This window comes from Pseudophryne corroboree (assembly GCF_028390025.1).
Source record: "Pseudophryne corroboree isolate aPseCor3 chromosome 3 unlocalized genomic scaffold, aPseCor3.hap2 SUPER_3_unloc_86, whole genome shotgun sequence".
NCBI classification, from domain to species: domain Eukaryota; kingdom Metazoa; phylum Chordata; class Amphibia; order Anura; family Myobatrachidae; genus Pseudophryne; species Pseudophryne corroboree.
Window position 1 is genome coordinate 139,423 of NW_026967581.1, and position 72,089 is coordinate 211,511.

Sequence of the window (72,089 nt, forward strand, 5' to 3'; positions counted from 1 at the left end):
ATTCAGGACCGAAAAGCTTCTCGCCATCAAAAGGCAATGCCTCTATACCTTTTTTAACCTCCGTCTCCGCCTGCCAAGAACGCAGCCAAAGTGCTCGTCGTACTATGACTAGCGATGAGGACAGGCGAGAAGTAAGCTGACAGACGTCAGTAGAAGCTGTACATAGATATTCAGCAGCTTCCCAGATTTGATCCGCGAGAAGTATAAGATGGTCATCTTGCAGAGCCGACTTGAGCTCTTTTATCCATACCATTAATGCTTTAGTAACCCAAATGCCAACCAACCCAGGTCTTAGCAGCACTCCAGCTGCTGTATACATGGACCTTAGCATAGCCTCTATCTTACGATCTGCAGGGTCTTTAAGCGTAGTAGCAGTTGGTACTGGTATGGTTAACTTCCTTGTAAGTTTAGATACGGATGAGTCCACCAATGGTGGGTTCTCCCAAGTAGCTGTCATGGACTCTGGAAACGGGTAACTCGATTTAAATCTACGAGGAATAGAAAACCGTTTATCCGGATTTTTCCGTGATTCCAGTAACATTTTATTAAGAGATTCCGAAATAGGGAAACACATCGGAGATCTCTGTCGTTTAGTAAAAACTACCTCATCATTCGTCAGGGGCTCCTCAGTTTCCGTAAACTCCAGCGACTGACGTACTGCTCTGATGAGATTGTCAATACCTGGGCTGTCAAAATCGTCACTATCTGACTGTTGCCCTATTTCGCCCTCCTCATACTCCTGTTCAGTGAGGTCTAGTATCCCAGAGACTGGAGAATTATTAGGAAAAGGAAATTTATCTTTTCCACTCAAGGTGGGCCTCTGACCAGATTGAGACTCTGGTAACTCAAATGGTCTCATTTTAAACTCAGATCTTGCCGCCTCTCTTTCTTCACGAGAGGCGGCCAGTTCTGATTGTAAACCCACTAATACATCTGCAAGTAAAGCCCATGGAGGGTCCAGAGATGCTGGCTTTACTTCTGGAATGGAAATCGTATTTGTGGCTGTATTAACAACACATGCTGTACATGTGGTGGATCCATCAGGCAACACACTCTTACAGACATGACATGAAAAATGTTTCTTAGATTTTGCTGGTGTCTTACTCATTATAAAGACAGACAATACAAACTACACACAGACAGACTGCACGACTCAGTAATAACACCAAAGTTCCTGGTATATATCAGGCAAGTGCAGTGCCTGCCAGCAATAAGAAACTGACCCCAAAATTCCCCTAGTACCACTCTTAGCCGAGATGTAATATAGGAAAACCTGGAACAGACAGGAGAACATTAACATATTAAGCACCAAGTCTTTCTCAAAGCTTAACACTGTTAAATACTGCCAATGTCTCCACCCCCCACACCCACGACCTCCGTGTACAGCATCGGGTCGGGGCCTGTGGAAGTCTGCATAGGGCCGTGTGAGCGGCCTGTACCTGTAGGCCCAGGCAGCGTGGAACCTCGGCTGCTGCGGGCGGATAGTAGAAACAGCGAGCGTGCTGCATAGAGCCTTGGAGCGGCCTATGCACACGCGCTTCCGGCCGCCACACACATTTTGCGGAGTGTCTGTGTAGCCAGGCAGCGCTGCTGCGGCGCCGGGGAGCAGCGGTCTGGGAGCAGAGAGTCAGAGCGCGCCGCATGGAGCCGTGAAGCGGCCCATGCACACGCGCTCCGGGCAGCGGTGAGTACCCAATACAATCCCCAACAGTGGAGCGGCAGCAAGAGCTGACCGCCCCTAACATACCTGGACCGTGACCAAAGTCTATGACGGGGCTTCTCATCCAAGCTCCGTCCAGCTTTTTGCAGGCAGCCTGCAGGTGGAGTGAGGGAGCTCTTTACAGAGAGGTCCGACACTCACGGCTGATCTCAGCCGCTTCCACTGTCCCTGACCCACGCCTGTTAGAAGGGGGGAAAGAACGTGGAAATCTTGAAAAGAAGAAAAACTTAGAATAAAAAAGAAAAAATTCCAATACTTTGTGGACGAGCTCCACTATGCCTTCTAACTGTGTCGAGCACAGAAAAAACACTGAAGTGCCCGAGGATATGGAGGGGAGGTGTAGTCTCAAAAATTAATTTATTCAGTGCCTTCTTCCGGTGGAAGCCGTCCATATCCCAAGAGTACTCCAGTGACCCCTAGTGGATGAAAAAGAAATGGTGGTGTACTTGTGTGACTTCTCTTATGTGCATCAAGAGTCGTTTTGTATGTAAAACATTTCCCACACTTAGAACATGGAAATGGCTTCTCACCTGTGTGCCTTCTCTGATGTGTAACAAGAGCTGATTTGTATGTAAAACATTTCCCACACTCAGAACATAGAAATGGCCTCTCACCTGCCTTACCTGTGTGTGGGTTAATAGGCTTTGTGTTCTGTGTAAAACATTTGGCATCTATACTACACGGAAACACTGTATCTACTCTCAGAGCTGTAACAGATGCACCAATATCAGAGTGATCAGGAGAACATTTCCCAGGATCAGAGGGATCAGCTGATAGAGCTGGATGTATAATTGGGGTAATGGGGTTATCTCCTGGAGAATCCTGTCTGCTGTCATTATCTTTTATGTCACAATCCGGGGATAACATTAGATGTCCTTCTGAGATATTCCTGCCGGTGTGTCCATCTGCTGGAAATAAAATACATTATGGAAATGTGACATTTTCTGTACCAATATTAATCTTGTAAACAATAGGAGAAGACGACTCTCTGGGACAGTTAATTGTAAATGTGTGTGTATAATAAAACATAACTTTTAATGAAGGCTTTATAATATTGTGTCTCAGACGATCATTTTGTCCACCCTCCTGAGAACACTCACAATAACAAATGTAATATTATAATAAGACTTAGATATATCTCTCTCTTGTACTGGTAACTAACTATGAAGTATAAATGGAGATGTAGTCACTCACCAAGTCCTATGTCAGCACCAATGTAAAACAATGGATGGGGAACAGATCGTATGAATTGGAGATTCTAGATGAACAATAACATCAGTCATATGAGCTGATGGATCAGAGAAATGTCTCCTAACATTACTCCTGGAAGCCTTGGTAATGTAGCATTCCTTTATGTGTGTGCTCATACGCTGGTAAGCCTGTACATGTGTTACTCACCCTTATATAACGTATATTGCTACAGCAGAGTAGGTGTGGAACAAGGTATTTTACATGCAATACACCATATAATACCCTGTAATCATCATCTGCTAGGTTATAATCCACTGTTAAACCCCCATAATCAGTGTATTACCTCTATATTCTCAGTAGTAATAAGGAAGATGTGTGTATGGTATGATATAGAGAATTACATATCAGAATCTATACTGCTGCCGCCATACTTCTGCTTCTCATACGTGTGCTACTGGCAGCAGTGAACATCTGAGTGAGAGTGCAGGGAAGACAGCAGAGTCTGATGAGAAAGAGATTGGATCTGCCTTTGCAGGGATGTACCACACCTGTCACCCCTGTTAGTATATAAATAATAAATAAGAGGGGCCTGAGTCCATCCAGAGGTGCTTTCTGGAGCTTTCATTACTATGTGGCTTCTTATCTACCCTACCTGATAGCTCTCAGCCACCACTGGGACCAAGACCCAATCTATTAAATACCCCACTTCTCCTGCCCTAAAGCCGCTCACTCCGGGCACCGTTCACTGCTGCAGCCTAGTGACGCAGCTGAAGCCACGGGCTGTATTCTGGAGCTAAGTGTGCCCAGTCTTTCCTGCACGCTCCGAATACCTGACTTGGAGGCACTTTTGCCTCAGGTGGGAGCACTGGCTCTTCCGCTACTCCTGGGGGCAGAACGGGCTGCGCAAAGTCACCGGAGCCCGGCAGTGATATTGGAAAGTGAGGTGATGATCAAGCACTCTTGCTCCGTTGCCCTTTCTCCGAATTCCACTAGCCGATCTGCTAAGGTATCCGTGTGGCCCCACCTGGGACGTTGGACCTCCGGCCCTGCTAGGTATGAAACATGGCTGCTGCTGATAGAGAGGGTGGGGCTTGTGGGTCTCACCGGTTCTGTACAAAGGTCCACTGGTAGGCTGCCCTCTTCAATGCCAATGCCCTTAGCACTCTCTACCTCCGCCCGGCGGGACTCCTCCAAGCTCACGACTGCCGCCCTCATGACGCTTCTGGACGCGTTGAAAGGGATATCCACACCCTTCTCCTGATACACTGAAGACCGTCATCTTGTGCGTTCTCCTGCCCTGCAGTTACTCCTCTCCAAACTCATCTTCTCCAATCAGGTGACCGAAAAGCCACCTAGGATTATCCCACCGCTATGCCAGCAATTTCTGTGACTGGATGGTTCTGTATGAAAGCCCTCACCCTGCCTCGCGTTCCGCCCCAGTCACAGAATGGATGTTTAGGTTACACGGGATCTGATCAATTAGGGGATTCCCATTACCATCAGTAACCGCCTATTACTGACTCCACCCACTGCGTAGTGGGCGGGTACTACACTGCCACCACCAGACTCCTTGTCGCTATGGAGTCTGGAACCATGGTACTGCTCTATATGTGTCAACACGCTGTCTTACCACACCTGTGTGGTGTCGACGAATCACCACTAGTCGCTGGACTTGGCCTCTGCACAGTAGCTGGTGGGAGGCGATGCTTGGAGACGCTGAGTGCACCCTGGACAGCCGGAAAACGGAACTATGTTTGGCATAGCACTGCAGGTCACAAGATGAAGCGGTCATCTTGAGGCAGATGTTTATTCACCCAGTCTTAAAAAAGACTGTTCCTTATTGCTAGTGGCAACAGCAATACAGCAAGATGTTTACAGCAGAGTGAAAATGGTACAATACCTCTGGAGGCTCACAGCCCTCCTCTTTTTATCTTACGCCAATACACATACCACAGGCGGTAAGTCCACCGTGCTGTTCTCAACCAATCATTGTTTACCCATGTGATGTGCATGCCTTGGCCACATGCACAGCTAACATTGTCCTCTATGGACGGTGGGGAGTAGTCACTCTCCTTTGACCGTCCCATCCCGGAGGGTTGTTATCCGCCCTGGTAACGCTCAGTCTAGGCTGGGGGAAGGTTTTCCCATCTAAACTACTTTCAGGAATCTGCCCAGGTACCCAGCTCACCATCTCCAGCCTAAAATTGGGCTCCAGAGATGGGCAGCCTAGATCCCCGGTCAGGCTTTCTTGTCCACCAAAGGTGATCCCTAAGGAGCTCCAGAAAACCACTCAGCTTGTTTTAAAGCTGAGCTGCTCCTCTCTCTCCTCGTGATACTTCCATGTGGGAGGCTAGAGAGGAAGGCATTCCATTTTGGGGGGAAAGTACTGGGGGAATCCACCAGCCTACACCAGGCATGTCCAAATTGCGGCCCTCCAGCTGTTGTGAAACTACATATCCCAGCATGCCCTGACAGTTTTGCTGTCAGAGAATGCTAAAGCTGTGTCAGGGCATGCTGGGATGTGTAGTTTCTCAACAGCTGGAGGGCAGCAGTTTGGACATGCCTGGGCTACACAGTAATGGATTCCCCCCTCCTGGGACACACAACCAAGTGCATTCCACCTTAAATACAATTCAAATACACTATACACATTGGCCCTCATTCCGAGTTGTTCATTCGCTAGCTGTTTTTAGCAGCCGTGCAAACGCTAAGCCGCCACTCTTTGGGAGTTTATGTTAGCTTAGCAGAAGTGCGTTCGAAAGGATCGCAGCGCGGCTACAATATTTTTTGTGCAGCTTCAGAGTAGCTTCAGACACTACTCACTTCAGACTGTTCAGTTCCTGTTTTGATGTCACAAACACGCCCTGCGTTCTGCCAGCTACACCTGCATTTTTCTGGCACGCTGAACACTCCCTGAAAACGGTCAGTTGACACCCAGTAGTGCCCTCTTCCTGTCAATCACTCTGCGGCCAGCAGTGCGACTGAAAAGCGTCGCTATACCTTGTGTGAAACTACATCAATCGTTGTAAAAGAACGCCGTGCGTGCGCATTGCGCCGCATACGCATTGCACCGCATACGCATGCGCAGAAGTGCCGATTTTTTGCCTGATCGATGCGCAACGAACGAACTACAGCTGCTTGCGAACAACTCGGAATGACCCACATTGTTGCTTAATATATATATATATATATATATATATATATATATATATATATACACACATACACACACACACATATACATACACACACAGTGTACGCAAATACGCGCTATAGCGCGTATTTTACCCAGATCAGAGGACGGGGACTCACTTTTCAAAAACGTGTGGGTCCCCGAGGACGCGCTCCGCTGCAGCCAATTACTGGCTCTCAATTGACTGCGCTTCCTGCCTGTAAAGAGGAGGTGGAGCCTTACCACTACCAGTCCTCTGGCGGTGCCTCCCCCTCCTGGTCACATGCAGCCGCAGCTTCACACGGGGGCCGGGCAGAAAGTGAAGATGGCTCTACGGCTGCTCTACGCTGTGCTGCGGGCGGGAGGTGAGCGCCGGTGACAGCGTAAGTGCTATGGGGTAGGGTAAGTAGCCTAGGAGCGGGTGGCTGAGCTTGGGTGGTGGCTTTCCTTGCATGCCTTGTGTGTCTTCTGGGAGTGTCATGGGCTTGTAGCCGACCTCAGTGGTTATTTCAGGCGTCCACTACAGTAAGTTTCCCGGATATTCCCAGCGCCATTCACAACTAGACCAAGCTAAGGATCTATGAGAATATAACATGAATCTAATGTGCAGGCACTGCTGCTACCTGTGGTGCACCCGTTACGTCTGGGATCATCCTGTCAAGCTGCCTAAAACGTCTGCTTCCGTCAAAAGCATTTATACAAGTGATCTGAGCCAGGGCTACATCATATAAGGCTAGAAATGAGAAACCACACCGGCACCCCAATCGCAGCACTGCCGACACGTAACTCTCCCACACACAGCCTAACCGTAACCTCCCCCCAGCACTGCCGACAACTAACCCCCCTTACCCACAGCCTAACCCTAACCTCCCCCCAGCAGTGCCTAAACCTACCCCCTTACCCATAGTCTAACCCTAACCTCCCCTCGGCAGTGCCTAAACCTACCCCCTTACCCACAGCCTAAACCTAACCTCCCCCAGCAGTGCATAAACATAACCCTCCTTACCCACAGCCTAACCCTAACCTCCCCCCAGCAGTGCCTAAACCTAACCCCCCTTACCCACAGCCTAAACCTAACCTCCCCCCAGCAGTGCCTAAACCTACCCCCTTACCCACAGCCTAAACCTAACCTCCCCCCAGCAGTGCATAAACATAACCCTCCTTACCCACAGCCTAAACCTAACCTACCCCAGCAGTGCCTAAACCTAACCCCCCTTACCCACAGCCTAAACCTAACCTCCCCCCAGCAGTGCCTAAACCTAACCCCCCTTATCCACAGCCTAAACCTAACCTCCCCCCAGCAGTGCCAAAACCTACCCCCCTTACTCACAGCCTATCCCTAACCTCCCCCCAGCAGTGCCTAAACCTAACCCCCTTTACCCATAGCCTAAACTTAACCTCCCACCAACAGTGCCAAAACCTTACCCACAGCCTAAACATATCCTCCCCCAGCAGTGCCTAAACCTAACCCCCCCTTACCCACAGCCTAACCCTAACCTCCCCCCAACAGTGCCTAAATCTAACCACCCTTACCCACAGCCTAACCGAACCTCTCCCCAGCAGTGCCTAAACCTAACCACCCTTACCCACAGCCTAACCCTAACCTCCCACCAGCAGTGCCTAAACTTAACCCCCCTTACCCACATCCTAACCCTAACCTCCATTAGAACACTAAAGTGATGGTTGCTGGAAATGGGCCTCTATACAACTCTGTAGATATTCCATTGAAAAACAGACGTTTGCAGCTAGTACAGTCATTTACCACATCAACAATGTATAGAGTGTATTTCTGATTAATTTAATGTTATCTTCATTGAAAAAAACAGTGCTTTTCCTTAAAAAAAAAAAAAGGACATTTCTAAGTGACCCCAAACTGTTGAACGGTAGTGTATGATCCGGGGTATCTGAAGATGTGAACCGGACCACTATATCAGGAGATCCAATTAAAATGTTCTGGCCTGGAACATTCCATACTGGATCGCCTCGTATGAGGCTTAGATCTTTCCCAACAATCTTATGCAAAGATGGATGGAGATCCGATTCTGTCGTAGAACCTCTCGGACCACATCCTGGAGCGTCCTTGCCTTGACCTCTAGGAGGAACACTTTCTGAGCCACTGCATTGAGAAACATTCCCAGTAATAGGAGCCGCTGAGTAGGCTCCAGGTGGGATCCACCCATGTTGTGACAGAAGCTGAATAGTGCGGCCTATATTGCACAACAGAAGCTCCCTGGATCTAGCCTTTATCAAGAGATCGAGGGGAAAATTAGCTAAGCGCTAAGTGAGTGGTGGTGTATAGATGATTATCAGCAGCAGCTTGGGAAGGGAATGCCAATCCCCAAAAGCACACTTAGATAGAAAAAATTACCAAGTTGCGCTAGACAATCAAATAAAAAAGCATTTATTTGAATGCATAAAATGTATTATGATAACAACAATTCTCCCGGGAGTAAAATACACACTTTAGAATGACATCTCTATAATTATAGACCTACTGCTAATTTTATAACAGAAGTACAAATTAGTACTATTCCAGAGCTTATGACCCCAGGGATATCACTTTAAATAGAATATTACCAACAGAAATGAATATTATCTGTTAAAAGAAAAAGTCTGTGTAGACATACATAAACTCACTTGGTCCACATGAATACCGAACAGTCCTGATCATAGATAACTGTGAGCTTAATCCAATGAACCTGTAGTAGACCGGACTTTTATAACATAAAATAGAAACTCATGTAGTTGATGCTGTGAGCAAATGCATAATTGGTAAACCACTGGCCGCTGTGACAAGGGGGAGAGCCCGGAGCAATATTGCTGCGGTCAGCCGCTGGCTCCTGCACGGGGAGTGGAAAGCCGTACCTGAAGTGACCGCCGGACTGGATGAAATGCGGCTGTGTATAGCTGACACGCGGCTGCAATATCCGGACGGTTGGCTGTTACCTTGCGTGGTACAATGTATGGGCTCTCAACAGCAGGCGGCTGACCTGTGCTCCCACGGGCAGCTCCGATTGAGCCTCCCTGCAATTGCCAGTGTGTATAGAAGATGGATGAACACTCAGGCGGCGGCTGGTCCGTAATCAGTGGTATACCGTAGTAGCAATATTAATGAAGATAGCAGATCTCCCGCACAGAGTAAAGCTGGATGAGGCTCCAAGTGAGGTTAGCAACAATAAGCACCTGTATCCTAACGCGTTTCAACGCCAGCAGGGCGTCTTCTTCCAAAGGCAGGTATCTTTCTTTTATCAAGAGATCGTCTAGGTAAGGGACAATACTGATCCCCTAGACTCGGAGTTGGAACATTATCTCTGTCATCACCTTCGTGAAGACCCTCAGAGCTGTGGACAGGCCGAAGGGTAGCACCTGGAACTGGTAGTGATCGTTCAGCAGGGCAAACCGTAGGTAAGCCTGGTGAGGCGGCCAAATTGGGATATGGAGATAAGCGTCCTCTATATCCATGAACTCCTGTTCTTCCAAACCCGCAAGCACTGCTCACAAGGATTCCATCTTGAACTTGAAAACCTTTAGGTAAGGGTTCAAGGATTTTAGATTCAAAATGGGCTTTACCGAACCATCCGGTTTTGGTACCACAAACAGGTTGGAGTAGTAACCCTTTCCCTGTTGTAGTGGCACTGGAACAATGACTTGGGACTGGGCCTACTTTAGAATGGCCTGTTGCAGCGTAACTCATGTATCTTCCTAAACTGGTAAGCTTGACTTGAAAAATCGTTGGGGAGGAGCACTGCTGAACTCCAGCTTGTAGCCCTGAGAAATGAGATCCTTTACCCAGGCATCCTGGCAGGAGCTTTCCCAGATGCGGCTGAAGTAATACAATCGCGCTCCCACCTCGAGATCCCATCAGGATGGGGGGGTCACCATCATGCTGAGGCCCTCGTGGAAACTGAACTGGTGCTTTGTTCCCAAGAACCTGCGGCGGCTGTTTTTTTTGTCTTGCCTCTAGTGCCTCTCGCCGCGTTTCAGGTGTATCTGGCTCTTGATCTGAACCTGGCAGTCCGAAAGTACTGGGTAGACAGCCCTGGGTAGGAACGCTTAGCCGGCAGGGCCCCGGAGGGGAGAAACGTGGATTTCCCCGCAGTAACCTTTGAAATTCACGTATCCAACTCAACCCCGAATGGCCACTCCCCTGAAAAAGGAAGAGACTCCACACTGCGCTTGGAATCTGCGTCCGCTATCCAATGACGCAGCCACAAAGCTCTGCGCGTCAACACTGCCATGGCAGTAGTCCTAGCGTTAATAGCACCTATCTCCTTGAGAGAGTCACACAAGATGCGTGCACTGTCCTGATTGTGTTTTATGAGAGTCACTGTAGTTACCAGGGAAATTTCTCCTGCAAGGACCTCTTGAATTTGACCCGCCCATGTGTGAATGGCATGTGTCATCCAGCAACCCGCTATCACAGGTCTTTGTGATACACCAGCTATAGGATTTTAATTACCTACCAATAAATCCTTTTCTCGTAGTCCGTAGAGGATGCTGGGGTCCATTTCATTCCATGGGGTAAACACGTGTCCACTAGGAGCCAAAGGCACTTTAAGAATTTAATAGTGTGGGCTGGCTCCTCCTTCTATGCCCCTCCTACCAGACTCAGTCTAGAAACTGTGCCGGGGGAGACAGACATACTTCGAGAGAAGGATATACAAGGACAGTGGTGAGATTCGAACCAGCACACACATAACAAGAGGAAAGCCATGCTAAGCAAACTTGAACAGGAACAGCAACAGCTGAACCAACAATACTTAACCTAGTAAATATGCAGGAAAACACAAAGCACTGGGCGGGCGCCCAGCATCCTCTACGGACTACGAGAAAAGAATTTACCGGTAGGTAATTAAAATCCTATTTTCTCTTACATCCTAGAGGATACTGGGGTTCCATTTAGTACCATGGGGATGTACCAAAGCTCCCAAACCGGGTGAGAGAGTGCTGAGGTTCCTGTAGAACAAGAACACACTGACCAAACTGAAGGTCCTCAGAGGCCAAAGTATCGAACTTGGCAAACGTGTTCGAACCTGACCAGGTAGCCGCTCTGCAAAGTTGTAAAGTCAAGACACCCCAGGCAGCCGCCCAGGAAGAACCCACTGAACGAGTAGAGTGGGCCTGTACAGATCTTAAAACCGGCAATCCTGCCATGGAATAAGCATGCTGGATAGTAAGCCTGATCCAGCGAGCAATTGTCTGCTTAGACACCCAATCTTATTGGGATCATAAAGCACAAATAGCGCATCCGATTTCCTTTGATGAGCTGTCCGCTTTACATACACCTTCAAGGCCCTCACAACATCCAAGGCCCTTGAAGTAGCCGAGGTGTCAGTAGCCACTGACAATAGGTTGGTTGATATGAAAAGCCGACACAACCTTAGGAAGAAATTGCTGATGCGTTCTGAGTTTAGCTCTATCCTCATGGAATATTAAGTATGGGCTCTTATGAGACAACGCCCCCAATTCCGACACACCTCTTGCTGACACGAAGGCCAACACCGCCTGTAAAGGCTCAAACCAATCTGATTGCAGGAACTGCAACACCACATTAAGATCCCAAGGTGCTGTAGGAGGCACAAAGAGCGGTTGGATGTGCAGAACCCCTTTTTAAGAAACGTCTGAATGTCGGGGAGGGCAGCCAATTATTTCTGGAAGAAAATGGACGAGGCCGAAATCTGGACTTTTATAGAGCCCAGGTGAAGGCCCACATCCACACCTGCTTCCAGAAAGAGAAGTAAACATCTCAGTTGAAACTCCACCGCAGGAAACTGCTTGGATTCACACCAAGACACATTTTTTCCAAATATGATGGTAATGCTTAGACATTACTCCCTTCCTGGGTTGGAATTACCTTGTACGGGATCCTTTTTCCGGGCTAGAATCTGACGCTCAACTTCCATGCCATCAAACGTAGCTGTGGTAAGTCTTGGTAGATGAACGGCCCCTGTTGCAGAAGGTCCTCGTAAAGAGGCCACGGATCCTCTAGGAGCAACTCCTGAATCCTTATCTTTTTGATTATTTTGAGAATTTTTGTGAAGAGCAGAAGTGGAGGGAACACATACACTGTCTGGTAAACCCACGGAGTCACCAGCGCGTCCACCGACACTGCTTGTGGGTCTCTCGACCTGGAACAATACCACCTGAGCTTCTTGCTGAGATGAGAGGCCATTATGTCGATCTGAGGAATTCTCCACCGACTTGTCACGTCACCGAACACCTCTGGGTGGAGGCCCCACCTTCCTTGGTGTAGGTCACTTCAGCTGAGGAAGTCTGCTTTCCAGTTGTCTAATCCCAGAATGAAGATTGCCGACAATGCCACATCGTGTTTTTCTGCCCAGAGGAGAATTCTTGTTACCTCTAACATTGCAGCTCTGCTCTTTGTTCCACCCTGCCGGTTTATGTACGACACCGCCGTCAAATTGTCCGACTGTACCTGAATGGCTTGATCTTGAAGAAGATGTGCCGCTTATTGAAGGGCATAGTATATGGCCCTAAGTTCCAGAATGTTTATTGGAAGAATGGCTTCTTGATTTGACCATTTTCCCTGTAAGTTTTCCCTCTAGGTGACTGCTCCCCAACCTCTGAGGCTTGCACATGTGGTTAGTAGAATACAATTTTGAATCCCGAAGCCGCAGCCTTCAATCAGGTGAGAAGTCTGTAGCCACCAGAGGAGTGAAATCCTGGCTTTCGGCGAGAGGCGTATCTTCTGGTGCATGTGAAGATGCGATCCGGACCACTTGTCCAAGAGATCCAGCTGGAAGGACCTTGTGTGAAACCTTCCGTTCTGCAGTGCCTCGTAGGAGGCTACCATCTTCCACAGTAGGCAAATGCACTGATGTACCGATATCCAAGTTGGCTTCAGGACATCCCGGACCATTGACTGGATCACCAATGCCTTTTCCAATGGAAGGAACACCATCTGTACTTCTGTATCGAGTATCATTCCCAAGAAGGGAAGCCTATTTGTCGGTTCCAAGTGTGAATTTGGAAGGTTCAGAATCCACATGTGATCATGGAGTAGTTGAGTTGAGAGGGCAATGCTTTGTAACAACCTCTTCCTGGGGGATGCCTTTATCAGTAGATCGTCCAGGTATGAAATTATGTTCACTCCCTGTTTATAGAGGAGAAGCATCATCATCTCTACCATGACCTTGGTGAACACCCTCAGTGCTGTGGAGAGGCCAAATGGCAGGGCCTGGAACTGGTAGTGACAGTCCTGTATTGCAAACCTTAGATAAGCCTGATGAGATGGCCAGATCGGAATATGAAGGAATGCATCCTTGATATCCAGAGACACCAGGAATTCCCCTTCCTCCAGACCTGAGATCACCGAGACTCCATCTTGAATTTGAATATTCATAAGTATGGGTTCAGGATTTTAGGTTCAAGATGGGCTTTCCAAACAATCCGGCTTCGGTACTACGAACAGGTTGGAAAAAATAAGATTTTAAACCTACCGGTAAATCTATTTCTCCTAGTCCGTAGAGGATGCTGGGGACTCCGTAAGGACCATGGGGTATAGACGAGCTCTGCAGGAGATAGGGCACCTAAAAGAACTTTGACTATGGGTGTGCACTGGCTCCTCACAGTTAGAGAACTGTGCCCAGAGGAGATGGACACTACAAGGCAGGATTTAGAAATCCTAGGGCAAGATTCATACCAGCCCACACCAAGCATACCACGTAACCTGGATCATACAAAACCAGTTAACTGTATGAACAATAACAGCAACGGTCCAAGACCGATGTCAACTGTAACATAACCCTTATTTAAGCAACAACTATATAGAGAGTTTCTGCACTGGGACGGGCGCCCAGCATCCTCTACGGACTAGGAGAAATAGATTTACCGGTAGGTTTAAAATCTTATTTTCTCTTACGTCCTAGAGGATGCTGGGGACTCCGTAAGGACAATGGGGTTTATACCAAAGCATCCAATCGGGCGGGAGAGTGCGTATGACTCTGCAGCACCGACTGAGCAAACGCTAGGTCCTCATCAGCCAGGGTATCAAACTTGTAGAATTTAGCAAAAGTGTTTGACCCCGACCAAGTCGCCGCTCGGCAAAGTTGTAATGCCGAGACGCCTCGGGCAGCCGCCCAAGAATAGCCCACCTTCCTAGTGGAATGGGCCTTAACCGAATTTGGTATCGGCAATCCAGCCGTAGAATGAGCCTGCTGAATCGTATTACAGATCCAGCAAGCAATAGTCTGCTTCGAAGCAGGTGCGCCAATCTTATTGGCTGCATACAGGACAAACAGAGCCTCTGTTTTCCTAATTCTAGCCGTCCTGGCTACATAAATCTTTAAGGCCCTGACTACGTCCAGGGCTCTGGAATCCTCCAGGTCACTTGTAGCCACAGGCACCACAATAGGTTGTTTCACATGGAACGAAGAAACCACTTTAGGCAAAAATTGCGGACGTGTCCTCAATTCAGCTCGATCCACATGAAAAATCAAGTAGGGGCTCTTGTGTGACAAAGCCGCCAATTCTGACACTCGCCTTGCTGATGCTAAGGCCAACAACATGACCACCTTCCAGGTAAGAAATTTCAACTCAACCTTGTTAAGCAGTTCAAACCAGTGTGATTTTAGGAACTGCAACACCACGTTGAGGTCCCACGGTGCCACTGGAGGCACAAAAGGAGGCTGGATGTGCAGCACTCCCTTTACAAACGTCTGGACTTCTGGAAGAGAAGCCAACTCCTTCTGAAAAAAAATCGAGAGGGCCGAAATCTGTACCTTAACAGAGCCTAATTTCAGGCCCATATCCACTCCTGTCTGTAGGAAGTGGAGAAAACGACCCAGATGAAAATCTTCCGTAGGTGCATTCTTGGTTTCACACCAAGACACATACTTTCGCCAGATACGGTGATAATGCTTAACCGTCACCTCCTTCCTAGCCTTTATTAAAGTAGGGATGACCTCTTCCAGAATCCCCTTTTTCGCTAGGATTCGGAGTTCAACCGCCATGCCGTCAAACTGAACCGCGGTAAGTCTTGAAATACACAGGGCCCCTGTTGCAACAGGTCTTCCCTCAGAGGAAGAGGCCAGGGATCTCCTGTGAGCATCTCTTGTAGATCTGAGTACCAGGCCCTTCGAGGCCAGTCCGGGACAACGAGTATCGTCTGTACTCTTATTCCAACCGTGTTGCTGGGAGCACTCTCAGAGAGAGCGCCACACTGCTCAGCAATTTCTCTCTTGATCTCGCTTTTATCAGGAGATCGTCCAAGTATGGGATAATTGTGACTCCATGCTTGCGCAGGACCACCATCATTTCCGCCATTATCTTGGTGAAAATCCTCGGGGCCGTGGAAAGTCCAAACGGCAACGTCTGAAATTGGTAATGACAATCCAGTACAGCGAATCTCAGGTATTACTGATGGGGGGCATATATGGGGACTTGAAGGTACGCATCCTTTATGTCCAGAGACACCATAAACTCCCCCTCCTCCATGGTGGCTATCATCGCTCTGAGTGATTCCATTTTGAATTTGAATCTTTTTATGTACAGGTTTAGGGATTTCAGATTCAAAATAGGTCTGACCGACCCGTCCGGTTTCGGGACCACAAATAGGGTTGAGTAGTAACCTCTTCCCTGCTGGTGCAGGGGAACCTTGATTATCACTTGCTGTATACACAGCGTTTGAATTGCAGCTAACACTACATCCCTTTCCGATGTGGAAGCTGGTAGGGCCGATTTGAAAAATCGGCGCGGGGGCACCTCCTCGAATTCCAGTTTGTAACCCTGGGAAACTATTTCCAACACCCAGGGATTCAGGTCTGATCTGACCCAGGCCTGACTGAAAAGTCGAAGACGTGCCCCCACCGGTGCGGACTCCCTCAGGAGAGCCCCAGCGTCATGCTGTGGGTTTTGGAGCAGCCGGGAAAGACTTTTGTTCCTGGGCACCTGCCGAAGCAGGTGCTCTTTTGCCTCTGCCCTTACCTCTGGCAAGGAAAGAGTATCCCCGACCTCTTCTGGACTTGTGCGACCGAAAGGACTGCATCTGATAGGGTGGTACTTTCTTTTGCTGTTGGGGAATATATGGTAAAAAATTTGATTTACCTGCTGTAGCTGTGGAAACCAGGTCCGTCAGCCCATCCCCAAACAATACATATCCCTTATAGGGTAGTACTTCCATGTTTTTTGGAATCTGCATCACCCGTCCATTGGCGAGTCCATAAGGATCTTCTCGCAGAGATAGACATGGCATTGGCCCTAGAAGCTAGCAATCCAATGTCCATTTGAGCATCCCTCATAAATAAGACTGCGTCTTTTATATGGGCTAGAGTTAAGAATATAGTATCCTTATCCATATTATCAAAGTGATCTGTCAGCTCATCTGTCCAAGCTACAATTGCGCTACACACCCATGCCGACGCAATTGTCGGTCTTGGCACAGCACCCGTATGAGAATAAATACACTTTAAGGTAGTTTCTTGCCTGCGATCTGCAGGGTCCTTAAGGGCCGCTGTGTCAGGAGACGATGACCTTCAGGCTGTGTGTATAAGGTGTATATGAAACATAAATGCATTCTGTGCTTAGATTTAGGCCCCATCACCATGATATCTCACTATGGTATGCAATTATTCCAAAATACGGAAAAATCCCATATCCAAAATACCTCTGGCCTCAAGCATTTTGGATAAGGGATACTCAACCTGTATAACCTTAATTCCCACTCACTGCGTCGCCAAAGTGCCCCCCTCCTCTTTTTTCCAGCCTGTGAAGTTCAGCAGGGGAGAGATCAGTATCCTGCGCTCTGCACCCTTCAGTACCTGCTTGTGTGTGTGACTGGGAGCAATGTCGCGCTGCATACCGCTGCGCGCTTACCTCATGAAGATCTGATGTCTTCTGCCGCCTGATGTCTTCTTTGCCTTCTCATACTCACCTGGTTTCTATCTTCGGCATCTGTGAGGAGGACGGCGACGCGGCTCCGGGACGAACCCCAGGTGAGACCTGTGTTCCGACTCCCTCTGAAACTAATTGTGTCCAGTAGCCTTAGAAGTAGTGCCCAACTTGACAAGCCAGCCCTGCTTCTCCCTCCTCAGTCCCACGATGCAGGGAGCCTGTTGCCAACAGGACTCCCTGAAAATAAAAAACCTAACAAATTCTTCAAAACAGAAAACTCTGGAGAGCTCTCTGCATTGTACCCTTTCTCCTCTGGGCACAGAATCTAACTGAGGTCTGAAGGAGGGGCATAGAGGGAGGAGCCAGTGCACACCCATAGTCAAAGTTCTTTTAGGTGCCCTATCTCCTGCGGAGCCCGTCTATACCCTATGGTCCTTATGGAGTCCCCAGCATCCTCTATGACGTAAGAGAAATAACCCTTGTTCTGTAGCTGAGGTGAAACTGGGACAATGACCTGTGTCTGAACCAACTTTTGAATTGCCTGTTGCAGGATTGTACTTGCTTCCTGAGAAGCTGGTAATCCTGATTTGAGGAATCTGTGAGGTGGGAGTTCTTGAAACTCCAGTCTGTATCCCTGGGCAATAAGATATTTGACCCAGAGACTTAAGCATGATGTTGCCCAGATATGACTGAAATCCTTTAAACGTTCTCCCACCTGCCTTTTCTCCAGGCAATGTGGTCCACCGTCATGCTGAAGACTTTCAGGAAGCAGAACCTGAGCTCTGTTCTTGAGAACCTGTAGTTTCAGGTTTTCTGGATTTTCCTCGACCACCTCTAAAGGCAGTGGAGGAACCTTTGGATCTGTTTTTAAATTTTGCTGCCCGAAAGGACTGCAACGTAGGGGCAGAATATGATTTTCTAGCTGGGGTTGCTGCGGAAAGAAGATGTGTCGACCTACACGCAGTCGCCTTGAATATCCAGGTATCCAGTCCATCTCCAAACAAGGCCTCACCTGTGAAGGGCAGGATCTCCACGCTTCTCCTGGAATCCGCATCCGCAGTCTATTGGCATAACCATAAGCCTCTGCGTGCGGACCCTGACACGTGCGTTGAGCAGGCCAATTTCCTTCATGGCCTTCACCATAACGTTTGCAGAGTCCTGAATGTGATGCAAGAGTAATGTCACTCCTATGCAGAGAATCTAAATCATCAATTAGGTTACCTGACCATTTTGCCACCCCAGCAGCTGTGTACAGAGATTTGAGTGTGGTCTCAATTCCGCGGTCAGTCGTATCCTTTAAGGAGGCTGCGTCTGGGACAGGTAAATCATTTTACGTGACAATCTAGATACAGAGGCGTCCACTATCGGTGGATTTTCCCATTTCTTCCTATCATCCTGAGGGAAAGGAAATGAGGTGAGCAATCTTTTAGGGATTTTAAACTTTTTCTCTGGATTTACCCAAGTTTCTGCAAAAAGAGAACGTAACTCTTCTGACGCAGGGAAAGTAACTGAGGATCTTTTTTACATTAAAATAAGATTCTTCCTCTTCTACTGTTACTTTTTCTGAGATCTGCAATACATCCCTAATGGCCTCTATTAGAGCCTGCACCCCTTGAGCAAGAGCCGCACCCCCCCCCCCCAGATCCACCTCACCGTCCCCTGTATCTGAGCATCGTCATCAGTGTCAGCCTGCAATATCTGGGCCAGTGTACACTTCTGTGGATAAATGGGAGAGGTTAGAGGTGCAGGTGTGGGGGCTGACTCTTTATTCATCAGGTCATCCACAGACTTTCTCATATACTGCGTCTCCTTCTCAGTATGGGAGAGTTTATTAGAAATAATAAGAATTTACTCACCGGTAATTCTATTTCTCGTAGTCCGTAGTGGATGCTGGGAACTCCGAAAGGACCATGGGGAATAGCCGGCTCCGAAGGAGGCTGGGCACTCTAGAAAGATTTATGACTACCTGGTGTGCACTGGCTCCTCCCCCTATGACCCTCCTCCAAGCCTCAGTTAGGACACTGTGCCCGGACGAGCGTACACAATAAGGAAGGATTTTGAATCCCGGGTAAGACTCATACCAGCCACACCAATCACACCGTATAACTTGTGATATTATACCCAGTTAACAGTATGAAACAAGTGAGCCTCTCAACAGATGGCTCAACAATAACCCGATTTAGTTAACAATAACTATGTACAAGTATTGCAGATAAACCGCACTTGGGATGGGCGCCCAGCATCCACTACGGACTACGAGAAATAGAATTACCGGTGAGTAAATTCTTATTTTCTCTGACGTCCTAGTGGATGCTGGGAACTCCGAAAGGACCATGGTGATTATACCAAAGCTCCCAAACGGGCGGGAGAGTGCGGATGACTCTGCAGCACCGAATGAGAGAACTCCAGGTCCTCCTCAGCCAGGGTATCAAATTTGTAGAATTTAGCAAACATGTTTGCCCCTGACCAAGTAGCTGCTCGGCAAAGTTGTAAAGCCGAGACCCTTCGGGCAGCCGCCCAAGATGAGCCCACCTTCCTTGTGGAATGGGCATTGACAGATTTTGGCTGAGGCAAGCCTGCCACAGAATGTGCAAGCTGAATTGTATTACAAATCCAACGAGCAATAGTCTGCTTAGAAGCAGGAGCACCCAGCTTGTTGGGTGCATACAGGATAAACAGCGAGTCAGATTTCCTGACTCCAGCCGTCCTGGAAACAAATATTTTCAGGGCCCCGACAACGTCCAGCAACTTGGAGTCCTCCAAGTCCCTAGTAGCCGCAGGCACCACAATAGGCTGGTTCAGGTAAAACGCTGACACCACCTTAGGGAGAAACTGGGGACGAGTCCTCAATTCTGCCCTATCCATATGGAAAATCGGATAAGGGCTTTTACAAGGTAAAGCCGCCAATTCTGATACTCGCCTGGCCGAAGCCAAGGCCAATAACATGACCACTTTCCACGTGAGATATTTTAGATCCACAGTGTTTAGTGGCTCAAACCAATGTGATTTTAAGAAACTCAACACCACGTTGAGATCCCAAGGTGCCACAGGAGGCACAAACGGGGTTTGAATATGCAGCACACCTTTCACAAATGTCTGAACTTCAGGTACTGAAGCTAGTTCTTTTTGAAAGAAAATCGACCGAGCCGAGATCTGTACCTTAATGGAGCCTAGTTTTAGGCCCATATTCACTCCTGCTTGCAGGAAATGAAGAAATCGACCTAGTTGAAATTCTTCTGTTGGGGCCTTTTCGGCCTCACACCATGCAGCATATTTCTGCCATATGCGGTGATAATGATTTGCTGTAACCTCTTTCCTGGCTTTAATAAGCGTAGGAATGACTTCTTCCGGAATGCCCTTTTCCTTCAGGATCCGGCGTTCAACCGCCATGCCGTCAAACGCAGCCGCGGTAAGTCTTGGAACAGACAGGGCCCCTGCTGTAGCAGGTCTTGTCTGAGCGGCAGAGGACACGGGTCCTCTGATATCATCTCTTGAAGTTCCGGGTACCACGCTCGTCTTGGCCAATCCGGAACCACGAGAATTATGTTTACTCCTCGCTTTCTTATTATTCTCAATACCTTTGGTATGAGAGGTAGAGGAAGGAACACATAAACTGACTGGTACACCCACGGTGCCACTAGAGCGTCCACAGCTATCGCCTGAGGGTCTCTTGACTTGGCGCAATACTCTAATTTTTTGTTTAGGCGGGACGCCATCATGTCCACCTGTGGACGATCCCACTGATTTACAATCATTTGGAAGACTTCTGGATGAAGTCCCCACTCTCCCGGGTGGAGGTCGTGCCTGCTGAGAAAGTCTGCTTCCCAGTTGTCCACTCCCGGAATGAACACTGCTGACAGTGCTAGTACATGATTTTCCGCCCATCTGAGAATTCTTGTGGCTTCTGCCATTGCCATCCTGCTTCTTGTGCCGCCGTGTCGATTTACATGGGCGACTGCCGTGATGTTGTCTGACTGGATCAGCACCGGCTGGCGTAGGAGCAGGGATTTTGCTTGACTTAGGGCATTGTAAATGGCCCTTAGTTCCAGAATATTTATGTGAAGGGAAGTCTCCTGACTCGACCATAGTCCTTGGAAGTTTCTTCCCCGTGTGACTGCCCCCCAGCCTCGAAGGCTGGCATCCGTGGTCACCAGGACCCAGTCCTGTATGCCGAAACTGCGGCCCTCTAGAAGATGAGCACTCTGCAGCCACCACAGAAGAGACACCCTGGTTCTTGGAGACAGGGTTATTAAGCGATGCATCTGAAGATGCGATCCGGACCACTTGTCCAACAGGTCCCACTGAAAAATTCTGGCATGGAACCTGCCGAATGGAATTGCTTCGTAAGAAGCTACCATCTTTCCCAGGACCCGCGTGCAGTGGTGCACCGATACCTGTTTTGGTTTCAGGAGGTCTCTGACTAGAGAAGACAACTCCCTGGCTTTCTTCTCCGGGAGAAACACTTTTTTCTGGACTGTGTCCAGAATCATCCCCAGGAACAGTAGACGTGTCGTCGGAACCAGCTGTGACTTTGGGATATTCAGAATCCAGCCGTGCTGGTGCAGCACTTCCTGAGATAGTGCTACTCCCACCAACAACTGTTCCTTGGACCGTGTCTTTATTAGGAGATCGTCCAAATACGGAATAATTAAAACTCCCTTCTTTCGAAGGAGTATCATCATTTCCGCCATAACCTTGGTAAATACCCTCGGTGCCGTGGAGAGTCCAAACGGCAGCGTCTGGAATTGGTAATGGCAATCCAGTACCACAAATCTGAGGTACTCCTGGTGAGGATGGTAAATGGGGACATGCAAGTAATCATCCTTGATGTCCCAGGATACCATGTAATCCCCCTCGTCCAGGCTTGCAATAACCGCCCTGAGCGATTCCATCTTGAACTTGAATCTTTTTATGTATGTGTTCAAGGATTTAAAATTTAAAATGGGTCTCACCGAACCGACAAGTTTCGGCACCACAAATAGTGTGGAATAGTAACCCCGGCCTTGTTGAAGTAGGGGTACCTTGATTATCACCTGCTGGAAATACAGCTTGTGAATTGCCGCTAGTACCGCCTCCCTGTCTGAGGGAGCAATCGGCAAGGCAGATTTTAGGAACCGGTGGGGTGGAGACGCCTCGAATTCCAGTTTGTACCCCTGAGATACTATTTGAAGGATCCAGGGATCCACCTGTGAGCGAGCCCACTGATCGCTGAAATTCTTGAGACGGTCCCCACCGTACCTGGCTCCGCCTGTGGAGCCCCACAGTCATGCGGCGGACTTGGAAGAAGAAGCGGGGGAGGACTTTTGCTCCTGGGAACCTGCTGTTTGTTGCAGCCTTTTTCCCCTACCTCTGCCTCTAGACAGAAAAGACCCGCCTTTTCCACGCTTGTTTTTCTGGGTCCGAAAGGACTGAACCTGATAAAACGGCGCCTTCTTAGGCTGTGAGGGGACATGGGGTAAAAATGCTGACTTCCCAGACATTGCTGTGGAAACTAGGTCCGAGAGACCATCCCTAAATAATTCCTCACCCTTATAAGGCAAAACTTCCATGTGACTTTTGGCATCTGCATCTCCTGTCAGAAATGGACAATGCACTTACTTTAGATGCCAGCCGGCAGATTTCCCTCTGTGCATCTCTCATATATAAGACTGAGTCTTTGATATGGTCTATGGTTAGCAGAAACGTGTCTCTGTCTAGTGTGTCAATATTTTCTGACAGTTTATCTGACCACGCAGCGGCAGCACTGCACATCCATGCTGACGCAATAGCTGGTCTAAGTATAATGCCTGAGTGTGTATACAGACTTCAGGATCGCCTCCTGCTTTCTATCAGGAGGTTCCTTAAGGGCGGCCGTATCCTGAGACGGTAGTGCCACCTTTTTAGACAAACGTGTGAGCGCTTTATCCACCCTAGGAGGTGTTTCCCAACGTGACCTATCCTCTGGCGGGAAAGGGAACGCCATTAGTACCTTCTTAGGAATTACCAATTTTTTTATCAGGGGAAGCCCACGCTTCCTCACACACTTCATTTAATTCATCTGATGGGGGAAAAACTACGGGTAGTTTTTTCTCCCCAAACATAATACCCTTTTTTGTGGTACCTGGAGTTATATCAGAAATGTTTAACACCTCTTTCATTGCCTCAATCATACAGTGAATGGCCTTAGTGGGCATTAGATTAGACTCATCGTCGTCGACATTGGTGTCAGTATCAGTGTCGACATCTGCGTCTGTGATCTGAGGTAACGGGTGTTTTAGAGCCCCTGAAGACCTTTGAGATGCCTGGACAGGCACGAGCTGGCATGTCGTCAAATTTTTTATGTAAGGAGTCTATACGTGCACTCATTTCTTTCCATAAGCTCATCCACTCAGGTGTCTGCCCCGCAGGGGGTGACATCCCATCTAAAGGCATCTGCTCCGCCTCTACATCATTATCCTCATCAAACATGTCGACACAGCCGTACCGACACACCGCACACACACAGGAAATGCTCTAAACGAGGACAGGACCCACAAAAGCCCTTTGGGGGGACAGAGTGAGAGTATGCCAGCACACACCAGAGCGCTATATAATGCAGGGACTAACTGAGTTATGTCCCCTATAGCTGCTTTTTTATATATAATGTATACTGCGCCTAAATTTAGTGCCCCCCCTCTCTTTTTTAACCCTTTTCTGTAGTGTAGACTGCAGGGGAGAGCCAGGGAGCTTCCTTCCAGCGGAGCTGTGAGGGAAAAATGGCGCCAGTGTGCTGAAGGAGATAGCTCCGCCCCTTTTCCGCGGACTATTCTCCCGCTTTTTTCTGGAATCTGGCAGGGGTATTTACCACATATATAGCCTCTGTGGCTATATATTGTGGTATTTTTGCCAGCCAAGGTGTTTTTATTGCTGCTCAGGGCACCCCCCCCCCCCAGCACCCTGCACCCTCAGTGACCGGAGTGTGAAGTGTGTATGAGGAGCAATGGCGCACAGCTGCAGTGCTGTGCGCTACCTTGGTGAAGACAGAAGTCTTCATGCCGCCGATTTTCCGGACCTCTTCTTGCTTCTGGCTCTGTAAGGGGGACGGCGGCGCGGCTCCGGGACCGAACATCAAGGCTGGGCCTGTGGTCGATCCCTCTGGAGCTAATGGTGTCCAGTACCCTAAGAAGCCCAAGCTGGCTGCAAGCAGGCAGGTTCGCTTCTTCTCCCCTTAGTCCCTCGCTGCAGTGAGCCTGTTGCCAGCAGGTCTCACTGAAAATAAAAAACCTAAATCTATACTTTATTTCTAAAGGCTCAGGAGAGCCCCTAGTGTGCATCCAACCTCGGCCGGGCACAAAATCTAACTGAGGCTTGGAGGAGGGTCATAGTGGGAGGAGCCAGTGCACACCAGGTAGTCATAAATCTTTCTAGAGTGCCCAGCCTCCTTCGGAGCCCGCTATTCCCCATGGTCCTTTCGGAGTTCCCAGCATCCACTAGGACGTCAGAGAAATTAGTAATCTTCCCCCTTATGGAGTCCAACCAAGGAGGTTCAGACCCAGTAGCCTGAGAATGTGTACTGTCCTGAGTACACTGTAGTGATCCCCCTGCGGAGGAAAAACATTCTGCTGTCCAGGAAACACACTCCTGGGACATTGTAATGTGAGGCACACACACACACACACACACACACACACACGAGTATATGCAGTAAGCACAATTCCACACAGAACCCTTTAGAGAGACACAGAGGAATGAGGACACCAGCCACATAGAGCCCCTGTAGCTAACAAATAACTTAGCCAGGTGCAGACTAAATACCCTTAGTAGGGTATTAGTAAGGATATAACTACTGCTGCCCCCCCCCCTCTATAACCCCCTGGTACCGCTGAGGTAGTCTGGAGTTGATGTGGAGGGGCAGCGCTTCCCTGCCAGCGTTTTCTGTGTGAGCTGTAGAGAGAAAATGGCGCTGGTGAGCTGCTGAATACGCTCATGGTGAAGGCCCCGCCCCCTTAATGGCGCACGGTCTTCCCGCATTTTATACTGGCCTGAGGTACTTTTTATGCTTACACGATGGGTAAGACCCCTGTAAGGCTGTATCTGCCAGTGTCCTGGGTAATGTGACTATCAGCTCGCCCCGCAGCGCGATCACACCTCAGTGTGTACTGAAAGCCTCAGATTCTGAGAGTAAATCAGGCAGCCCACGCTTATGTGACCCTGAAATAGGGAGAGGGGGCTGTTTATTATCTGCCCTTGCAGCTAGGTCTGCTACAGCCTGCTGCAGTTGTTGTGTCTTTTGCTTATTAGCAGTGAGCTGGGATGACATGTCTGTCATCATGGTTTTTATGTCACTGAGCCAGGATGGCTCCTGACCCTCCCCCTCCAGTCTAACTAACTTGGGAGGACTGGCTGCATTGTTCACATGAGAGGGAACCAACCGCAGAGGGAGAGAATCTGGTGTGACATACACTGCATAATTGGTGTTTTACCATGTTTACAGTAGACAACAATCAACCACACAAACAGACAAGTATATTGAATAGCAAGCCTGCCCAGACTGGTATGTGAGGAGACGCAGAGAGAGGAACAGCACAGACTCAGTAAGACTGCAGGATGTCTGTATCACAGTGTAACACCGGAGTCTTGTCCTTTTCAGGACAGTAAAGTGTGTATAATAGCGGCTCTCCCCTTATTTACACCCCTGTACCAGTTTCCTGTGTATACTGAGTCTCTGGAAGAACTGTGTCCTTGCTGCTGCAGCTGTAAGCAGAGGAAAGCGCCAAAACGCCACTGGTGCCGCTCTAAGGAAGCTCCACCCCCTGTAATGGCGCTGGAGCGCTACAGATATTTATACTGGCAATGTCTCCAAACAGGTGTAAAAAGTAACATGAATGCCTGTTTCCACTACCGCTGCCAGTGTACACAGAGGGCTATAGCGGATCCCCCTGTAGAGCGTCCGTATTACATTTTACTAAACTGGATGTAGGAGGGGGCATAGAGGGGAGGAGCCAGCACACCCAGCTGAAGAACTTTAAAGTGCATCGGCTCATTGAAAACCTGGCATGTAATACTATAGGCAGAGGTACTGCTAGCACACAGTATGGCTGCTGGTGACACACAGTGACATGATGTGAGGGGAGAGCAGGAGTATAATAGGGGCTGATGGCTCCTGATGTATGAGATACACCAGAGAGTGTGGGGAGGAGACTGGTCAGATCTCTGGGCTGGTAACACACAGTGACATGATGTGAGGGGGAGAGCAGGAGTATAATAGGGGCTGATGTCTCCTGATGTATGAGATACACCAGAGAGTGTGGGAGGATACTGGTCAGATATCTGGGCTGGTAACACACAGTGACATGATGTAGGGAGGAGAGCAGGAGTATAATAGGGGCTGATGGCTCCTGGTGTATGAGATACACCAGAGAGTATGGGGAGGAGACTGGTCAGATCTCTGGGCTGGTAACACACAGTGACATGATGTGAGGGGGAGAGCAGGAGTATAATAGGGGGCTGATGGCTCCTGATGTATGAGATACACCAGAGAGTGTGGGGAGGAGACTGGTCAGATCTCTGGGCTGGTAACACAGTGACATGATGTGAGGGGGAGAGCAGGAGTATAATAGGGGCTGATGGCTCCTGATGTATGAGATACACCAGAGAGTGTGGGGAGGAGACTGGTCAGATCTCTGGGCTGGTAACACAGTGACATTATGTGAGGGGCAGAGCAGGAGTATAATAGGGGCTGATGTCTCCTGATGTACGAGATACACCAGAGAGTGTGGGGAGTAGACTGGTCAGAACTCTGGGCTGGTAACACACAGTGACATGATGTGAGGGGAGAGCAGGAGTATAATAGGGGCTGATGGCTCCTGATGTACGAGATACACCAGAGAGTGTGGGGAGGACACTGGTCAGATCTCTGGGCTGGTGACACACAGTGACATGATGTGAGGAGGAGAGCAGGAGTATAATAGGGGCTGATGTCTCCCGATGTATGAGATACACCAGAGAGTGTGGGGAGGAGACTGGTCAGATATCTGGGCTGGTAACACACAGTGACATGATGTGAGGGGGAGAGCAGGAGTATAATAGGGGCTGATGGCTCCTGATGTATGAGATACACCAGAGAGTGTGGGGAGGAGACTGGTCAGATCTCTGGCTGGTAACACACAGTGACATGATGTGAGGGGGAGAGCAGGAGTATAATAGGGGCTGATGGCTCCTGATGTATGAGATACACCAGAGAGTGTGGGGAGGAGACTGGTCAGATCTCTGGGCTGGTAACACACAGTGACATGATGTGAGGGGGAGAGCAGGAGTATAATAGGGGCTGATGGCTCCTGATGTATGAGATACACCAGAGAGTGTGGGGAGGAGACTGGTCAGATCTCTGGGCTGGTACCACACAGTGACATGATGCGAGAGGAGAGCAGGAGTACAATAGGGGCTGATGTCTCCTGATGTATGAGATACACCAGAGAGTGTGGGGAGGAGACTGGTCAGATATCTGGGCTGGTAACACACAGTGACATGATGTGAGAGGAGAGCAGGAGTATAATAGGGGCTGATGGCTCCTGACTCCACCACTGGGAAAATACATTTTCCTCATTAGTTTGTACTGACAGAGGAGGGTGTAGGATAAGAGATTGCTGTAGTGACTGAGCAAGGAGAATATGTGACGCTTTTCTGTAATAAGTGTTTATTACTCACCTGTGCTGATATATGTAGGGATCTCCTCCTCCTTACACTGCTGATCACCCCTCACATACGTCTCTTCTTCTCCCTCTATATCTTCTGCCTTTATATCAGTCACATACGTCTCTTCTTCTCCCTCTATATCTTCTGCCTTTATATCAGTCACATACGTCTCTTCTTCTCCCTCTGTATCTTCTGCCTTTATATCAGTCACATACGTCTCTTCTTCTCCCTCTGTATCTTCTGCCTTCATATCAGTCACATACGTCTCTTCTTCTCCCTCTATATCTTCTGCCTTTATATCAGTCACATACGTCTCTTCTTCTCCCTCTATATCTTCTGCCTTTATATCAGTCACATACGTCTCTTCTTCTCCCTCTATATCTTCTGCCTTCATATCAGTCATGTACTATAATGACATTTGCAAACAGATTAAACTGAGGTGAAACAGTATAATATCAGTGTATAAGACACACAGCTCCTCTACAGATCATATAGTGACAGTGACTTTGGTATATTGGTGAGACCCTAAATCCCACCTACCTGATCCTCCTGTGGGGTCCTGTGATTCTCCTCTGTACAATCCTGGGAATACAGAGGACGGGGACATCTCTCTTGGGTATCTCTGTTACTGGGCCCATCTGTAGGAGACACACAGTGACTGAGTACAGTGTATATATGTGATTATCAGGTGATGTGAGTATATAGGGGCCCCCATACCTGCTCTCCCCTGTACAATACATGACAGTCTCCTCTTACCCAGTGATGCGAGGGGCTGGTAATTCTCCATCATCACGTCCTTGTACAGACCCCTGTGTTCCTCTATATACTCCCCCTCCTGCATGGAGACATAGACAGTGGCATCCTGACACCTTATAGGAACCTGACACACACAGTGATACAGTCATCACCCAGACACATCCCCTGGTGTTACTGTATAATGTCCCATTCCCAGCAGTCACCTCTCCAGTCATCACCCAGACACATCCCCTGGTGTTACTGTATAATGTCCCATTCACGGCAGTCACCTCTCCAGTCATCAACTAGACACATCCCCTGGTGCTACTGTATAGTGTCCCATTCCCAGCAGTCACCTCTCCAGTCATCACCCAGACACGTCCCCCTGGTGTTACTGTATAATGGCCCATTCCCAGCAGTCACCTCTCCGGTCATCACCCAGACACATTGCCTGGTGTTACTGTATAATGTCCCATTCCCAGCAGTCACCTCTCCAGTCATCACCCAGACACTTCCCCTGGTGTTACTGTATAATGCCCCATTCCCAGCAGTCACCTCTCCAGTCATCACCCAGACACGTCCCCCTGGTGTTACTGTATAATGCCCCATTCCCAGCAGTCACCTCTCCAGTCATCACCCAGACACAACCCCTGGTGTTACTGTATAATGCCTCATACCCAGCAGTCACCTCTCCAGTCAGCAGCTGAATGATCTTGTTGGTGAGTTTCAGGATCTTCTGGTCATTGTGTCTCTTATGTATCAGTGAGTCAGTAAGTGAGGTGGAGGCACTGTGATGGGGCTCTAGGTCCTGCTTAGTCCACCTGCAACACGAGGATGGTTGCTGGGGGTCTCATGCTCACTGAATGTCTTCTTCACTATGGTGTAATCCTGCTAAATGGGGGAGACATCAATATCACTGTAAATACTCCCAGATCTCCTCACCTCCCCAGTCATGTCCCTGTATTATTATTATAGATATAAGTAATGTCATAGTGACATTCCCATATCCCCTCACCTCCGCAGTCATGTCCCTGTATTATTACTATAGATATAAGTGGCGTCACTGTGAAGCTCCCAGATCCCCTCACCTCCCCAGTCACATCCCTGTATTATCACTATAGTTAAAAGTGATGTAAATGTGATGCTCCCAGATCACCCTCACCCCCAGTCATGTCCCTGTATTATTACTATAGATGTAATTGATGTCACTGTGACATTCTCAGATCCCCTCACCTCCCAGTCATGTCCCTGTATTATTACTATAGATATAAGTGATGTCACTGAGATGCTCCCAGATCCCCCTCACCTCCCCAGTCATGTCCCTGTATTATTACTATAGATGTAATTGATGTCACTGTGACATTCCCAGATGTACTCACCTTCCCAGTCATGTCCCTGTATTATCACTATAGATATAAGTGATGTCACTGTGAAACTCCCAGACCCCTCACCTCCCCAGTCATGTCCCTGTATTATCACTATAGATATAAGTGATGTCACTGTGTCTCTCCCAGACCTCCTCACCTCCACAGTCGTGTCCTTGTATTATTACTATAGATATAAGTGTCGTCACTGTGAAGCTCCCAGATCCCCTCACCTCCCCAGTCACATCCCTGTATTATCACTATAGATATAAGTGATGTCACTGTGACGCTCCCAGATCACCCTCACCCCCAGTCATGTCCCTGTATTATTACTATAGATGTAATTGATGTCACTGTGACATTCTCAGATCCCCTCACCTCCCAGTCATATTCCTGTATTATTATTATAGATATGTGATGTCACTGAGACGCTCCCAGATCCCCCTCACCTCCCCAGTCATGTCCCTGTATTATTACTATAGATATAAGTGAAATCACTGTGACATCACCACCACTCCAAATGTATAATAATAATAATAATAATAATAATAATAAGACACCACAAGCTGCTGTCCCTGTATAATAATAACCATACACAAAAACCTGCTCCCCCCGTATTATAATAATAACAACAGGACACCCCATTCAGCTCTCCATTTATAGTTATAATAAAATGACACCACAGGCTGCTCCCTCTGCAAAAAAATAATAATAATAGAACACAACAGGCTACTACCTTCTGTATAATAATAACAACAGGACACCACAGCCTGCTTCCCCTGTATAATAATAATGACAGGACACCACAGGCTGCTGCTCCTGCATAATAATAATAATAATAAGTGGACACCACTAGCTACTCCTTCTTTATAATATTAATAATAGGACAACATAGGCTGCTCCTCCTGTATTATAATAATAATAATAATAATAATAACAGGATGCCACAGGCTGATCCCCTGTATAAAAATAATAACAACAACAACAACAACTGCACACCACAGGCTACTCCCCCTGTATAATAGGATTTTAATATCTACAGGTAAATCCTTTTCTCTTAGTTCGTAGAGGATGCTGGGGTCATCATTAGAACCATGGGGTATAGACGGGATCCGCAGGAGATATGGGCACTTTAAGACTTTGAAAGGGTGTGAACTGGCTCCTCCCTCTATGCCCCTTCTCCAGACTCCCCTTATAGGAACTGTGCCCAGGGAGACGGACATTTCGAAGAAAGGATTTATTGTTAAACTAAGGTGAGATCCATACCAGCTCACACCTCAACCATACCGCAGAACATGGCATTCAACAGAACACAGGCCAACGGCATGAACAATTGCAGCAACAGGCTGACAAGAAACGTAACACTATGCTGAGGGAAGAGAGATGCAGATGCACACTTTATTAATAGGATGTGCAATCCAGGTTCCCCCCTTTTTTTCCACTATATTTGTGTATATATTGTACACTGGTAGGCCGGCTTCCTTCCTCTGGATTTGCACTCCTCCCATTCACCCTCAGGTGTTTTAATTGGCTGGGTTCCTGCATCTCAGATCACACATTGATAAGGCCCTATTTAGAGGTAAGTCCTGTATAAATTTATAGAATGTGATAATATTAGGGATGTTAGGGACCAATGTGATGAAGTCACCTGGCCACGGTACATGGGCCCGCATATTTGCGCAAATGTGTGCTAAGAACTTCAATTATACTCCATGGTGGTCATTCCGAGTTGTTCGCTCGGTAAATTTCTTTGCATCGCAGCGATTTTCCGCTTAGTGCGCATGCGCAATGTCCGCACTGCGACTGCGAAAAATAAATTTGCTAAGAAGTTTGGTATTTTACTCACGGTATTACGAGGTATTTTCTTCGTTCTGGTGATTGGAGTGTGATTGACAGGAAGTGGGTGTTTCTGGGTGGAAACAGGCCGTTTTATGGGTGTGTGCGGAAAAACGCTACCGTTTCTGGGAAAAACGCTGGAGTGGCTGGAGAAACGGAGAAGTGTCTGGGCGAACGCTGGGTGTGTTTGTGACGTCAAACCAGGAACGACAAGCACTGAACTGATCGCAGATGCCGAGTAAGTCTGGAGCTACTCAGAAACTGCTGAGAAGTGTCTATTCGCAATTTTGAGAATCTTTCGTTCACAATTCTACTATGCTAAGATTCACTCCCAGTAGGCGGCGGCTTAGCGTGTGCAATGCTGCTAAAAGCAGCTTGCGACCGAACAACTCAGAATGAGGGCCCATGTTAATTGTAAGGGTTTATTTAAATTATTTTTATTATCAGTGTTCTTAGTGCTAAGAGTGTGCATCTGCATCTCTCTTCCCCCAGCATAGTAGTAGAAGCCTCAGCATGATAGCACCTCTTGATATCTTTAGTAATAGGATGTGCAATCCAGGTTCCCCCCTTAAGAAACGTAACACAGCATATGTGTAACCATAACTATTAACTGCAGATACAGTACGCACTGGGACGGGCGCCAAGCATCCTCCACGGACTAAGAGAAAAGGATTTACCGGTAAGTATTAAAATCCTATTTTCTCATACGTCCTAGAGGATGCTGGGGTCACCATTAGAACCATGGGATTATACCAAAGCTCTAGAACGGATGGGAGAGTGCGGACGACTCTGCAGCCCCCATTGACTAAACTTAAGGTCTCCATCGGCCAAGGTGTCAAACTTATAGAACTGTGCAAAAGTGTTTGGCCCCGACCAAGTAGCTGCTCGGCAAAGTTGCAATGCCGAGACCCCCCGGGCAGCCACCCAGGATGAGCCCACCTTCCTAGTGGAATGGGCCTTCACTGATTCCGGTTATGGCAATACATCAGTGGAATGGGCCTGCTGAATCGTGTTACAGATACAGCGCGCAATGGTCTGCTTGAAAGCAGGACACCCAACCTTGTTGGGAGCATACAGGACAAATAGAGCTTCTGTTTTTCTGAAGTGAGCCGTTCTGGTGACATAAATCTTTAAAGCTCTGACCACATCCAGAGATTTTGAATCAACGAAGGCATCAGTAGCCACAGGTACCACGATAGGTTGGTTATGTGGAAAGAGGAAACCACCTTTGGGAAAAATTGCTGACATGTCCTCAATTCAGCTCTATCTTCATGGAAGATCAAATAAGGGCTCTTGTGAGACAAGGCCGCCAACTCAGACACCCACCTTGCAGATGCCAAGGCCAACCGGATGACCACTTTCCAAGTGAGGAATTTCAACACCACCTTCCATAAAGGTTCAAACCAATGTGATTGAAGGAACTGCAACACCACATTAAGATCCCATGGTGCCAATGGAGGTTGGATGTGCAATACGCCCTTCAGGAAAGTCTGAACTTCTGGAAGGGAGGCCAATTGTTTCTGAAAGAAAATCGATAAGGCTGAAATCTGAACCTTGATTGAGCCCAATTTTGTCGCGCATCCACACCTGCTTGTAGAAAATGGGGAAACCTTCCTAGCTGAAACTCTTCCGTAGGAGCCTTCTTGGATTCACACCAAGACACATATTTTCTCCAAATATGGTGGTAATGTATAGACGTTACCCCTTTTCTGGCCTGAATAAGTGTGGGAATGACTTCACTGAGAATAACCTTACGTGCTAGGATTTTGCGTTCAACTGCCACGCCGTCAAACGTAGCCCCGGTAAGTCCTAATACACGCACAGAGGCCAGGGATCTCCGATGAGTAAGTCCTGAAGATCTGGATACCAAGCCCTCCTTGGCCAGTCTGGAACTATGAGGATCGCTCGGATCTTTGTTCTTCTTATGATCTTTAGAACTTTTGGAATGAGAGGAAGTGAAGGCAATACATACACCGACAGAAACACCCACGGTGTCACGAGAGCATCCACTGCAATCGCTTGAGGGTCCCTTGACATGGAACAATATCTCTGAAGCTTCTTTTTGAGACGAGAAGCCATCATGTCTACTTGAGGAGTTCCCCAATGACCTGTCACCTCTGCGAAGACTTCTTGGTGGAGGCCCCACTCTCCTGGATGGAGATCGTGTCTGCTGGGGAAGTCTGCTTCCCAGATGTCCACTCCTGGAATGAAGATTGCTGACAGAGCGCTTGTATGCTTTTCCGCCCAGCGAAAAAGCCTTGTGGCTTCTGCCATCGCCGCTCTGTTTTTCGTTCCGCCCTGACGGTTTATGTACGCTACTGCTGTTACATTGTCTGACTGGATCAGTACAGGTAGATCTCGAAGAAGATGTTCCACTTGTAGGAGGCCATTGTAAATTTCCCTTAGCTCCAGAACATTTATGTGGAGACAAGTCTCCTGACTTGACCATCTTCCTTGGAAGTTTTCTCCCATGGTGACTGCCCCCCAGCCTCGGAGGCTTGCATCCGTGGTCACTAGGATCCAGTCCTGTATCCCGAACCTGTGCCTCTCTAGGAGGTGAGAGCTGTGCAGCCACCACAGGAGTGATACCCTCGTCTTGGAAGACAGGATTATCTTCTGGTGCATGTGTAGATGGGACCCGGACCACTTGTTCAAGAGGTAGCGCTGGAACACTCTAGCATGTAACCTGCCAAACTGAATGGCCTCGTAGGCCACAACCCTCTTCCCCAGCAACCGAATGCATTGATGGATTGACACTCTTGGTGGTTTCAGAATTTGTTTGACCAGACTCTGAAGTTCCAGAGCCTTTTCCACAGGAAGAAAGACTCTCTGTAGTTCTGTGTCCAATATCATTCCCAAAAATGACAACCGCATCGTCTGAATCAACTGTGATTTTGGCAAGTTTAGGAGCCAACCATGTGTCAGGAATCTGCATTTTCCATTGCATCACTGCTGTGGAACTACAGGTTCCAGCAGTTCAGTTCTGTTCCAGTTCTAGTTTTCCGTCCTCTGCAGCCTGGAGTGCTTCAGCTAACTCACAGCTGATCTGGACACCCAATCCAGCTAGTATCTCCGCCTGCAGTTTGTGTCCAATCACTGCTGGGCAGGAGGTATAACTTCCAGTTTGTGGCTCTCTCACATCGCCTTGGACAACAAGTCACATTCTGTGAACAGGCGTCTCCTGTTTGCAGTCCTCTGTCTTCAGAGATCCTTGTGTATTAGACCTGTGGAACAACAGGTCCCAGCTGTTCCAGTTACGTTCCAGTTTCCAGCAGTTCCGGTGTTCCTGTGGAACTACAAGTTCCAGCAACCACTCCAACTCTCCTGCACGTCACATTCTGTGAACAGGCGGCTCCTGTTTGCAATCCTCTGTCTACAGAGATATCCTTGTGTATTGGACTTGTGGAATTACAGGTCCCAGCTGTTCCGTTCCAGTTCCCAGCTGTTCCAGTTCCGTTCCAGTTTCCAGCTGTTCCAGTTCCCAGCTGTTCCAGTTCCGTTCCAGTTTCCAGCTGTTCCAGTGTTCCTGTGGAACTACAAGTTCCAGCAACCTCTCCAGCTCTCCTGCGACATTCAGTGTGCAAGTTCCTGTGTTCCAGTCTCCAGTTCCCCTGTGTTCCTGGTTACCTGCTTGTTACTCCGTGTTCCTGGTAATCCTCTTACAGCTCCGTGGAACTACAAGCCTCAGCAACACCTGCTTCTGTTTACAGGCTTCACACTAATCACCAACACAGTGTGCTTCAGCCTAGCAGTAGAGACTCTCTCCAGGTGCATTCCATCACCTCACCTGTGATGCAGCTTGCTTGCTGCTTGTGCCTCATCACCTGCACTGTGAACTTTGCTAGTCTCCTGCCACTGCTACCAGGTTTGCTGTATGTTACCATCTCTGCTGGCTCCATGTTTTAAACTGCTCTGGTTCCCATACCAGATTATCATTCATCAGTTATCAATCATCAGTTATCATTCAACAGTTATCATTCATCCATTGTCATATTTCTGTTGCCATAGACTCTCAGCTTTCACGCTGCACCATTTACATTGCATTCCTTATTGTTTATTTCTGCTGCCTTTGTGAACTTTCTGTTGAATAAAACATCATTGCGCCCATGCGCAGAAACTTAATCCAGCCTTCTCACTTTTTCCCTCCTACCTCCACTGACCCACTAGCGCCCCCTCCGGGGACACAAACCAGACCGAACCTGACACCATGTTGTTGAAGAACTGTCATGGAGAGTGCAACGTTCCGGACCAACTGGTCCCTGGATCTCGCCTTTATCAGGAGATCGTTCAAGTATGGGATAATTGTGACTCCTTGCTTGCGAAGGAGAACAATCATCTCCGCCATTAATTTGGTGAAAATCCTCGGAGCCGTGGATGGACCAAACGGCAACGTTTGAAATTGGTAATGACACTCCTGAATTGCAAATCTCAGGTAAGCCTGGTGTGGAGAATAAATGGGAACATGTAAGTAGGCATCTTTTATATCCACCGACACCATAAAATCCCCTTCCTCCAGGCTGGAGATCACTGCTTGGTGATCACTGCTCGGTGAGACATCTTGAATTTGAATCTCATTAGGTAGAAATTCAGAGATTTCATGTTATAGGATTGGTCTGACCGAGACGTCCGGCTTCGGGACCACAAACAGGCTCGAAAAAAACCTTCTCCCTGTTGTGACTGGGGAACCTTAATGATAACTTGATTTTGACACAATTTTTGTATTGCGTCACAAATTACCTCCCTGTCCGGAAGAAAAGCTGGTAAGGCCGATTTGAAAAAACGGCGAGGGGGGACGTCTTGAAACTCCAGCTAGTACCCTTGGGATACTATTTGTAAAATCCACGGGTCTAGGTTCGAACGAACCCAAAACTGACTTAAAAATTTGAGACGGGCCCCCACCAGTGCGGACTCCCGCATAGGAGCCCCGACGTCATGCGGTGGAATTGGCAGAAGCCTGGGAGAACTTCTGCTCCTGGGAGCCTGACAAGGCTGGAGATCGTTTACCTCTTCCCCTTCCTCTAGTAGCAAGTAAAGGAAGAACCTCGGCCATTTCTGAATTTATTGGGCCGAAAGGATTGCATCTGATAATGGTACGTTTTCTTTTGTTGTGGAGGAACATAAGGTAAAAAGAATGAATTACCCGCGGTAGCCTAGACTCCAAATCATCAAGGCCGTCTCCAAATAAGGCCTTACTTTTACATGGTAGAGATTCTGTACTTTTCTTGGAGTCAGCATCAGCATTCCATTGGTGAATCCACAACGCACGCCTAGCTGAGACAGCCATGGCATTGGCCTTTGATCCCAAAAGACCAATATCTCTCGCAGCTTCATTAAGGTATGCTGCAGCGTCTTTGATATAACCCAGTGTCAAGAGGATACTATCCCTATCTGGGGTATCTATATCAGATGACAAATTATCTGCCCACTTTTCGATAGCACTACTTACCTACGCAGACTCAATGACAGGTCGGAGTAGTGTACCCGCGGTCACATAAATGGACTTCAATGTAGTTTCTTGTTTACGATCCGCAGGATCCTTATGGGCCGCCGTGTCAGGTGACGGGAGAGCCACCTTTTCAGACAAATGAGACAAGGCCTTGTCCACAGTGGGGGGTGACTCCCACTTTTCCCTATCCGTCGAGGGAAACGGATAAGCTGCCATAATTCTTTTGGGAATCTGAAACTTTTTGTCAGGACCGTCCCAAACTTTTTCAAATAGCGTGTTCAGTTCATGAGAGGGATGAAACGATATCTCAGGTTTCCTTTGTTTATACATACAGGCCCTTTTTTCAGGGACAGCCAGGTCCTCCATGATATGTAATACATCTTTAACCACCACAATCATGTACTGAATGCTTTTTGCCAATTTTGGGTCTAACCTGGAATCGCTACAGTAAACACTGGAATCAGTGTCCGTGTCGGTATCAGTGTCTGCCAACTGGGCCAACGTACGTTTTTGTGACCCTGAGGGGACCTGACTTTGGAATAACATATCCCCCACAGATTTCTTCCATGCCTGGGTCTGAGACTCAGACTTATCTAGCCTCTTACTAATAAGAGGAACACATTTACCCAATCAGGAGTCGGCGGTGCCGACAGGGTCACCCACGCAGCCGTTTGTGTCCCTAATACAGCCTCCTCCAGGGAAGAGCCTTCAGCCTCAGACATGTCGACACACGTGCACCAAACACCCTCAGACACACCGGACATATTGGGGACAGACCCACAGTAGAGTCTGTCAGAGAGACACAGAAATTTGCCAGCTCACAACCCAGCGCCAAATCACCGGTTCTGAAACACTAAAGAATGCCCCAGACCTGCAGCGCTTTATATTAAATAGATATATAAACATATATTGCACCAATATTTCTGTGCCCCCCCTCCGTTTTGCACCCTGATACTTATTCAGAAGTGTGAGGAAGGACCAGCGTCTCTGCAGCCTGTGTAGAGGAAAATGGCGCTGAGCGAGCTGTGAAGACGAAGCTCCACCCCTCAATGGCGCGGTTCAGTCCCGCTTTTTTTAAATATATATTTATACTGGCGGGGGTTAGGACAGTGCCTAGGCACTTATGTCCCCTTTTGCCAGTTTATTTTGAGGCTTTTCTGCTGCCCAGGGCACCCCCTGCCACCCCCCCTCCCCCCTGCACCCTGTAGTGCTGCTGTGTGTGTGGGTGCATGGCGCGCAGCGTGTGATCGCTGTGCGGTACCTCAGAAGCAGTCACTGAGGTCTTCTTGATCTTCTTCTACTCACCTGTCTTCTGACTTCTGGCTCTGTAAGGGGGGTGACGGCCGGCTCTGGGAACGAGCATCTAGGCGTACCTAGTGATCAGACCCTCAGGAGCTAATGGCGTCCTGTCAGCCAGAAGCAGAGCCATTGAACTCACAGAAGTAGGTCTGCTTCTCTCACCTCAGTCCCACGATGCAGGGAGACTATTGCCAGCAGTCCTCCCTGAAAATAAAAAACCTAACATAACTTTTTCCGGGAAACTCAGTAGAGCTCCCTGTAGTGCGTCCAGTCTCACTGGGCACAATTCTAAAACTGGAGTCTGGAGGAGGGGCATAGAGGGAGGAGCCAGTTCACACCCTTTCAAAGTCTTAAAGTGCCCATGTATCCTGCGAATCCCGTCTATACCCCATGGTACTAATGGTGACCCCAGCATCCTCTAGGACGTATGAGAAAATAATAATAATAATAATGCTGCCACTGTATAATAATAACATGACACCACAGGCTGCTCCTCCTGTATAATACCAGGACACTACAGGCTGCTCCTACTGTATAATAACAGGACACCACAGGCTGCTCCCCCTGTATAATAATAATAATAATAATAATAGGACACCAATGGCCGCTCCCCCTGTTTAATAATAGCACACCACAGGCTGCTCCTCCTGTATAATAATAACAGGACACCACAGGCTGATCCTCCCGTATTATAATAATAACAACAACAACAGGACACCACAGGCTGCTCCTCCTGTATAATGCCAGGACACTACAGGCTGCTCCTACTGTATAATAATAATAATAATAAGAATAATAATAGGACACCAATGGCTGCTCCCCCTGTTTAATAATAGCACACCACAGGCTGCTCCTCCTGTATAATAATAACAGGACACCACAGGCTGATCCTCCCGTATTATAATAACAACAACAACAACAACAAGACACCACAGGCTGCTCCTCCTGTCTATTATGACAACACAGGATGCTACCCCTGTACATTATTGCAACACAGGCTGCTCCTCCTGTATACTATGACAACACAAGTTGTTACCCCTGTATACTATGACTACACAGGCAGCTCCCCTGTATTACGGTAACGGCGGGGTCTGCGCCACCTGTATTACGGTAAAGGCGGGGTCTGCGCCACCTGTATTACGGTAACGGCGGGGTCTGCTCCACCTGTATTACGGTAACGGCGGGGTCTGCGCCACCTGTATTACAGTAATAGGACACTAGAGTGTCAGCCACCTGTACAGGGATAATGCAGCACCAGAGGCTGCTCCAGCTGCACTATAACAAGGCACCAGAGGCTGCTCCCCCTGTAGTACAGAACCTGACACCAGAGCTGCTCAGCCTATAGAATAATAATAATAATAATATCATTACCTGCTGCCAGACACAGCAATGGCTGCTCTCTGCTCCTGCTGCCTTGTGGGAATGATAGAAGGAAGGCGGAGCTCAGACCAGGGGAAAATGGCCGCCGCTCCTGACGTCACTACACGGCCAGGGAACCTATTGCTGCTGCTGGATTGGTCTACAAGAAAATGGCCGCCGGCCTCCTGCACTGAGGACATGTATGGTAATAGTCATTACAGAGTGCTGGGCTTTGGGCGGGGTGGAGGAGGGGAGGGGCCAGTAACCAGGTAGCAGCCGTTGCCAATCATACCCTACTTCCTGCCTGTGCGTTCCACCTTACTTCCGGGATGTGCGGTCCACATGCAAGAAGTGAGTTTTCATCGACTTGTGCAGCCTCCCACTGCTCCCAGTGTCCGTGGAGATCAGGTAATGGCGTCTTACTATACAGGGGGAGCAGCCTGTGGTGTCCTGTTATTATTACTATACAGGGGGAGCAGCTTGTGGTGTCCTGTTATTATTACTATACAGGGGGAGCAGCCTGTGGTGTCCTGATATTATTATTATTACTATACAGGGGCATCAGCCTGTGGTGTCTTGTTATTTTTATTATTATACAGGGGGAGCAGCCTGTGGTGTCCTATTATTATTATTATTATTATTATTATTATTATTATTATTATAATACAGCAGGAGCAGCCTGTGGTGTCTTGTTATTATTATGCAGGATGAGCAGCCTGTGGTGTCCTATTTTTATTATTATTATACAGGGGGAGGAGCCTGTGGTGTCCTGATATTATTTTAATACAGGGGGAGCAGCCTGTTGTCTCTTGTTGTTATTATTACAATACAGGAGTAGCAGTGTGTGGTGTCCTGTTATTATTATTATTATACAGGAGGAGCAGTGTGTGGTGTCCTGTTGTTGTTATTATTATTATTATTATTATTACTATTATTATTATTATACAGAGGGAGCAGCTTGTGGTGTCCTGTAATTATTATTATTATACAGGAGGAGCAGCTTGTGGTGTCCTGTTATTATTATACAGGGGGAGTAGCCTGTGGTGTCCTTTTATTATTATTATACTGGAGGAGCAACCTGTGGTGTCCTGTTAATAAAGACATGTTATTATGTTTATACTGGGGTGCAGCCTTTAGTGTCGTTATTATTATTATTATTAATTTTATTATATGAAATTGTGGGGATTGAAAATATTGCTCAAATTCTCGGATATATTAAAGCAGAGACCATAATATCCCTGGCATGTGTAACAGATGATAATTGAAGCAGTATGAAGCAAATGTATATCACACACCTGGGAGTGTCACAGTGACATCATTTAGATCTATAGTAATAAAGGTACATGACTGGGGAGGTGAGGGGATCTGGGAGTGTCACAGTGATGTCACTTATATCTATAGTAATAATACAGGAACATGACTGCGGAGGTGAGGGGATCTGGGAGCGTCACAGTGACATCACATATCTATAGTAATACAGGGACATGACTGGGGAGGTGAGGGGGACCTGGGAGTGTCACAGTGACAAGAGAAAGAAAGTAGACTTCTTTGTGGGCGCACTCTTGTGAAGAAATAATTAGATATTCTCAAAGAGTAAAACATAACTTTTATTACAAATGATTAAGAAATTATTCAATCTCCTGAAAACAAATAATGTCTCCTGTCGCCTTTCCCCTGCCTGTCTCCTGCCGCCTTTCCCCTGCCTGTCTCCTGTTGCCTTTACCCCGTCTGTCTCCTGCCGCCTTTCCCCTGCCTGTCTCCTGCCACCCCCACCCTGCTGCCCACCTGCCTGTCTCCTGCCGCCTTTTCCCTGCCTGTCGCCTGCTGCCTTTCCCCTGCCTGTCGCCTTTCCCGTCTCCTGCTCCCTCTGGCCGGTCTCCTGCCGCCTCCCCCCTGTCTCCTGCCACCCCCTCCCTGTCTCCTGCCACCTCCTTGCCTGTCTCCTGCAACCTTTCCCCTGTCTGTTTCCTGCAACCTTTCCCCTGCCTGTCTCCTGCCGCCTTTCCACTGCCTGTCTTCTGCCACCTCCTTGCCTGTCTTCTGCCACCTCTGCTACACCATCGGCTGGATCTGTGAAACCTGAGGTCACGGAGACTGTACGCCGCAGCTCCATGAATAAGGCCATGAAATTTCCCTCAGGAGACCCTGTCCCTTCACAACCAATTCTCACCCTTACACCACTTCATGGCTGCAGCCATACTCGTCTGACAACTCAGGACACATAGAGCACATGCTCCGTACGGGTTTTGCACATGAGCGGTGTACCGAACATCAGCTCATTGTGACTCCACCCACAATAGCGCTACAATCTAGATCAGTCCCACTATGCAGTACAGCCTTATGGGGCTGGGTCACAGGGACCTCGGAGACACTGACCAGGACTCTATGGCTGTGGGGAAATTGGAGACTTAATGGCCACTCTATTCCATATATACTATGTTACATGTGCAATATGTTTTATGTATTATATTTATTCCAGGAACTCCAGCTGTGGGGAACGGAGTCTTTATTACACATCACACGTTCTGTATTCTCTCTGATTCACAAAGGATGGACAAGGACAGGAGTCACAGGACTGAAAAGATAATAAATATCACCCTGGAGATCATCTACCTACTGACTGGGGAGGTAAGTGGATCTGGGAGCGTCTCAGTGACCTTATATCTATAGTAATAATACAGGGACATGACTGGGGAGGTGAGTGGATCTGGGAGCGTCACAGTGACCTTATATCTATAGTAATAATACAGGGACATGACTGGGGAGGTGAGTGGATCTGGGAGCGTCACAGTGACCTTATATCTATAGTAATAATACAGGGATATGACTGGGGAGGTGAGTGGATCTGATAGCATCAAAGTGACCTTATATCTATAGTAATAATACAGGGACATGACTGGGGAGGTGAGGGGATCTGGGAGCATCACTGTGACATCACTTATATCTATAGTAATAATACAGGGACATGATTGGAGAGGTAAGGGGATCTAGGAGTGTCACAGTGACATAACTTATATCTATAGTAATAATACAGGGCTGTCACTGGGGAGGTGAGGGGGTCTTAGAGCATCACAGTGACATCACTTATATCTATAGTAATAATACAGGGACATGACTGGGGAGGTGATGGGATCTGGGAGCTTCACCGTGAAATCGCTTATATCTATAGTAATAATACAGCGACATGACTGGGAGGAGATCTGGAAGCGGCACAGTGACGTCAATTATATCTATATCAATAATACAGGGACGTGACTGGGGAGCTGAAGGAGTCTGGAAAAGTCACAGTGACGTCACTTATATCTATAGTAATAATACAGGGACATGACTGAGGAGGTAAGGGGATCTGGGAGTGTCACAGTGACGTCACTTATTTCTATAGTAATAATACAGGGACATGACTGGGAAGGTGAGGGGATCTGGGAGTGTATATATTGATATTTGATGTCTCCACCATTACACAGGATTACACAATAGTGAAGAAGACATCCAATGAGTGTGAGATAACCAGCAGCCATCCCTGTGTATCTGGAGGACTGAGTAGAACCCAGAGCCCCATCACGGTGCCTCCACCTCACTCACTGACACATGAAAGACACAATGACCAGAAGATCCTGAAACTCACCAACAAGATCATTCAGTTGCTGACTGGAGAGGTGACTGCTGGGAATGGGGCATTATACAGTAACACCAGAGGATGTGTCTGGGTGATGACTGGAGAGGTGACTGCTGGGAATGGGACATTATACAGTAACACCAGGGGATGTGTCTGGGTGATGACTGGGGAGGTGACTGCTGGGAATGGGACATTATACAGTAACACCGTGGGATGTGTCTGGGTGATGACTGAAGAGGTGACTGCTGGGAATGGGGCATTATACAGTAATACCGGGGGATGTGTCTGGGTGATGATTGGAGAGGTGACTGCTGGGAATGGGGCATTATACAGTAACACCAGGGTATGTGTCTGAGTGATGACTGGAGAGGTGACTGCTGGGAATGGGGCATTATACAGTAACACTGGGGGACGTGTTTGGGTGATGACTGGAGAGGTGACTGCTGGTAATGGGACATTATACATTAACACCAGGGGACATATCTGGGTGATGACTGGAGAGGTGACTGCTGGGAATGGGACATTATACATTAACACCAGGGGACGTATCTGGGTGATGACTGGAGAGGTGACTGCTGGGAATGGGGCATTATACAGTAACACCAGAGGATGTGTCTGGGTGATGACTGGAGAGGTGACTGCTGGGAATGGGACATTATACAGTAACACCAGGGGATGTGTCTGGGTGATGACTGGAGAGGTGACTGCTGGGAATGGGACATTATACAGTAACACCGTGGGATGTGTCTGGGTGATGACTGAAGAGGTGACTGCTGGGAATGGGGCATTGTACAGTAACACCAGGGAAAGTGTCTGGGTGATGACTGGAGAGGTGACTGCTGGGAATGGGGCATTATACAGTAACACTGGGGGACGTGTTTGGGTGATGACTGGAGAGGTGACTGCTGGTAATGGGACATTATACAGTAACACCAGGGGACATATCTGGGTGATGACTGGAGAGGTGACTGCTGGGAATGGGACATTATACATTAACACCAGGGGACGTATCTGGGTGATGACTGGAGAGGTGACTACTGGGAATGGGACATTATACAGTAACACCAGGGGATGTGTCTGGGTGATGACTGGAGAGGTGACTGCTGGAAATGGGGCATTGTACAGTAACACCAGGGAAAGTGTCTGGGTGATGACTGGAGAAGTGACTGCTGGGAATGGGACATTATACAGTAACACCAGGGGATGTGTCTGGGTGATGACTGGAGAGGTGACTGCTGGGAATGGGGCATTATACAGTAACACCGGGGGATGTGTCTGTGTGGTGACTTCTGGGAATGGGACATTATACAGTAACACCGGGGGATGTGTCTGGGTGATGACTGGAGAGGTGACTGCTGGGAATGGGACATTATACAGTAACACCAGGGGATGTGTCTGGGTGATGACTGGAGAGGTGACTGCTGGGAATGGGGCATTATACAGTAACACCAGGGGAAGTGTCTGGTTGATGACTGTATCACTCTGTGTCAGGTTCCTATAAGGTGTCATGATGTCACTGTCTATGTCTCCATGCAGGAGGGGGAGTATATAGAGGAACACAGGGGTCTGTACAAGGACGTGATGATGGAGAATCACCGGCCGCTCACATCACTGGGTAAGAGGAAACTGTCATGTATTGTACAGGGGAGAGCAGGTATGGGGGCCCCTATATACAAACATCACCTGATAATCACATATATACACTGTACTCAGTCACTGTGTGTCTCCTACAGATGGACCCAGTAACAGAGATACCCCAGAGATATGTCCCCGTCCTCTGTATTCCCAGGATTGTACAGAGGAGAATCACAGGATCCCACAGGAGGATCAGGTAGGTGGGATTTAGGGTCTCACCAATATACCAAAGTGACTGTCACTATATAATGTGTAGAGCAGCTGTGTGTGTCAATACATTTGTATTGTTTAATCTATTACTGAAATCAACAATTATTACAGTCTTCTTTTATTGATGGTTTACATAGGGTGAAGCCCAAATAAATAATGTTAAAGTCAAAGATACAGAGGGAGAAGTAGAGACGTATCTGACTGATATAAAGGCAGAAGATATAGAGGGAGAAGAAGAGACGTATGTGACTGATATAAAGGCAGAAGATATAGAGGGAGAAGAAGAGATGTATGTGAGGGGTGATCAGCAGTGTACGGAGGAGGAGATCCCTACAGATATCAGCACAGGTGAGTAATAAACACTTATTACAGAACAGAGTCACATATTCTCATTGCTCAGTCACTACAACAATCTCTTATCCTACACCCTCTGTCAGTACAAATTAGGGAACTTTATTTTCCCAGTGTGGATTCAGGAGCCATCAGCCCCTATAATACTCCTGCTCTCTCCCTCACTTCATGTCACTGTGTGTTACCAGCCCAGAGACCTGACCAGTCTCCTCCCCACACACTCTGGTGTATCTCATACATCAGGAGCCATCAGCCCCTATTATACTCCTGCTCTCCCCCTCACATCATGTCACTGTGTGTTACCAGCCCAGAGTTCTGACCAGTCTCCTCCCCACACTCTCTGGTGTATCTCATACATCAGCAGCCATCAGCCCCTATTATACTACTGCTCTCCCCCTCACATCATGTCACTGTATGTCACCATCCCAAAGATCTGACCAGTCTCCTCCCCACACTCTCTGGTGTATCTCATACATCAGCAGCCATCAGCCCCTATTATACTCCTGCTGTCCCCCTCACATCATGTCACTGTGTGTTACCAGCCCAGAGATCTGACCAGTCTTCTCCCCACTCTCTCTGGTGTATCTCGTATATCAGGAGCCATCAGCCTCTATTATACTCCTGCTCTCCCCTCACATCATGTCACTGTGTGTTACCATCCCAGAGATCTGACCAGTCTCCTCCCCACACTCTCTGGTGTATCTCATACATCAGGAGACATCAGCCCCTATTATACTCCTGCTCTCCCTTCACATCATGTCACTGTGTTTTACCAGCCCAGAGATCTGACCAGTCTCCTCCCCACACTCTCTGGTGTATCTCATACATCAGGAGCCATCAGCCCCTATTATACTCCTGCTCTCCCCCTCACATCATGTCACTGTGTGTTACCAGCCCAGAGTTCTGACTAGTCTCCTCCCCACTCTCTGGTGTATCTCATACATCAGCAGCCATCAGCCCCTATTATACTCCTGCTCTCCCCCTCACATCATGTCACCGTGTGTTACCCGCCCAGAGATCTGACCAGTCTCCTCCCCACACTCTCTGGTGTATCTCATACATCAGGAGCCATCAGCCCCTATTATACTCCTGCTCTCCCCCTCACATCATGTCACTGTATGTCACCATCCCAGAGATCTGACCAGTCTTCTCCCCACACTCTCTGGTGTATCTCATACATCAGCAGCCATCAGCCCCTATTATACTCCTGCTCTCCCCCTCACATCATGTCACTGTGTGTTACCAGCCCAGAGATCTGACCAGTCTTCTCCCCACTCTCTCTGGTGTATCTCATATATCAGGAGCCATCAGCCACTATTATACTCCTGCTCTCCCCTCACATAATTTCACTGTGTGCTACCAGCCCAGAGATCTGACCAATCTCCTCTCCACACTCTCTGGTGTATCTCATACATCAGGAGCCATCAGCCCTTATTATACTCCTGCTCTCCCCTCACATCATGTCACTGTGTGTTACCAGCCCAGAGATCTGACCAGTCTCCTCCCCACACTCTCTGGTGTATCTCATATATCAGGAGCCATCAGCCCCTATTATACTCCTGCTCTCCCCTCACATCATTTCACTGTGTGCTACCAGCCCAGAGATCTGACCAATCTCCTCTCCACACTCTCTGGTGTATCTCATACATCAGGAGCCATCAGCCCCTATTATACTCCTGCCTCCCCCTCACATCATGTCACTATGTGTTACCAGCCCAGAGATCTGACCAGTCTCCTCCCCACACTCTCTGGTGTATCTCATACATCAGGAGCCATCAGCCCCTATTATACTTCTGCTCTCCCCTCACATCATGTCACTGTGTGTTACCAGCCCAGAGATCTGACCAGTCTCCTCCCCACACTCTCTGGTGTATCTCATACATCAGGAGCCATCAGCCCCTATTATACTCCTGCTCTCCCCCTCACATCATGTCACTGTGTGTTACCAGCCCAGAGATCTGACCAGTCTCCTCCCCACACTCTCTGGTGTATCTCATACATCAGCAGCCATCAGCCCCTATTATACTCCTGCTCTCCCCCTCACATCATGTCACCGTGTGTTACCAGCCCAGAGTTCTGACCAGTCTCCTCCCCACTCTCTCTGGTGTATCTCATACATCAGCAGCCATCAGCCCCTATTATACTCCTGCTCTCCCCCTCACATCATGTCACCGTGTGTTACCAGCCCAGAGATCTGACCAGTCTCCTCCCCACACACTCTGGTGTATCTCATACATCAGGAGCCATCAGCCCCTATTATACTTCTGCTCTCCCCTCACATCATGTCACTGTGTGTTACCAGCCCAGAGATCTGACCAGTCTCCTCCCCACACTCTCTGGTGTATCTCATACATCAGGAGCCATCAGCCCCTATTATACTCCTGCTCTCCCCCTCACTTCATGTCACTGTGTGTTACCAGCCCAGAGACCTGACCAGTCTCCTCCCCACACACTCTGGTGTATCTCATACATCAGGAGCCATCAGCCCCTATTATACTCCTGCTCTCCCCCTCACATCATGTCACTGTGTGTTACCAGCCCAGAGTTCTGACCAGTCTCCTCCCCACACTCTCTGGTGTATCTCATACATCAGGAGCCATCAGCCCCTATTATACTTCTGCTCTACCCCTCACATCATGTCACTGTGTGTTACCAGCCCAGAGATCTGACCAGTCTCCTCCCCACTCTCTCTGGTGTATCTCATACATCAGCAGCCATAAGCCCCTATTATACTCCTGCTCTCCCCCTCACATCATGTCACAGTGTGTTACCAGCCCAGAGATCTGACCAGTCTCCTCCCCACACTCTCTGGTGTATCTCATACATCAGCAGCCATCAGCCCCTATTATACTCCTGCTCTCCCCCTCACATCATGTCACTGTGTGTTACCAGCCCAGAGATCTGACCAGTCTTCTCCCCACTCTCTCTGGTGTATCTCATATATCAGGAGCCATCAGCCCCTATTATACTCCTGCTCTCCCCTCACATCATTTCACTGTGTGCTACCAGCCCAGAGATCTGACCAATCTCCTCTCCACACTCTCTGGTGTATCTCATACATCAGGAGCCATCAGCCCTTATTATACTCCTGCTCTCCCCTCACATCATGTCACTGTGTGTTACCAGCCCAGAGTTCTGACCAGTCTCCTCCCCACACTCTCTGGTGTATCTCATACATCAGGAGCCATCAGCCCCTATTATACTTCTGCTCTCCCCTCACATCATGTCACTGTGTGTTACCAGCCCAGAGACCTGACCAGTCTCCTCCCCACACACTCTGGTGTATCTCATACATCAGGAGCCATCAGCCCCTATTATACTCCTGCTCTCCCCCTCACATCATGTCACTGTGTGTTACCAGCCCAGAGTTCTGACCAGTCTCCTCCCCACTCTCTCTGGTGTATCTCATACATCAGCAGCCATCAGCCCCTATTATACTCCTGCTCTCCCCCTCACATCATGTCACCGTGTGTTACCAGCCCAGAGATCTGACCAGTCTCCTCCCCACACTCTCTGGTGTATCTCATACATCAGGATCCATCAGCCCCTATTATACTCCTGCTCTCCCCCTCACATCATGTCACTGTATGTCACCATCCCAGAGATCTGACCAGTCTCCTCCCCACACTCTCTGGTGTATCTCATACATCAGGAGCCATCAGCCCCTATTATACTCCTGCTGTCCCCCTCACATCATGTCACTGTGTGTTACCAGCCCAGAGATCTGACCAGTCTTCTCCCCACTCTCTCTGGTGTATCTCGTATATCAGGAGCCATCAGCCTCTATTATACTCCTGCTCTCCCCTCACATCATGTCACTGTGTGTTACCATCCCAGAGATCTGACCAGTCTCCTCCCCACACTCTCTGGTGTATATCATACATCAGGAGCCATCAGCCCCTATTATACTCCTGCCTCCCCCTCACATCATGTCACTGTGTGTTACCAGCCCAGAGATCTGACCAGTCTCCTCCCCACACTCTCTGGTGTATCTCATACATCAGGAGCCATCAGCCCCTATTATACTTCTGCTCTCCCCTCACATCATGTCACTGTGTGTTACCAGCCCAGAGTTCTGACCAGTCTCCTCCCCACACTCTCTAGTGTATCTCATACATCAGGAGCCATCAGCACCTATTATACTCCTGCTCTCCCCTCACATCATGTCACTGTGTGTTTCCAGCCCAGAGATCTGACCAGTCTCCTCCCCACTCTCTCTGGTGTATCTCATACATCAGCAGCCATAAGCCCCTATTATACTCCTGCTCTCCCCCTCACATCATGTCACAGTGTGTTACCAGCCCAGAGATCTGACCAGTCTCCTCCCCACACTCTCTGGTGTATCTCATACATCAGCAGCCATCAGCCCCTATTATACTCCTGCTCTCCCCCTCACATCATGTCACTGTGTGTTACCAGCCCAGAGATCTGACCAGTCTTCTCCCCACTCTCTCTGGTGTATCTCATATATCAGGAGCCATCAGCCCCTATTATACTCCTGCTCTCCCCTCACATCATTTCACTGTGTGCTACCAGCCCAGAGATCTGACCAATCTCCTCTCCACACTCTCTGGTGTATCTCATACATCAGGAGCCATCAGCCCTTATTATACTCCTGCTCTCCCCTCACATCATGTCACTGTGTGTTACCAGCCCAGAGATCTGACCAGTCTCCTCCCCACACTCTCTGATGTATCTCATACATCAGGAGCCATCAGCCCCTATTATACTTCTGCTCTCCCCTCACATGACGTCACTGTGTGTTACCAGCCCAGAGATCTGACCAGTCTCCTCCCCACACTCTCTGGTGTATCTCATACATCAGGAGCCATCAGCCCCTATTATACTCCTGCCCTCCCCCTCACATCATGTCACTGTGTGTTACCAGCCCAGAGTTCTGACCAGTCTCCTACCCACTCTCTCTGGTGTATCTCATACATCAGCAGCCATCAGCCCCTATTATACTCCTGCTCTCCCCCTCACATCATGTCACCGTGTGTTACCAGCCCAGAGATCTGACCAGTCTCCTCCCCACACTCTCTGGTGTATCTCATACATCAGGAGCCATCAGCCCCTATTATACTTCTGCTCTCCCCTCACATCATGTCACTGTGTGTTACCAGCCCAGAGATCTGACCAGTCTCCTCCCCACACTCTCTGGTGTATCTCATACATCAGTAGCCATCAGCCCCTATTATACTCCTGCTCTCCCCCTCACATCATGTCACTGTGTGTTACCAGCCCAGAGTTCTGACCAGTCTCCTCCCCACTCTCTCTGGTGTATCTCATACATCAGCAGCCATCAGCCCCTATTATACTCCTGCTCTCCCCCTCACATCATGTCACCGTGTGTTACCAGCCCAGAGATCTGACCAGTCTCCTCCCCACACTCTCTGGTGTATCTCATACATCAGGATCCATCAGCCCCTATTATACTCCTGCTCTCCCCCTCACATCATGTCACTGTATGTCACCATCCCAGAGATCTGACCAGTCTCCTCCCCACACTCTCTGGTGTATCGCATACATCAGGAGCCATCAGCCCCTATTATACTCCTGCTCTCCCCCTCACATCATGTCACTGTGTGTTACCAGCCCAGAGATCTGACCAGTCTTCTCCCCACTCTCTCTGGTGTATCTCATATATCAGGAGCCATCAGCCCCTATTATACTCCTGCTCTCCCCTCACATCATTTCACTGTGTGTTACCAGCCCAGAGATCTGACCAATCTCCTCTCCACACTCTCTGGTGTATCTCATACATCAGGAGCCATCAGCCCCTATTATACTCCTGCTCTCCCCTCACATCATGTCACTGTGTGTTACCAGCCCAGAGATCTGACCAGTCTCCTCCCCACACTCTCTAGTGTATCTCATACATCAGGAGCCATCAGCACCTATTATACTCCTGCTCCTCCCTCACATCATGTCACTGTGTGTTACCAGCCCAGAGATCTGACCAGTCTCCTCCCCACACACTTTGGTGTATCTCATACATCATGAGCCATCAGCCCCTATTATACTCCTGCCTCCCCCTCACATCATGTCACTGTGTGTTACCAGCCCAGAGATCTGACCAGTCTCCTCCCCACACTCTCTGGTGTATCTCATACATCAGGAGCCATCAGCCCCTATTATACTTCTGCTCTCCCCTCACATCATGTCACTGTGTTTTACCAGCCCAGAGATCTGACCAGTCTCCTCCCCACACTCTCTGGTGTATCTCATACATCAGGAGCCATCAGACCCTATTATACTCCTGCTCTCCCCCTCACATCATGTCACTGTGTGTTACCAGCCCAGAGACCTGACCAGTCTCCTCCCCACACACTCTGGTGTATCTCATCCATCAGGAGCCATCAGCCCCTATTATACTCCTGCTCTCCCCCTCACATCATGTCACTGTGTGTTACCAGCCCAGAGTTCTGACTAGTCTCCTCCCCACTCTCTCTGGTGTATCTCATACATCAGCAGCCATCAGCCCCTATTATACTCCTGCTCTCCCCCTCACATCATGTCACCGTGTGTTACCAGCCCAGAGATCTGACCAGTCTCCTCCCCACACTCTCTGGTGTATCTCATACATCCGGAGCCATCAGCCCCTATTATACTCCTGCTCTCCCCCTCACATCATGTCACTGTGTGTTACCAGCCCAGAGATCTGACCAGTCTTCTCCCCACTCTCTCTGGTGTATCTCATATATCAGGAGCCATCAGCCCCTATTATACTCCTGCTCTCCCCTCACATCATTTCACTGTGTGCTACCAGCCCAGAGATCTGACCAATCTCCTCTCCACACTCTCTGGTGTATCTCATACATCAGGAGCCATCAGCCCTTATTATACTCCTGCTCTCCCCTCACATCATGTCACTGTGTGTTACCAGCCCAGAGATCTGACCAGTCTCCTCCCCACTCTCTCTGGTGTATCTCATACATCAGCAGCCATAAGCCCCTATTATACTCCTGCTCTCCCCCTCACATCATGTCACCGTGTGTTACCAGCCCAGAGATCTGACCAGTCTCCTCCCCACACTCTCTGGTGTATCTCATACATCAGGAGCCATCAGCCCCTATTATACTCCTGCTCTCCCCCTCACATCATGTCACTGTATATCACCATCCCAGAGATCTGACCAGACTCCTCCCCACACTCTCTGGTGTATCTCATACATCAGCAGCCATCAGCCCCTATTATACTCCTGCTCTCCCCCTTACATCATGTCACTGTGTGTTACCAGCCTAGAGATCTGACCAGTCTTCTCCCCACTCTCTCTGGTGTATCTCATATATCAGGAGCCATCAGCCCCTATTATACTCCTGCTCTCCCCTCACATCATTTCACTGTGTGCTACCAGCCCAGAGATCTGACCAATCTCCTCTCCACACTCTCTGGTGTATCTCATACATCAGGAGCCATCAGCCCCTATTATACTCCTGCCTCCCCCTCACATCATGTCACTGTGTGTTACCAGCCCAGAGATCTGACCAGTCTCCTCCCCACACTCTCTGGTGTATCTCATACATCAGGAGCCATCAGCCCCTATTATACTCCTGCTCTCCCCCTCACATCATGTCACTGTGTGTTACCAGCCCAGAGATCTGACCAGTCTCCTCCCCACACTCTCTGGTGTATCTCATACATCAGCAGCCATCAGCCCCTATTATACTCCTGCTCTCCTCCTCACATCATGTCACCGTGTGTTACCAGCCCAGAGTTCTGACCAGTCTCCTCCCCACTCTCTCTGGTGTATCTCATACATCAGCAGACATCAGCCCCTATTATACTCCTGCTCTCCCCCTCACATCATGTCACCGTGTGTTACCAGCCCAGAGATCTGACCAGTCTCCTCCCCACACACTCTGGTGTATCTCATACATCAGGAGCCATCAGCCCCTATTATACTTCTGCTCTCCCCTCACATCATGTCACTGTGTGTTACCAGCCCAGAGATCTGACCAGTCTACTCCCCACACTCTCTGGTGTATCTCATACATCAGGAGCCATCAGCCCCTATTATACTCCTGCTCTCCCCCTCACTTCATGTCACTGTGTGTTACCAGCCCAGAGACCTGACCAGTCTCCTCCCCACACACTCTGGTGTATCTCATACATCAGGAGCCATCAGCCCCTATTATACTCCTGCTCTCCCCCTCACATCATGTCACTGTATGTCACCATCCCAAAGATCTGACCAGTCTCCTCCCCACACTCTCTGGTGTATCTCATACATCAGCAGCCATCAGCCCCTATTATACTCCTGCTGTCCCCCTCACATCATGTCACTGTGTGTTACCAGCCCAGAGATCTGACCAGTCTTCTCCCCACTCTCTCTGGTGTATCTCGTATATCAGGAGCCATCAGCCTCTATTATACTCCTGCTCTCCCCTCACATCATGTCACTGTGTGTTACCATCCCAGAGATCTGACCAGTCTCCTCCCCACACTCTCTGGTGTATATCATACATCAGGAGCCATCAGCCCCTATTATACTCCTGCCTCCCCCTCACATCATGTCACTGTGTGTTACCAGCCCAGAGATCTGACCAGTCTCCTCCCCACACTCTCTGGTGTATCTCATACATCAGGAGCCATCAGCCCCTATTATACTTCTGCTCTCCCCTCACATCATGTCACTGTGTGTTACCAGCCCAGAGTTCTGACCAGTCTCCTCCCCACACTCTCTAGTGTATCTCATACATCAGGAGCCATCAGCACCTATTATACTCCTGCTCTCCCCTCACATCATGTCACTGTGTGTTACCAGCCCAGAGATCTGACCAGTCTCCTCCCCACTCTCTCTGGTGTATCTCATACATCAGCAGCCATAAGCCCCTATTATACTCCTGCTCTCCCCCTCACATCATGTCACCGTGTGTTACCAGCCCAGAGATCTGACCAGTCTCCTCCCCACACTCTGGTGTATCTCATACATCAGGAGCCATCAGCCCCTATTATACTCCTGCTCTGCCCCTCACATCATGTCACTGTATGTCACCATCCCAGAGATCTGACCAGTCTCCTCCCCACACTCTCTGGTGTATCTCATACATCAGCAGCCATCAGCCCCTATTATACTCCTGCTCTCCCCCTCACATCATGTCACTGTGTGTTACCAGCCCAGAGATCTGACCAGTCTTCTCCCCACTCTCTCTGGTGTATCTCATATATCAGGAGCCATCAGCCCCTATTATACTCCTGCTCTCCCCCTCACATCATGTCACTGTATATCACCATCCCAGAGATCTGACCAGACTCCTCCCCACACTCTCTGGTGTATCTCATACATCAGCAGCCATCAGCCCCTATTATACTCCTGCTCTCCTCCTCAAATTATGTCACTGTGTGTTACCAGCCCAGAGTTCTGACCAGTCTCCTCCCCACACTCTCTGGTGTATCTCATTCATCAGGAGACATCAGCCCCTATTATACTCCTGCTCTCCCCCTCACATCATGTCACTGTGTGTTACCAGCCCAGAGATCTGACCAGTCTTCTCCCCACTCTCTCTGGTGTATCTCATACATCAGGAGCCATCAGCACCTATTATACTCCTGCTCCTCCCTCACATCATGTCACTGTGTGTTACCAGCCCAGAGATCTGACCAGTCTCCTCCCCACACACTCTGGTGTATCTCATACATCAGGAGCCATCAGCCCCTATTATACTCCTGCCTCCCCCTCACATCATGTCACTGTGTGTTACCATCCCAGAGATCTGACCAGTCTCCTCCCCACACTCTCTGGTGTATCTCATCCATCAGGAGCCATCAGCCCCTATTATACTCCTGCTCTCCCCTCACATCATTTCACTGTGTGCTACCAGCCCAGAGATCTGACCAATCTCCTCTCCACACTCTCTGGTGTATCTCATACATCAGGAGCCATCAGCCCTTATTATACTCCTGCTCTCCCCTCACATCATGTCACTGTGTGTTACCAGCCCAGAGATCTGACCAGTCTCCTCCCCACTCTCTCTGGTGTATCTCATACATCAGCAGCCATCAGCCCCTATTATACTCCTGCTCTCCCCCTCACATCATGTCACTGTGTGTTACCAGCCCAGAGATCTGACCAGTCTTCTCTCCAGTCTCTCTGGTGTATCTCATATATCAGGAGCCATCAGCCCCTATTATACTCCTGCTCTCCCCCTCACATCATGTCACTGTGTGTTACCATCCCAGAGATCTGACCAGTCTCCTCCCCACACTCTCTGGTGTATCTCATACATCAGGATCCATCAGCCCCTATTATACTCCTGCTCTCCCCCTCACATCATGTCACTGTATGTCACCATCCCAGAGATCTGACCAGTCTCCTCCCCACACTCTCTGGTGTATCTCATACATCAGGAGCCATCAGCCCCTATTATACTCCTGCTGTCCCCCTCACATCATGTCACTGTGTGTTACCAGCCCAGAGATCTGACCAGTCTTCTCCCCACTCTCTCTGGTGTATCTCGTATATCAGGAGCCATCAGCCTCTATTATACTCCTGCTCTCCCCTCACATCATGTCACTGTGTGTTACCATCCCAGAGATCTGACCAGTCTCCTCCCCACACTCTCTGGTGTATATCATACATCAGGAGCCATCAGCCCCTATTATACTCCTGCCTCCCCCTCACATCATGTCACTGTGTGTTACCAGCCCAGAGATCTGACCAGTCTCCTCCCCACACTCTCTGGTGTATCTCATACATCAGGAGCCATCAGCCCCTATTATACTTCTGCTCTCCCCTCACATCATGTCACTGTGTGTTACCAGCCCAGAGTTCTGACCAGTCTCCTCCCCACACTCTCTGGTGTATCTCATACATCAGGAGCCATCAGCACCTATTATACTCCTGCTCTCCCCTCACATCATGTCACTGTGTGTTACCAGCCCAGAGATCTGACCAGTCTCCTCCCCACTCTCTCTGGTGTATCTCATACATCAGCAGCCATAAGCCCCTATTATACTCCTGCTCTCCCCCTCACATCATGTCACAGTGTGTTACCAGCCCAGAGATCTGACCAGTCTCCTCCCCACACTCTCTGGTGTATCTCATCCATCAGCAGCCATCAGCCCCTATTATACTCCTGCTCGTCCCTCACATCATGTCACTGTGTGTTACCAGCCCAGAGATCTGGCCAGTCTCCTTCCCACACTCTCTGGTGTATCTCATCCATCAGGAGCCATCAGCCCCTATTATACTCCTGCTCTCCCCTCACATCATTTCACTGTGTGCTACCAGCCCAGAGATCTGACCAATCTCCTCTCCACACTCTCTGGTGTATCTCATACATCAGGAGCCATCAGCCCTTATTATACTCCTGCTCTCCCCTCACATCATGTCACTGTGTGTTACCAGCCCAGAGATCTGACCAGTCTCCTCCCCACACACTCTGGTGTATCTCATACATCAGCAGCCATCAGCCCCTATTATACTCCTGCTCTCCCCCTCACATCATGTCACTGTGTGTTACCAGCCCAGAGATCTGACCAGTCTTCTCTCCAGTCTCTCTGGTGTATCTCATATATCAGGAGCCATCAGCCCCTATTATACTCCTGCTCTCCCCCTCACATCATGTCACTGTGTGTTACCATCCCAGAGATCTGACCAGTCTCCTCCCCACACTCTCTGGTGTATATCATACATCAGGAGCCATCAGCCCCTATTATACTTCTGCTCTCCCCTCACATCATGTCACTCTGTTTTACCAGCCCAGAGATCTGACCAGTCTCCTCCCCACACTCTCTGGTGTATCTCATACATCAGGAGCCATCAGCCCCTATTATACTCCTGCTCTCCCCCTCACATCATGTCACTGTATGTCACCATCCTAGAGATCTGACCAGTCTCCTCCCCACACTCTCTGGTGTATCTCATACATCAGGAGCCATCAGCCCCTATCATACTCCTGCTCTCCCCCTCACATCATGTCACTGTGTGTTACCAGCCCAGAGACCTGACCAGTCTCCTCCTCACACACTCTGGTGTATCTCATCCATCAGAAGCCATCAGCCCCTATTATACTCCTGCTCTCCCCTCACATCATGTCACTGTGTGTTACCAGCCCAGAGATCTGACCAGTCTCCTCCCCACACTCTCTGGTGTATCTCATACATCAGGAGCCATCAGCTCCTATTATACTCCTGCTCTCCCCTCACATCATGTCACTGTGTGTTACCAGCCCAGAGATCTGACCAGTCTCCTCCCCACACTCTCTGGTGTATCTCATACATCAGGAGCCATCAGCACCTATTATACCCCTGCTCCTCCCTCACATCATGTCACTGTGTGTTACCAGCCCAGAGATCTGGCCAGTCTTCTCCCCACTCTCTCTGGTGTATCTCATACATCAGCAGCCATCAGCCCCTATTATACTCCTGCTCTCCCCCTCACATCATGTCACTGTGTGTTACCATCCCAGAGATCTGACCAGTCTCCTCCCCACACTCTCTGGTGTATATCATACATCAGGAGCCATCAGCCCCTATTATTCTGCTCTCCCCTCACATCATGTCACTGTGTTTTACCAGCCCAGAGATCTGACCAATCTCCTCTCCACACTCTCTGGTGTATCTCATACATCAAGAGCCATCAGCCCCTATTATACTCCTGCTCTCCCCTCACATCATGTCACTGTGTGTTACCAGCCCAGAGATCTGACCAGTCTCCTCCCCACTCTCTCTGGTGTATCTCATACATCAGCAGCCATCAGCCCCTATTATACTCCTGCTCTCCCCCTCACATCATGTCACTGTGTGTTACCATCCCAGAGATCTGACCAGTCTCCTCCCCACACTCTCTGGTGTATCTCATATATCAGGAGCCATCAGCCCCTATTATACTCCTGCTCTCCCCCTCACATCATGTCACTGTGTGTTACCATCCCAGAGATCTGACCAGTCTCCTCCCCACACTCTCTGGTGTATATCATACATCAGGAGCCATCAGCCCCTATTATACTTCTGCTCTCCCCTCACATCATGTACTGTGTTTTACCAGCCCAGAGATCTGACCAGTCTCCTCCCCACACTCTCTGGTGTATCTCATACATCAGGAGCCATCAGCCCCTATTATACTCCTGCTCTCCCCCTCACATCATGTCACTGTGTGTTACCAGCCCAGAGTTCTGACCAGTCTCCTCCCCACACTCTCTGGTGTATCTCATACATCAGCAGCCATCAGCCCCTATTATACTCCTGCTCTCCCCCTCACATCATGTCACTGTGTGTTACCAGCCCAGAGATCTGACCAGTCTTCTCCCCACTCTCTCTGGTGTATCTCATATATCAGGAGCCATCAGCCCCTATTATACTCCTGCTCTCCCCCTCACATCATGTCACTGTGTGTTACCATCCTAGAGATCTGACCAGTCTCCTCCCCACACTCTCTGGTGTATCTCATATATCAGGAGCCATCAGCCCCTATTATACTCCTGCTCTCCCCTCACATCATGTCACTGTGTGTTACCAGCCCAGAGATCTGACCAGTCTCCTCCCCACACTCTCTGGTGTATCTCATACATCAGGAGCCATCAGCACCTATTATACTCCTGCTCCTCCCTCACATCATGTCACTGTGTGTTACCAGCCCAGAGATCTGACCAGTCTCCTCCCCACACTCTCTGGTGTATCTCATACATCAGCAGCCATCAGCCCCTATTATACTTCTGCTCTCCCCTCACATCATGTCACTCTGTTTTACCAGCCCAGAGATCTGACCAGTCTCCTCCCCACACTCTCTGGTATATCTCATCCATCAGCAGCCATCAGCCCCTATTATACTCCTGCTCGTCCCTCACATCATGTCACTGTGTGTTACCAGCCCAGAGATCTGGCCAGTCTCCTCCCCACTCTCTCTGGTGTATCTCATACATCAGCAGCCATCAGCCCCTATTATACTCCTGCTCTCCCCCTCACATCATGTCACTGTGTGTTACCAGCCCAGAGATCTGACCAGTCTTCTCTCCAGTCTCTCTGGTGTATCTCATATATCAGGAGCCATCAGCCCCTATTATACTCCTGCTCTCCCCCTCACATCATGTCACTGTGTGTTACCATCCCAGAGATCTGACCAGTCTCCTCCCCACACTCTCTGGTGTATATCATACATCAGGAGCCATCAGCCCCTATTATACTTCTGCTCTCCCCTCACATCATGTCACTCTGTTTTACCAGCCCAGAGATCTGACCAGTCTCCTCCCCACACTCTCTGGTGTATCTCATCCATCAGCAGCCATCAGCCCCTATTATACTCCTGCTCGTCCCTCACATCATGTCACTGTGTGTTACCAGCACAGAGATCTGGCCAGTCTCCTCCCCACACTCTCTGGTGTATCTCATCCATCAGGAGCCATCAGCCCCTATTATACTCCTGCTCTCCCCTCACATCATTTCACTGTGTGCTACCAGCCCAGAGATCTGACCAATCTCCTCTCCACACTCTCTGGTGTATCTCATACATCAGGAGCCATCAGCCCTTATTATACTCCTGCTCTCCCCTCACATCATGTCACTGTGTGTTACCAGCCCAGAGATCTGACCAGTCTCCTCCCCACTCTCTCTGGTGTATCTCATACATCAGCAGCCATCAGCCCCTATTATACTCCTGCTCTCCCCCTCACATCATGTCACTGTGTGTTACCAGCCCAGAGATCTGACCAGTCTTCTCTCCAGTCTCTCTGGTGTATCTCATATATCAGGAGCCATCAGCCCCTATTATACTCCTGCTCTCCCCCTCACATCATGTCACTGTGTGTTACCATCCCAGAGATCTGACCAGTCTCCTCCCCACACTCTCTGGTGTATATCAGACATCAGGAGCCATCAGCCCCTATTATACTCCTGCCTCCCCCTCACATCATGTCACTGTGTGTTACCAGCCCAGAGATCTGACCAGTCTCCTCCCCACACTCTCTGGTGTATCTCATACATCAGGAGCCATCAGCCCCTATTATACTTCTGCTCTCCCCTCACATCATGTCACTGTGTGTTACCAGCCCAGAATTCTGACCAGTCTCCTCCCCACACTCTCTAGTGTATCTCATACATCAGGAGCCATCAGCACCTATTATACTCCTGCTCTCCCCTCACATCATGTCACTGTGTGTTACCAGCCCAGAGATCTGACCAGTCTCCTCCCCACTCTCTCTGGTGTATCTCATACATCAGCAGCCATAAGCCCCTATTATACTCCTGCTCTCCCCCTCACATCATGTCACAGTGTGTTACCAGCCCAGAGATCTGACCAGTCTCCTCCCCACACTCTCTGGTGTATCTCATCCATCAGCAGCCATCAGCCCCTATTATACTCCTGCTCGTCCCTCACATCATGTCACTGTGTGTTACCAGCCCAGAGATCTGGCCAGTCTCCTCCCCACACTCTCTGGTGTATCTCATCCATCAGGAGCCATCAGCCCCTATTATACTCCTGCTCTCCCCTCACATCATTTCACTGTGTGCTACCAGCCCAGAGATCTGACCAATCTCCTCTCCACACTCTCTGGTGTATCTCATACATCAGGAGCCATCAGCCCTTATTATACTCCTGCTCTCCCCTCACATCATGTCACTGTGTGTTACCAGCCCAGAGATCTGACCAGTCTCCTCCCCACACACTCTGGTGTATCTCATACATCAGCAGCCATCAGCCCCTATTATACTCCTGCTCTCCCCCTCACATCATGTCACTGTGTGTTACCAGCCCAGAGATCTGACCAGTCTTCTCTCCAGTCTCTCTGGTGTATCTCATATATCAGGAGCCATCAGCCCCTATTATACTCCTGCTCTCCCCCTCACATCATGTCACTGTGTGTTACCATCCCAGAGATCTGACCAGTCTCCTCCCCACACTCTCTGGTGTATATCATACATCAGGAGCCATCAGCCCCTATTATACTTCTGCTCTCCCCTCACATCATGTCACTCTGTTTTACCAGCCCAGAGATCTGACCAGTCTCCTCCCCACACTCTCTGGTGTATCTCATACATCAGGAGCCATCAGCCCCTATTATACTCCTGCTCTCCCCCTCACATCATGTCACTGTATGTCACCATCCTAGAGATCTGACCAGTCTCCTCCCCACACTCTCTGGTGTATCTCATACATCAGGAGCCATCAGCCCCTATCATACTCCTGCTCTCCCCCTCACATCATGTCACTGTGTGTTACCAGCCCAGAGACCTGACCAGTCTCCTCCTCACACACTCTGGTGTATCTCATCCATCAGAAGCCATCAGCCCCTATTATACTCCTGCTCTCCCCTCACATCATGTCACTGTGTGTTACCAGCCCAGAGATCTGACCAGTCTCCTCCCCACACTCTCTGGTGTATCTCATACATCAGGAGCCATCAGCTCCTATTATACTCCTGCTCTCCCCTCACATCATGTCACTGTGTGTTACCAGCCCAGAGATCTGACCAGTCTCCTCCCCACACTCTCTGGTGTATCTCATACATCAGGAGCCATCAGCACCTATTATACCCCTGCTCCTCCCTCACATCATGTCACTGTGTGTTACCAGCCCAGAGATCTGGCCAGTCTTCTCCCCACTCTCTCTGGTGTATCTCATACATCAGCAGCCATCAGCCCCTATTATACTCCTGCTCTCCCCCTCACATCATGTCACTGTGTGTTACCATCCCAGAGATCTGACCAGTCTCCTCCCCACACTCTCTGGTGTATATCATACATCAGGAGCCATCAGCCCCTATTATTCTGCTCTCCCCTCACATCATGTCACTGTGTTTTACCAGCCCAGAGATCTGACCAATCTCCTCTCCACACTCTCTGGTGTATCTCATACATCAAGAGCCATCAGCCCCTATTATACTCCTGCTCTCCCCTCACATCATGTCACTGTGTGTTACCAGCCCAGAGATCTGACCAGTCTCCTCCCCACTCTCTCTGGTGTATCTCATACATCAGCAGCCATCAGCCCCTATTATACTCCTGCTCTCCCCCTCACATCATGTCACTGTGTGTTACCATCCCAGAGATCTGACCAGTCTCCTCCCCACACTCTCTGGTGTATCTCATATATCAGGAGCCATCAGCCCCTATTATACTCCTGCTCTCCCCCTCACATCATGTCACTGTGTGTTACCATCCCAGAGATCTGACCAGTCTCCTCCCCACACTCTCTGGTGTATATCATACATCAGGAGCCATCAGCCCCTATTATACTTCTGCTCTCCCCTCACATCATGTACTGTGTTTTACCAGCCCAGAGATCTGACCAGTCTCCTCCCCACACTCTCTGGTGTATCTCATACATCAGGAGCCATCAGCCCCTATTATACTCCTGCTCTCCCCCTCACATCATGTCACTGTGTGTTACCAGCCCAGAGTTCTGACCAGTCTCCTCCCCACACTCTCTGGTGTATCTCATACATCAGCAGCCATCAGCCCCTATTATACTCCTGCTCTCCCCCTCACATCATGTCACTGTGTGTTACCAGCCCAGAGATCTGACCAGTCTTCACCCCACTCTCTCTGGTGTATCTCATATATCAGGAGCCATCAGCCCCTATTATACTCCTGCTCTCCCCCTCACATCATGTCACTGTGTGTTACCATCCTAGAGATCTGACCAGTCTCCTCCCCACACTCTCTGGTGTATCTCATATATCAGGAGCCATCAGCCCCTATTATACTCCTGCTCTCCCCTCACATCATGTCACTGTGTGTTACCAGCCCAGAGATCTGACCAGTCTCCTCCCCACACTCTCTGGTGTATCTCATACATCAGGAGCCATCAGCACCTATTATACTCCTGCTCCTCCCTCACATCATGTCACTGTGTGTTACCAGCCCAGAGATCTGACCAGTCTCCTCCCCACACTCTCTGGTGTATCTCATACATCAGGAGACATCAGCCCCTATTTTACTTCTGCTCTCCCCCTCACATCATGTCACTGTGTGTTACCAGCCCAGAGATCTGACCAGTCTCCTCCCCACACTCTCTGGTGTATCTCATACATCAGCAGCCATCAGCCCCTATTATACTTCTGCTCTCCCCTCACATCATGTCACTCTGTTTTACCAGCCCAGAGATCTGACCAGTCTCCTCCCCACACTCTCTGGTGTATCTCATCCATCAGCAGCCATCAGCCCCTATTATACTCCTGCTCGTCCCTCACATCATGTCACTGTGTGTTACCAGCCCAGAGATCTGGCCAGTCTCCTCCCCACTCTCTCTGGTGTATCTCATACATCAGCAGCCATCAGCCCCTATTATACTCCTGCTCTCCCCCTCACATCATGTCACTGTGTGTTACCAGCCCAGAGATCTGACCAGTCTTCTCTCCAGTCTCTCTGGTGTATCTCATATATCAGGAGCCATCAGCCCCTATTATACTCCTGCTCTCCCCCTCACATCATGTCACTGTGTGTTACCATCCCAGAGATCTGACCAGTCTCCTCCCCACACTCTCTGGTGTATATCATACATCAGGAGCCATCAGCCCCTATTATACTTCTGCTCTCCCCTCACATCATGTCACTCTGTTTTACCAGCCCAGAGATCTGACCAGTCTCCTCCCCACACTCTCTGGTGTATCTCATCCATCAGCAGCCATCAGCCCCTATTATACTCCTGCTCGTCCCTCACATCATGTCACTGTGTGTTACCAGCCCAGAGATCTGGCCAGTCTCCTCCCCACACTCTCTGGTGTATCTCATCCATCAGGAGCCATCAGCCCCTATTATACTCCTGCTCTCCCCTCACATCATTTCACTGTGTGCTACCAGCCCAGAGATCTGACCAATCTCCTCTCCACACTCTCTGGTGTATCTCATACATCAGGAGCCATCAGCCCTTATTATACTCCTGCTCTCCCCTCACATCATGTCACTGTGTGTTACCAGCCCAGAGATCTGACCAGTCTCCTCCCCACTCTCTCTGGTGTATCTCATACATCAGCAGCCATCAGCCCCTATTATACTCCTGCTCTCCCCCTCACATCATGTCACTGTGTGTTACCAGCCCAGAGATCTGACCAGTCTTCTCTCCAGTCTCTCTGGTGTATCTCATATATCAGGAGCCATCAGCCCCTATTATACTCCTGCTCTCCCCCTCACATCATGTCACTGTGTGTTACCATCCCAGAGATCTGACCAGTCTCCTCCCCACACTCTCTGGTGTATATCATACATCAGGAGCCATCAGCCCCTATTATACTTCTGCTCTCCCCTCACATCATGTCACTCTGTTTTACCAGCCCAGAGATCTGACCAGTCTCCTCCCCACACTCTCTGGTGTATCTCATACATCAGGAGCCATCAGCCCCTATTATACTCCTGCTCTCCCCCTCACATCATGTCACTGTGTGTTATCAGCCCAGAGACCTGACCAGTCTCCTCCTCACACACTCTGGTGTATCTCATACATCAGGAGCCATCAGCCCCTATTATACTCCTGCTCTCCCCCTCACATCATGTCACTGTGTGTTACCAGCCCAGAGTTCTGACCAGTCTCCTCCCCACTCTCTCTGGTGTATCTCATACATCAGGAGCCATCAGCCCCTATTATACTCCTGCTCTCCCCCTCACATCATGTCACTGTGTGTTACCAGCCCAGAGACCTGACCAGTCTCCTCCCCACACACTCTGGTGTATCTCATACATCAGGAGCCATCAGCCCCTATTATACTCCTGCTCTCCCCCTCACATCATGTCACTGTGTGTTACCAGCCCAGAGTTCTGACCAGTCTCCTCCCCACTCTCTCTGGTGTATCTCATACATCAGCAGCCATCAGCCCCTATTATACTCCTGCTCTCCCCCTCACATCATGTCACCGTGTGTTACCAGCCCAGAGATCTGACCAGTCTCCTCCCCACACTCTCTGGTGTATCTCATACATCAGGAGCCATCAGCCCCTATTATACTCCTGCTCTCCCCCTCACATCATGTCACTGTATGTCACCATCCCAGAGATCTGACCAGTCTCCTCCCCACACTCTCTGGTGTATCTCATACATCAGCAGCCATCAGCCCCTATTATACTCCTGCTCTCCCCCTCACATCATGTCACTGTGTGTTACCAGCCCAGAGATCTGACCAGTCTTCTCCCCACACTCTCTGGTGTATCTCATATATCAGGAGCCATCAGCCCCTATTATACTCCTGCTCTCCCCTCACATCATTTCACTGTGTGTTACCAGCCCAGAGATCTGACCAGTCTCCTCCCCACACTCTCTGGTGTATCTCATACATCAGGAGCCATCAGCTCCTATTATACTCCTGCTCTCCCCTCACATCATGTCACTGTGTGTTACCAGCCCAGAGATCTGACCAGTCTCCTCCCCACACTCTCTGGTGTATCTCATACATCAGGAGCCATCAGCACCTATTATACTCCTGCTCCTCCCTCACATCATGTCACTGTGTGTTACCAGCCCAGAGATCTGGCCAGTCTTCTCCCCACTCTCTCTGGTGTATCTCATATATCAGGAGCCATCGGCCCCTATTATACTCCTGCTCTCCCCCTCACATCATGTCACTGTGTGTTACCATCCCAGAGATCTGACCAGTCTCCTCCCCACACTCTCTGGTGTATATCATACATCAGGAGCCATCAGCCCCTATTATTCTGCTCTCCCCTCACATCATGTCACTGTGTTTTACCAGCCCAGAGATCTGACCAGTCTCCTCCCCACACTCTCTGGTGTATCTCGTACATCAGGAGCCATCAGCCCCTATTATACTCCTGCTCTCCCGCTCACATCATGTCACTGTGTGTTACCAGCCCAGAGACCTGACCAGTCTTCTCCCCACTTTCTCTGGTGTATCTCATACATCAGGAGCCATCAGCCCCTATTATACTCCTGCTCTCCCCTCACATCATTTCACTGTGTGTTACCAGCCCAGAGATCTGACCAATCTCCTCTCCACACTCTCTGGTGTATCTCATACATCAAGAGCCATCAGCCCCTATTATACTCCTGCTCTCCCCTCACATCATGTCACTGTGTGTTACCAGCCCAGAGATCTGACCAGTCTCCTCCCCACTCTCTCTGGTGTATCTCATACATCAGCAGCCATCAGCCCCTATTATACTCCTGCTCTCCCCCTCACATCATGTCACTGTGTGTTACCATCCCAGAGATCTGACCAGTCTCCTCCCCACACTCTCTGGTGTATCTCATATATCAGGAGCCATCAGCCCCTATTATACTTCTGCTCTCCCCCTCACATCATGTCACTGTGTGTTACCATCCCAGAGATCTGACCAGTCTCCTCCCCACACTCTCTGGTGTATATCATACATCAGGAGCCATCAGCCCCTATTATACTTCTGCTCTCCCCTCACATCATGTACTGTGTTTTACCAGCCCAGAGATCTGACCAGTCTCCTCCCCACACTCTCTGGTGTATCTCATACATCAGGAGCCATCAGCCCCTATTATACTCCTGCTCTCCCCCTCACATCATGTCACTGTGTGTTACCAGCCCAGAGTTCTGACCAGTCTCCTCCCCACTCTCTCTGGTGTATCTCATACATCAGCAGCCATCAGCCCCTATTATACTCCTGCTCTCCCCCTCACATCATGTCACCGTGTGTTACCAGCCCAGAGATCTGACCAGTCTCCTCCCCACACTCTCTGGTGTATCTCATACATCAGGAGCCATCAGCCCCTATTATACTCCTGCTCTCCCCCTCACATCATGTCACTGTATGTCACCATCCCAGAGATCTGACCAGTCTCCTCCCCACACTCTCTGATGTATCTCATACATCAGCAGCCATCAGCCCCTATTATACTCCTGCTCTCCCCCTCACATCATGTCACTGTGTGTTACCAGCCCAGAGATCTGACCAGTCTTCTCCCCACTCTCTCTGGTGTATCTCATATATCAGGAGCCATCAGCCCCTATTATACTCCTGCTCTCCCCCTCACATCATGTCACTGTGTGTTACCATCCTAGAGATCTGACCAGTCTCCTCCCCACACTCTCTGGTGTATCTCATATATCAGGAGCCATCAGCCCCTATTATACTCCTGCTCTCCCCTCACATCATGTCACTGTGTGTTACCAGCCCAGAGATCTGACCAGTCTCCTCCCCACACTCTCTGGTGTATCTCATACATCAGGAGCCATCAGCACCTATTATACTCCTGCTCCTCCCTCACATCATGTCACTGTGTGTTACCAGCCCAGAGATCTGACCAGTCTCCTCCCCACACTCTCTGGTGTATCTCATACATCAGGAGCCATCAGCCCCTATTATACTCCTGCTCTCCCCTCACATCATGTCACTGTGTGTTACCAGCCCAGAGATCTGACCAGTCTCCTCCCCACACTCTCTGGTGTATCTCATACATCAGGAGCCATCAGCCCCTATTATACTCCTGCTCTCCCCCTCACATCATGTCACTGTATGTCACCATCCCAGAGATCTGACCAGTCTCCTCCCCACACTCTCTGATGTATCTCATACATCAGCAGCCATCAGCCCCTATTATACTCCTGCTCTCCCCCTCACATCATGTCACTGTGTGTTACCAGCCCAGAGATCTGACCAGTCTTCTCCCCACTCTCTCTGGTGTATCTCATATATCAGGAGCCATCAGCCCCTATTATACTCCTGCTCTCCCCCTCACATCATGTCACTGTGTATTGCCAGCCCAGAGATCTGACCAGTCTCCTCCCCACACTCTCTGGTGTATATCATACATCAGGAGCCATCTGCCCCTATTATACTCCTGCTCTCCCCCTCACATCATGTCACTGTGTGTTACCAGCCCAGAGATCTGACCAGTCTCCTCCCCACTCTCTCTGGTGTATCTCATACATCAGGAGCCATCAGCCCTTATTATACTCCTGCTCTCCCCCTCACATCATGTCACTGTGTGTTACCAGCCCAGAGATCTGACCAGTCTCCTCCCCACACTCTCTGGTGTATCTCATACATCAGGAGCCATCAGCCCCTATTATACTCCTGCTCTCCCCCTCACATCATGTCACTGTATGTTACCAGCCCAGAGATCTGACCAGTCTCCTCCCCACACTCTCTGGTGTATCTCATACATCAGGAGCCATCAGCACCTATTATACTCCTGCTCCTCCCTCACATCATGTCACTGTGTGTTACCAGCCCAGAGATCTGACCAGTCTCCTCCCCACACTCTCTGGTGTATCTCATACATCAGGAGCCATCAGCCCCTATTATACTCCTGCTCCCCCCCTCACATCATGTCACTGTGTGTTACCAGCCCAGAGATCTGACCAGTCTCCTCCCCACACTCTCTGGTGTATCTTATACATCAGGAGACATCAGCCCCTATTATACTCCTGCTCTCCCCTCACATCATGTCACTGTGTGTTACCAGCCCAGAGATCTGACCAGTCTCCTCCCCACTCTCTCTGGTGTATCTCATACATCAGCAGCCATCAGCCCCTATTATACTCCTGCTCTCCCCCTCACATCATGTCACTGTGTGTTACCATCCCAGAGATCTGACCAGTCTCCTCCCCACACTCTCTGGTGTATATCATACATCAGGAGCCATCAGCCCCTATTATACTTCTGCTCTCCCCTCACATCATGTCACTGTGTGTTACCAGCCCTGAGATCTGACCAGTCTCCTCCCCACACTCTCTGGTGTATCTCATACATCATGAGCCATCAGCCCCTATTATACTCCTGCTCTCCCCCTCACATCATGTCACTGTGTGTTACCAGCCCTGAGATCTGACCAGTCTCCTCCCCACACTCTCTGGTGTATCTCATATATCAGCAGCCATCAGCCCCTATTATACTCCTGCTCTCCCTCTCACATTATGTCACTGTGTGTTACCAGCCCAGAGATCTGACCAGTCTTCTCCCCACTCTCTCTGGTGTATCTCATATATGAGGAGCCATCAGCCCCTATTATACTCCTGCTCTCCCCCTCACATCATGTCACTGTGTGTTACCATCCCAGAGATCTGACCAGTCTCCTCCCCACACTCTCTGGTGTATATCATACATCAGGAGCCATCAGCCCCTATTATACTTCTGCTCTCCATTCACATCATGTCACTGTGTGTTACCAGCCCAGAGATCTGACCAGTCTCCTCCTCACACTCTCTGGTGTATCTCATACATCAGGAGCCATCAGCCCCTATTATACTCCTGCTCTCCCCCTCACATCATGTCACTGTGTGTTACCAGCCCAGAGACCTGACCAGTCTCCTCCCCACACACTCTGGTGTATCTCATACATCAGGAGCCATCAGCCCCTATTATACTCCTGCTCTCCCCCTCACATCATGTCACTGTGTGTTACCAGCCCAGAGTTCCGACCAGTCTCCTCCCCACTCTCTCTGGTGTATCTCATACATCAGCAGCCATCAGCCCCTATTATACTCCTGCTCTCCTCCTCAAATTATGTCACTGTGTGTTACCAGCCCAGAGTTCTGACCAGTCTCCTCCCCACACTCTCTGGTGTATCTCATTCATCAGGAGACATCAGCCCCTATTATACTCCTGCTCTCCCCCTCACATCATGTCACTGTGTGTTACCAGCCCAGAGATCTGACCAGTCTTCTCCCCACTCTCTCTGGTGTATCTCATACATCAGGAGCCATCAGCACCTATTATACTCCTGCTCCTCCCTCACATCATGTCACTGTGTGTTACCAGCCCAGAGATCTGACCAGTCTCCTCCCCACACACTCTGGTGTATCTCATACATCAGGAGCCATCAGCCCCTATTATACTCCTGCCTCCCCTCACATCATGTCACTCTGTTTTACCAGCCCAGAGATCTGACCAGTCTCCTCCCCACACTCTCTGGTGTATCTCATCCATCAGCAGCCATCAGCCCCTATTATACTCCTGCTCGTCCCTCACATCATGTCACTGTGTGTTACCAGCCCAGAGATCTGGCCAGTCTCCTCCCCACACTCTCTGGTGTATCTCATCCATCAGGAGCCATCAGCCCCTATTATACTCCTGCTCTCCCCCTCACATCATGTCACTGTGTGTTACCAGCCCAGAGATCTGACCAGTCTCCTCCCCACACTCTCTGGTGTATCTCATACATCAGCAGCCATCAGCCCCTATTATACTTCTGCTCTCCCCTCACATCATGTCACTCTGTTTTACCAGCCCAGAGATCTGACCAGTCTCCTCCCCACACTCTCTGGTGTATCTCATCCATCAGCAGCCATCAGCCCCTATTATACTCCTGCTCGTCCCTCACATCATGTCACTGTGTGTTACCAGCCCAGAGATCTGGCCAGTCTCCTCCCCACACTCTCTGGTGTATCTCATCCATCAGGAGCCATCAGCCCCTATTATACTCCTGCTCTCCCCTCACATCATTTCACTGTGTGCTACCAGCCCAGAGATCTGACCAATCTCCTCTCCACACTCTCTGGTGTATCTCATACATCAGGAGCCATCAGCCCTTATTATACTCCTGCTCTCCCCTCACATCATGTCACTGTGTGTTACCAGCCCAGAGATCTGACCAGTCTCCTCCCCACTCTCTCTGGTGTATCTCATACATCAGCAGCCATCAGCCCCTATTATACTCCTGCTCTCCCCCTCACATCATGTCACTGTGTGTTACCAGCCCAGAGATCTGACCAGTCTTCTCTCCAGTCTCTCTGGTGTATCTCATATATCAGGAGCCATCAGCCCCTATTATACTCCTGCTCTCCCCCTCACATCATGTCACTGTGTGTTACCATCCCAGAGATCTGACCAGTCTCCTCCCCACACTCTCTGGTGTATATCATACATCAGGAGCCATCAGCCCCTATTATACTTCTGCTCTCCCCTCACATCATGTCACTCTGTTTTACCAGCCCAGAGATCTGACCAGTCTCCTCCCCACACTCTCTGGTGTATCTCATCCATCAGCAGCCATCAGCCCCTATTATACTCCTGCTCGTCCCTCACATCATGTCACTGTGTGTTACCAGCCCAGAGATCTGGCCAGTCTCCTCCCCACACTCTCTCTGGTGTATCTCATCCATCAGGAGCCATCAGCCCCTATTATACTCCTGCTCTCCCCTCACATCATTTCACTGTGTGCTACCAGCCCAGAGATCTGACCAATCTCCTCTCCACACTCTCTGGTGTATCTCATACATCAGGAGCCATCAGCCCTTATTATACTCCTGCTCTCCCCTCACATCATGTCACTGTGTGTTACCAGCCCAGAGATCTGACCAGTCTCCTCCCCACACACTCTGGTGTATCTCATACATCAGCAGCCATCAGCCCCTATTATACTCCTGCTCTCCCCCTCACATCATGTCACTGTGTGTTACCAGCCCAGAGATCTGACCAGTCTTCTCTCCAGTCTCTCTGGTGTATCTCATATATCAGGAGCCATCAGCCCCTATTATACTCCTGCTCTCCCCCTCACATCATGTCACTGTGTGTTACCATCCCAGAGATCTGACCAGTCTCCTCCCCATACTCTCTGGTGTATATCATACATCAGGAGCCATCAGCCCCTATTATACTTCTGCTCTCCCCTCACATCATGTCACTCTGTTTTACCAGCCCAGAGATCTGACCAGTCTCCTCCCCACACTCTCTGGTGTATCTCATACATCAGGAGCCATCAGCCCCTATTATACTCCTGCTCTCCCCCTCACATCATGTCACTGTATGTCACCATCCTAGAGATCTGACCAGTCTCCTCCCCACACTCTC

General features: G+C 49.3%; 1 protein-coding gene across 3 annotated transcripts; it reads right to left on the bottom strand.

Annotated features, from left to right (window-relative positions):
- Positions 1–2,066: 2,066 nt before the first annotated feature.
- On the bottom strand, positions 2,067–39,681 carry LOC134984843 (oocyte zinc finger protein XlCOF7.1-like). Of its 3 annotated transcripts, none has more exons than XM_063950315.1 (6): positions 39,639–39,681; positions 29,011–29,213; positions 28,344–28,422; positions 28,128–28,225; positions 27,600–27,993; positions 2,067–2,628 (listed from the first exon to the last, which is right to left on the bottom strand). In XM_063950315.1, the coding sequence occupies exons 3-6, from the start codon at positions 28,375–28,377 to the stop codon at positions 2,078–2,080; spliced, it is 1,077 nt and encodes a 358-aa protein (XP_063806385.1). In that variant the 5' UTR covers positions 28,378–28,422; positions 29,011–29,213; positions 39,639–39,681; the 3' UTR covers positions 2,067–2,077. The 3 variants fall into 3 exon arrangements, with proteins under 3 accessions (XP_063806385.1, XP_063806386.1, XP_063806384.1); XM_063950316.1 differs by having other exon boundaries at positions 2,067–2,625; positions 29,000–29,213; XM_063950314.1 differs by having other exon boundaries at positions 29,000–29,213.
- Between the last annotated feature and the right edge of the window lie 32,408 nt (positions 39,682–72,089).

Coding starts and splice junctions, on each gene's coding strand:
- LOC134984843 (XM_063950315.1), bottom strand. CDS start 28,377: ATGATGGAGAATTACCAGCCCCTCGCATCACTGG. Junction 28,226..28,343: donor CCAGCCCCTCGCATCACTGG/GTAAGAGGAGAC, acceptor TGTCTCCTACAG/ATGGGCCCAGTAACAGAGAT. Junction 27,994..28,127: donor GGACCCCACAGGAGGATCAG/GTAGGTGGGATT, acceptor ATGTCATTATAG/TACATGACTGATATGAAGGC.